Source organism: Pyxicephalus adspersus, chromosome Z (assembly GCF_032062135.1).
Source record: "Pyxicephalus adspersus chromosome Z, UCB_Pads_2.0, whole genome shotgun sequence".
Taxonomy (NCBI): Eukaryota; Metazoa; Chordata; class Amphibia; order Anura; family Pyxicephalidae; genus Pyxicephalus; species Pyxicephalus adspersus.
In genome coordinates, this window is record NC_092871.1 from 15,836,060 (window position 1) to 15,907,871 (window position 71,812).

At 39.1% G+C, this 71,812-nt stretch overlaps 2 protein-coding genes across 2 annotated transcripts in view; one reads left to right on the forward strand and one right to left on the reverse strand.

The window, feature by feature from the left end:
- Positions 1–33,479: 33,479 nt before the first annotated feature.
- LOC140343535 (gap junction delta-2 protein-like) lies at positions 33,480–60,344 on the forward strand. The gene is made up of 2 exons (XM_072430231.1): positions 33,480–34,482; positions 58,183–60,344. Exons 1-2 carry the CDS (start codon positions 34,412–34,414, stop codon positions 59,012–59,014), a joined length of 903 nt encoding a protein of 300 aa, XP_072286332.1. The 5' UTR covers positions 33,480–34,411; the 3' UTR covers positions 59,015–60,344.
- Positions 60,345–67,626: 7,282 nt separating this feature from the next.
- NOP53 (NOP53 ribosome biogenesis factor) overlaps positions 67,627–71,812 on the reverse strand; it is a gene marked incomplete in the record, with an annotated part of 13,042 nt that continues 8,856 nt past the window's right edge. Inside the window, 5 exon segments of the mRNA XM_072430632.1 lie at positions 67,627–67,763; positions 68,174–68,240; positions 68,970–69,145; positions 70,527–70,682; positions 71,357–71,461. Of these exon segments, the coding sequence (XP_072286733.1) occupies positions 67,683–67,763; positions 68,174–68,240; positions 68,970–69,145; positions 70,527–70,682; positions 71,357–71,461 (585 nt within the window).

Below are 71,812 nucleotides of genomic sequence, written 5' to 3' on the forward strand. Positions count from 1 at the left end.
TCTCATATCAATCAAGGCAAGATGATACCATCATCTACATTACATTGATTAGATTAATATCAATACTTGAAAAGCACAATATTGAAATAAGAAGGCCTGACATTGTACTTGCTAAACATTGTTTGTTTTTCTTCTAGTGGAATACAAACCATTCTACAATATTATAAAATTAGAATATATGATAAAAATATTAAGGATTTATAAAATTAAGGATAGTAAAAAAAGTACAGTAAAAAAACATTAAAGTGGTAAATCCAACTACAGATATCTAGGCTGGGAACATAAACACTAAACTGCTGATGCCGAAACACCTGGAATTTGCAGTCACATAACATAGGAAATCTTGTTCTGTAAACTAGTATTGATAGTTATAAATTGATCTTGGTCGCTGCCATTTTTTTTGCTGTAATACCATTAGAAATTAAGTTTATATGTACACATGCTAATTTTTTGCTAAAGGCAACCACGACCATTCAGCTTTACATTTTTAGGAACCCAATCCAACCAACATCATATTCCATGTACTTAGACAGTAATATCTTGCAAGATTTGGACTGTGCAGCAATCCTACCAAAAGGATGCATTTGATTCTTGATACTATTTTATTTGCATTAACAGTGATTCTTTCCAGCATAAACTTTTAGGATTCTATTAATAAAGCATTAAATCTGACATTCACTGAAACATTCCCTGGTGGAGAATCTTCCAGGTCCATATGTTTCAATGGCAATAACTCCACCAGGGAATATTTCAGTGAATGTCAGATGTACTGCTTTATATGTTAAATGCAAACATTGACCAAACAAATGAGAAGTTTTCAGTATAATTGAAAGTCCACATTTGTACCTTGTCTTTTACATGTTTTCCATAAGTTACCTGACATCACTTTATGGGTGAGGCAGGAGGCTCGGTGAGCATAGGAATTTTATATATGGCTCTTCCTTGTGTGAAATGTGATTTTATTATATGAATTAGATAATATTGATATATAATTTGATTGATATTTGATTTAGTTTCTACCATATTGTAATAAATTAAAAATATTTTGTCTAATTGAAATTATAGTATTATTATTGTATATCCTGCTTTTTTCCCCCAAATTGTTGGTAAAATCCAAGGTTATGTTTACATGTATTATGCTGAGCTAACTCACGTCAGCATTCTAGAAGACGTCTGCTCTGATCCTAATCATCGTTTTGCCGTTTCGGAAGATTGTACATTTTATCATCGTTTAGAACCTGCAACCTTCTTAGTCTGAGAGCTATTTTAAACTTGTTATTTATTTGTTGTTTATTGCCTTCACAGACATTACATGGCGAACAATTGAGGCTCCTTTCCCATGTACTCAGAACCAGCACACCCTAATGATGTCAAAAGGCCATTCCAGCAGTGACATTTCTTTGGTGTACGCACAAACACGCAGGGTTCAGACATCTACATATGTGTGTGCGTGTTTGGTTAACTACTGTTATGTTAGGCTGCTTGGCAACAGAGCTGGAGCGTGACCAATAAGAGTGGGCAGGGGAGCGAGAAGAGACGATAAACAGAGACGTAGGGTGAGCTATGACCACTTATAGCAGGGAGCCACCATACATTGTCATGGAAACCCTGAGAGTGCTAGAGGGGGAAGAGGGCTGGAACGTATATAGAACAGAGCAGGGGACAACAGGTGAATGCACATAGCAGACAAGGTCTAGAGCTACAATCCAGATGAAAAGAAATGAGACAGTAGACTAGGCAGGCAGTACAAAAAAGTGGCTCGTTTTAGGGTGGTTGCTGAGATGCCTCCTGCAGCTTTCACGGCTTGGTCTTACCTCCATGAGTATGAGCAGTCTGCAAGATCTGGTGGTCAGACGTCAGCCCATTGAACCATCTTTTAAAGCTGATTTCCAGGCAATCAATCACACAATGGAACATTTATTTATGTATTTTTGTGTTGTCCCTGGTATGGTTTTTGTGTGCCACTGACGATGGAGGGTGCTGTTCCCCTATGGGTCAGCTCTGAAGTCTGTAAAGTGCTCTGGCCTTATGGTCGAGCGTTCTCCCTTACTGGAAATCTCTCTTTGGGTGATCTCACACTCTTGCAATAATTATCGTTATAAAACGAACAATTACGACGATTATGCACTGGTATATTTGAAAGATCGTATTGTGCACAATTCTGTACATGCTGTAATGATACGATCGTTCAAATATAATCCACCAATAGTGTACACACGCTAGATACAATTGTTTGAACGATGCAGGAAGTGAAATGTAAAGGAGAAAGTGTATTGCAGAAACATGCACGATCACTGAACGACTGTACACACGATAGATAGTGAATGATTGTATCCGCCGTGACGGTCGTTCATTTCCAACATCAATCCTCATTCGTCGGCGTCGTTGGTCACCTTTTTTGTTGAACGATTTTCGGCCGATCGGTCGTTCGTTCCAACGATAATTATTGGAAGTGTGTACGCAGCTTAAGCCTAGTATCTGGTGGGTGAGCTTTGGCCTACCCACAGCAAACAGAACCTGCCTGATCTCGGTCAGGTTGGCTAGTAAGTCCACTAGGCTTTGGCTGGGAGGTCTTAGTACCTGGACCCCTGTCAGGAGCTTAATGCCCCAGGGGGTCTGGGAAATCTGGGTAGCCCTTCTTATTTAGAGAAGGAATCACAATAGCACCCCAGTGCCTGTTTATTTGTGGTGTGTTTTTGCACATTTACTTTTTTTCCGAGCATCCGGCGTTTTTGTTTAGAGAATTGGGATATGAGAATACATATTGAGAATTGAGAATACATATGAATCATTATAGCCTATACAGGACTTGTATATCTAGCATGTGAGATTTACGTGGCCCTGACCAGCCAGGTTGGTGACCTAACTTTCCTCAACCAATTGGGGTAAAATACAAATTCTGCATTGCTGACCAAGCAATGTCCACATGGGGGAGGTGTATAGGCAGACACTGTTTTTTTCCTATGTGCACAATTATTGTCTGTGAAGGTTCTCATTTATCCTGGTCATTATATATCTAGTGATTGGCCACATATAAGGAAATTGAGCACATTCAATTAGACATAGTTGATGAAGTTTCACAGCTGCTTTATCAACTGATGAAGCGGCATGGAAAGCAGTGAAACTTGCATTGCAAGAAAAAGTTCAGTTGAATGCGACTAATTACTACTACATACTGTATATTGTCCAATTAAAGAGGAACGCCTTTACTTTTGAAGAACCCTTGATCCCCTAATTCATATACAGTTCTTTCTGGCGTGGATGGGACAGCAGGCACAGCCATCCCCCTCATGTCACTCGATTTCACACACACAGATGGAAGGGGAGGGGTCCTCTCAAGAAAAAATAAACAATTTCAATAAATAAATAAAACTTTTTTCATTATATAAAAGGGTTTTTTAAAGTCAAAAAGAAAAAAATAATAATAGCAGATGGACAGGTAGTTACATTGTAAACTGTTTCGGTGGGGTTTTCAATTGTTTGGTGTATCCAACCTATTTTTTACTCAGTGCTTAAGTGCCTAAGTTATTAGTGTCATTCGAGTGTATATTCTGTGTTTAAAGCTGTTTACTCCAAGGGGACCTGATATTTAACTCTTCTGTGGATAGGAGTAAATTAGCAAAATATCATTCATGTATCATTGATAACATCAGGTAAAGTTGGTCATCATCAATGGAGGTCATCAAAGTGCACCTGTTCAAGACTCTCACATTCCCATGGACAAATTAATAGAAAGATAGATAGATGCCTTTGATATATACTTGAGGTCTCTTATGCTGTGTAATATAATGTACCTCATATGTTAATCATTTTCCATGGTGTCAAAGGGGAATGGAAGAAGCATTTTGCCTGCCTACCTTTTGGTCAGGTCAAGAGTAAAGCTTGCTGCCCGACAACATTTGGATATTACAAACCAGCATTTGCTCAATTTACATCTAGTATAAATGGGCTTTAAAATCAAGAGGTGCCCTTGCACAGTTGCAAATTTTGCTTCTAATGTTCTGATGATGACTCCCTCGATGACCTGGCCTCCGATTACCCAACCTAAACCCAATCAAAATGGTTTGGGATAAGATGAACCGCAGAGTGAAGGCCAAGCGGTCAACAAGTGCTCAGCAACTTCTTCAAGATTGTTGGAAATCCATTCAAGCCACCACCAACACAGTTGGTCAAATTATACAACACTTCATTTGAAGTTAAATATAGATATTGAACCACACCACCAGCCAAAATAGTATGTTTTGTTGAGGTGATATCAAAGCTGTCTCATCAGCATTTTATGATTAATATTAATAAATGCTCTTAAAAAATTATAGTATAAATGTCTCACATTTTTACTATATACTATTTTTACAAGGTCCCGTATCTACAGTATTTTGACTGCAATTGTGCAAGATGTGGAATTTTGAGATTCATTGAATGGACAGTACATTTGAGCAATACATTTGACTCCAAAGGTGCAGTTTGTATGCGCTACCTCCTTGCTGTACCTTAAAATAGATTTTGTATTTAATATACTTCCAACCCCTATATAATCCTTTTATCTAAAGCTGCTATTTGGCCTATAAATAAAAAGAAATTATAAGATTTTTGCCTCATTTATTATAATTTTGCATATCTCAAATCCCCAATGACATTTCTTGGATTAAGGGAACTGAGGTGTCCCTTTCCTACTCATTTATACTTTACTAGTAATGATTCATACAACATCAGACAAAATTGTCCAGAGAGTTTACATAAAGGTCTCTATCAGATAAACAATGATTTTTTGTTACACTGTAATTTACTTTACTTTTGGTTCAGTGTTTTTTTCCGTGTAAAGCTTTACCTATTGCAATGAAAACATTCTTGTACCAAATGTATCCTGAAGTGTTACAAAGTTACTGGTTAGATAAAACCATAAGGCCAACAAGTTCAAGCTTTCATCTTCCAGAGAGCATCTGGTCCTTTCATCTTCAATAATGCCAGTTTATCTAGATGAAGTAAGAACCTCCTGTAAAGTATACAGCAATTTCATTCAAAAGTAAATTCCAGTCCAGCTCGAACCTTTCCATTGAAAGTGAACCTGACAAGGGAAAAATATACGGGCTACCGACTTCTTAAGATGCTAGTTTTTCTAGCTCTTATCCTGGATTCAACATTTTCCAGTTACCAGCAAGAGAAAGTATGCATATCAGAAAATAAGTCAAAATGATACTTATAAGACGATCAGCATAACATCCAGGTAACTAGTATTTTCAGATAGCGAGGTCAGCATTGGCTGCCTCTAAAGGTTTGAGCAGGTTAACATAAAATACATCTATAAACATTTTATTTTTTAATTTTAAATTTGAATAGAATGGGGAAAGGTTGAAACCTGTCTGTTTACCACTATATGGCGTTCCATTAGAGGGATTTCCTCATATTTTCTATTCTTGCAAAAAACCTTTGACCAAGGAAAATATGCAACAAGGAAACAGTCAATAAAACGTTCCAGGTTCTAGTATTTCCCTACTTAACCTAATGTGAGTTGTAATCCTCCCCCATGCCATTTTAACCACCTGAGCGTTACACTGAGGTCTAGATTTCTGTACCAAAAGTGATCCACTGTTTTTCATGAAATTTTTTTTTTAAATTGTAGACCTGTAACTTACAGAAATATGTCCGAACAAGGGTTCTAGTAGATATTTTGAATATAAAAAATGTATTTACTTTTATTTTTGTTTTATTTTTTTGTATTGGATTGGATACCGGAGTTTGTATTCAATCCAATACAAAATGAGCGTTTGGATTTACCAATTATGTACTTTGTATTAATTTTATATTATTTTGTATTGGATTGGATACGCAAGTTTGTATCCAATCAAATACAAAATAAAAAATTGAATTTCCAAGTTATTTACTTTTTTTTTATTTTTTGTATTGGATTGGATACGCAAGTTTGTATCCAATCAAATACAAAATATAAATTTGAATTTCCAAGTTATTTACTTTTATTTTATTTTTTTTTTATTTTTTGTATTGGATTGGATACAGGAGTTTGTATTCAATCCAATACAAAATGACAGTTTGAATTTACCAATTACAAACTTTGTATTTATTTGAATTATTTTGTATTGGATTGAATACAGGAGTTTGTATTGAATCCAATACAAAATGAATGAATGAGTTTCTATTTGAATTTCCCGCACACGCGCCGACGTCATCACGCACGCAGGGAGGAGCCATCCGGTTTTTTTTCTCCGCCGGACGGCTTCTCCCTGCAGAGATCATCCGGCGCTGGACTAACACGGACGTGGACCATCAGCGGGACCAGGTAAGATGCCGGCCGGTATCTTGTGTTCAGCCGGCCGGGATCTTGTGTTCGGCCGGCCGGGCGGCGGAACGCAAGATGCCGGGCAGCGGAACACAAGATACCGGCCGGCATCTTACCGGTCCCGCTGGCACCCGACGCTGGAGATCGACGGACGACGATGGACGGAGGACGACTCTGGAATGGGAAAATGACGCTGGAATCCTTACCTCCAGGTAAGGATGTGACAAAATTACGGGGTTAACCATCCTAGCCATTTTTTTTTGCCCGTACGAAGGTCGGGCATACCGGCTAGGTGGTTAAACTAAGGATTTGGGTTTTGATACACTTTAAGCAAACCTGATAGGCTCCTAGTGTTCTGTCTCCCTCTTTTATTATGAAGGCTGTAGGGGGATACCACGTGGCTGATATCAAGTTGAAATCAGGTATTGAAATTACTTAATTTTAATGAACATATATCTGCATTAAATTGTATGCTTTATATCTGTCCAGCTTTATTGCAGAAGTACGGGTAGACCCCGAGTTAAGGACATCCAACATACGGACGACTCCTAGATACAAACAGGGTTTCCCTGCTTGATCGTGTGCAAGATGGAGGCTTGATAGGAGGGAGGGGGCAGTTCTTATGACTTGGCGAAGAAATCTTTTGCTAAACACAGCTGAGACTGAGCTCTTTTGCAACATCTTGTACTTCTTTAATGACCAAGTCAAACTCTGCAGTTGTTTCTTTTTGCATATCAAAGCGCTGCTTGCTCCAGAAGTTAATAAATGTCCAGGCTCAATAAAGTTTTTTTTTGCTTTGTTTGTGATTTACTCACAGTAAAGATTTTATACAGTAATTGACACCTCACTGCCTAATATTATGTTGAAACAAACATCTGTCCTAATTGCATTTATTAAAATAATGTACCTGTTCCTACTTACATACAAATTCAACTTGAGAACAAACCTACAGTTCCTATCTCGTATGTAACCTGGGGACTACCTGTATATAAAACAATTCCATTGGAGTTGAGCCAGAGATTATGATGTTTAACACCCACCCTTGGTCAGCTGCCAATTGTTTTACTCAACAAGCATTCAGCAGGTTTTTTGGATGTACATAAACATTCCTCATTCTTTGATTATGATATAAATGTACAATAAAAAAGAAAAAGGACACTATATTATACTTGTTCTCTGGAATAATCAATTATCCTTCTTCCTATTTAGATTTAAATAAACAGTAACTTAAGAAATACCTCGTTATCATGGTTTTATTGCCTTAGCTTCACAGGCAAGGTGACAAAAACACTTAGCTGTTAAAAAAACCTTAATTTCACAGAGTCTTTAGCACTCTTCTAGAGCTGACATCAGGGTTCTTCTCAGCCTAGTCTACATATTCATAAAGAGTTACTCAAGAATCTTAAAGTGAACCTGTGCCCTGAATATAATGCAATGTATTAGTGTGAATGAGCCCAAAGGTGTTCTGACCTTGCTTATCTGAATACCTGTGCAAGGTGAGTCAGTCTTTAAAATCCCCTCTGTCACAGGTCCGATATTCAGGCTACAATTTGTATTGGCTATTGAACCTCTGGCCCAAGCTTTATGACTGCGTCTAGATGCCATTCCCCATAAATTGTGTTTTTGTGCTTTTTCTCACTAATCCAGTCATATCTTTACCCAATCTTCTGGCTACCTTAAGGCTAGGTAGACATGTGCAATGGTTCTTTTCCGATAATCGTTTCAGGGCCGATATCAGACAAGAATCTTGTGTGTGTACAGGGGTCATCATCCATCGTCTGAACGAATGTCCTGGCGGATCCACGGACAATGGCGATGAACGATCGTAATGGTGAAAGGGAGAGAGAGCAGCAGGGTGCCGCTCGCTCGTTCCCCTCCTCCCCTCTCAATAGAACAGAACAGTACTGTATGCACAGCGCTCGTTCATGCATCGTACAGTCATTAGTCATTAGAAAAGGTTGTGAAAGATCCTTTCCAGCTATAATTATTGCACGTGTGTACAAAGCCTTAGACATTTTTTATGTATCTCAGGACTTAGGGTGAACATATCCAAGTTGAAAGCGTTAAACATTTCACTGGACTTAATGGTGTTTGACTCACCTAACCTGAGTTATGCCTTCCAAAGGTGTGAGTCAGCCCTCCCTAGCCTAGGGGTACATATCACAACTTCGTACTCTACTCCTTACCAGCCTAATTACCCTCCACATTTGGTTTGGCTGCACACTTGAGACCACTTTCGTCTCTTTTGGCTTGGGAGGATCACAGCTGTGAAGACGACCTGGCTCCCTAAGTTGTTATACTTGTTTAAAGTTCTTCCTGTTAAGATACTCCCAATGGTCCTCCACCAGCTGCAGCATCTCATTAATGCATTCATATGGTCCAATTGAATGCCTTGATTACCGGTACGGATTATATACCTTTCTAAGCAATCAGGTGGTCTAGGGGGTCCCCTGACTATTGCGTGATTTTCAGGCAGCTCAAATCATCATGCTTGCCCAGTGTTATGCTTTCAGAGTCAAAATCTCAGTGTTCCATATTGATCATTATGTTTGGGTGCTTCCTAGCTCATGTTCTGATCAAATCAACACTATTACCTCTCATTCATTGTGAGTTTGGCAAGCTGTACAATGCTCAAGGGGTTTGCTTTCTCCCCATCTGCCTTTTCAATCTCTCCTCCAGAATCCCTGCTTCCCTTTGGGATTCCAATCTCCGGCCTCCTTTCAGTGTTGGCATGCCTTCCAGGGAACTATTTAGGTACTTACAAATTAGAATTTATGTGTCTGCGATTTCCTCCAAGATGACCTCCTTAGGGTCTCTCCCCTCCTTTGTAGCGCCACAAGGACCTCCTCAAAGCCGGCATTATCTACCTGGTATATTTATCTTTGACATGCCTGCCTCACTCCCCTCTTCCTAAATATGCTTTGGTTTAGCAGAGGGAATTTTGGTCTCCTTTGGATATTAGGTTTGGCAACAAATTTGGGCCATTGCAAAATAATGTACCCACACTGTATCAGCCCCAAAAAATACATTTAAACTCCTGTTCCACCGGTACCATGTGAACGCCTAAATTTCACTAGATGTATCCCTGTATTGCTTCCGTGGATGTGCAAAGGTTGAAAGTTTTCTACATCTTTGGTGGAATTGCTCCATTGCCCAACAGCTCTAGTCACAGGTATATGATTGATTAAAAGTCAGACAGACTTTTGTGTTGATAAAGTGTGTCAGTGCATGTCTTGGTTTACGGGGAAAGAAAAGCTTACAACAAAGGTGAACAATTCCATGCTCAAATCCGAGGCAGTTTGGCTTCCCTGGGTACATAAGGGTTGCTCTCCTAGCCTTGACAACAGATTACTCTCGTTGTTGTTGCCGAGGGTTCTTTTATGTAGTGAAATGAACTTGCAGAGGTCATTTTTTTCCTTCTTGGTGTCTCTTTTTTTCTTTTCTCATTTTCTTATTTTCTATCCTTGTTCCTCCTCCCCCTCCACTCTTATTTTTCTTTTTAGTTTTACCTTATAGTCAAAGCTTCACAAACAGGCCTATGGATCTTTTTATTCAACTTTTCCTCTTACATTTACTTATTATTCTGTCCAATTTACATGCAGTATGAAACGCCGATCCCCGATTTTCTTCGGGCAATCATAACCCTTTACCTGCTTCCTAATGTCCAATTAGCCAATATTTCATTTATCTTCAGTGGTTCTATCTTCTGAATGTCAGGGTATACACCTATGTCTCTCATTCTATATTGTATTTTACTTGATTCTTTTTATTGTTTCTTTCCTTTTTCGTTTCTGTTTTTTTTTTTTTTTTACTAAAAAAGTTTAACAAACATTTATTGCCTAACCATAAGACATAGAGAACCTGTATATGTGATAAACAAGTATTACAACCATTCTGGACATATATACATAAAACTATACATAGAAACAAATAATAAATATTTTGACAACAATATAATTGTTAATAGCTGATTTATTTTACTTAAATCATTATTTTTATACATTCATATATTTTATTTTTGTGATTATCACTGACATTTTTTTATTATATAGAGCAGGGTGTGTTACACAATGATTTTTTGGGGGAATGCCAAAGGCTGTAATATTTAAATCAACAACTCACTAATCACTAATGCTGCGTACACACGTGCAATAATTATCGTTGGAAACGAACAACTAAAGGCCGTTCGTCCGATAATCGTTAACAAAAAAACATCATAACAGCGCAAATGAACAAAGATTGTCGCTGGAAACGAACGACGGTCCTGGCGGATGTGATTGGGCGACAATTGTTAGCAATCTATTGTGTGCACGGTTATTCAGTGATCGTGGATGGTTCTGCAGTACACTTTCTCCTGTACATGTCACTTCCTGCATCGTTCAAACGATCTAGCATGTGTACATTATTGGTGGAATATATTCGAACGATCGTACAGAATTGTGCAAAATACGATCATTCAAAATAATTACGCATAATCGTTAGTCTTTCATTTTCTAACGACAAATATTGTACGTGTGTACCTAACTTTATGTAACTTTATGAGTTGTAGATAAACTTAATTTTTCCAGTGCCCTTATTTCAAGGATTTTTCGAGGTAATAGGGTTAAAAAGACTAATCTATACGGTAAAGATTCTTTTTATCCAGTTTTAGTGTTACAGTTTCTAGTAAACTTAGAAGAATAGAGAATATTTACTAAATATGATTTACTAAAAAGATAGCAGTTCTAGCAGTGACCAGAACACTAAAATAGATTATACTGGGGGCACCAGATTATTTTTTTAAGAAGCTTCCCATGATGTTTAGTTCCATCTCTGTGTAGTAATATACAGACCATATCAGTTAAATACCCTGGATTAGTCCCAACATTGCTGACTTTCTGACCTGCAGACAACACTATCAGCTAATTGGTAAAAAAATGACTGCTGTCCATTGTTTGCAGGTAGAAGAAAGTGATAAATCAGTAAGATGAAGGGAGAAAAGCCTCTGATAACAGGTAAAACACTGGCATGAAACAAACATTCGTAATCTTTAATGGTCACAAGTACAGACATGCTGAGCCTCCAGTAAAGGGAAACTTTTGTTTTTTTGTCAATTGTATTATACCCTAAAAAAAGCAGTAGTAAAAAGTTGAAGTTAGCCATTGATCAATGCAGATCATTATTTGCACTTGAAATACCTATTGGCTAATACATTTATTAAAGATTCAAGCTTTGAGGACACCAAAAAATATTTTCATGGGTTTTTTACAAATCATAAAGCCTAGGGAAGGGATCCACAGGGGTCCTGAGAACTTCCATCTTTATTAAATTGAGTTAAGCTGCGTACACACTTCCAATTTTTGTCGTTGGAAAGGATCTTTCACGATCCTTTCCAACGACAAGGGAGTGCACGATGCATGAACGGTGCTGTACATACAGCACCGTTCATGCTCTATGGAGAGGGGAGGGGGAGAGCGACGGAGCGGCACCCTGCTGCGCGCTTCTCCCCTTCCCTTTCATTAGGATCGGCTGTCGTCCATCGTCCGTGGATCCGGCAGGTCGGTCGTCCGGACAATGGACGACACCGACTGTACACACGGCAGATTTTCGCCCGATAATTGGCCGATGCCGATTATCGGGCGATAAAAATTTGACGTGTGTACGTAGCTTTAGTCAATCAATGGTACCACTTGACCCCTTACACCCCCAACTTGTAAGGTTGATTTTAGGCTGAATTTACACTTATTGATGGGCACTCCACCATATAAATGATTAGTATCTCCCTAAAGTCAATTGTCTATCTTACATTACCACTGTGCACCCATTGAATAGCCTGAACTCAATGCCCCAATCTCCTCCAACAGGTTATTATAAATACAACATAACAACCAGTAGCCAAAAGGGGGTTCATTTTTGTTTATGAAAACAAGTAGTATCGGTAAGGTTGTGCTAATGTTAATGGTGGGTTCTCATTGGCTGCTGTGCAGAAAATATTGACTGATTTACAGCGCTTGTTCATGCATTGTGCAGTCATTTGTCATTGAAAAGGATTTGGAAAGTTCCTTTCCATCAACAATTATTGCACTTGTGTACTTAGCCTTTAGTACTTGTGTAGCCTTAGTTTCCAACAGATTTAAAGTAGAATTCATGTATATATATATATATATATATATATATATATATATATATATATATATATTACAACTAAAGTTGTAATACTATTACTGCCCAAAAACAATATTAAATTTACGTGTATAATAAAAGTAATAGGTAATTTTTTTAAATAAAGCATTCTTGCCTTTCCAAATCATGTTTTTATGGTTGATGTGTGTTAAGATATGTGCTTCCTATGCAAAAACCACCAGGCAATGATGGATGGACTTTTAGAATATTAAGACATAATGTCATGAAGCTTGTTGAAACTACAGCTCCCATCATTATCAATTTTGTTTGCCACCAGCATATCATATTAGACAGGGCAGATTGAGAAGGGGAAAAAGCTATGTATTAAAAGCCTGATAATGTATCCTTTGGAAAAAAAATAGGTTAAGTTGATGCTAAAGAATAACAGTGAGAATCAAAGCAGAGACGGCAAGGCAGGATTATTATCACTCATTGCAGTTGTCTTGGAGATTCAGAGGGTCTGATTTACTAAGGTTATAGGTTTGCTCAGGGCCAATATGAGACGAGAATCGGGCATGTGTACAGTGCAAGTCGTCTATTGTCCAAACAACTGTCCTGGCCGATCGTAATGGAAGTGAAGGGGGAGAGTCGTCCTCCCCCTCCCCTCCCCATAGAGCAGAACTGTGTTGTATGTACAGCATGCATCGTGCAGTCCTTAGTCATTGGAAAGGATCGGAGAAGGATGGAGCGGCACCCCCGCTGTGCTCACTCTCCCTCATTTCCATTATGATTGTTCATCGTCAATCGGCCAACGAAAGGCCTAATAAAATTTTGATCGTACCACAAAGGGTTCTATTTATAAAACAGGGAACTTGACATTCCCTGGTACAAATTAAATACTGCCAATTAAACACATAGACCTGGGAGATTCCCACCAGGGAATGTTTGAGGTAATATCAGATTCCCTGTTTTATAGACCCTGAAAAGAGTTTCGATAAGAAAAAATGGTCAACCAATTAAAAAAAACCTTGCCAGGAATATTCAGTCAATGGTCTGCCCAAATATCAATTGATCAAAAACTATCATTTGTGATGGAAATTTGATTGATTTGACATTTTTATCTAATCAATGGATTCTATTTATAAAGCAGTGAATCTGGCATTTACTAAACATCTGGTAGAGAACCAATTAAAAAAACACATGGACCTGGAAGATTCTCCATTAAAGAATGTTTAATGGATTTCACATTCACTTCTTTATAATGAGATTCTTAAGCTTACTGACATGAAACTTATTTATTTACATGTTTACATAAATATAACATCACTTTAAATCCCATGTTGTCATTGTGCCTTTCTAATATGCACTAAGGCTCTGTACACACATTCTCATCCATTTATCGGGCTGATATAGGACAAGAATCTTGCGTGTGTACGGTGTTTTGTCAACAATCATCCGAACGATCGTCCTGGCGGACCCACAGACGATGGACGACGAACGATCGGTGGAGAATCAATTACTGCCAATGATACAAATGAAGACGCTTCAGCAGGGAATGTCAGATTCACTGCTTTATAAATATAGTAAGTTTATGCTGATAAAAAAAATCAGTGTTAGGTTAGGTACACACGTGCAATGGTTCTTGTTCGATAATCGGCTCAGGGCTGATATCGGACGCGAATCTGGCGTGTGTACGACACTTGTCGTCCATTGTCCAAACGACCATCCTGGCGGATATACGGACGATAGACAACGTAGTGCAAGTGAAGGGGAGAGAGCGCAGTGGGGTGCGGCTCTGTCTTCCCCCCCCCCCCTTTCCCCTCCATAGAACAGAACGGTGCTATATATACAGCAATGGTTCATGCATTGTGCAGTCATTAGTCATTGTAAGGGACTGTGAAAGATCCTTTCCAACGACAATTATTGCACATTTGTACATAAAATAATTTGCAAATAAAATAGCATCATGACTGTGTTACCGCTAAATACTAATAAAAGAATTGTCTTCCCCTTTGATCAAATCACATGGTCATCAAATCACTTACTGGATAATGACCCTTCGGTCCTGTGTTAATTGTTATCTTTCCTTCAATTGTTCCCCTTATAACCTACTAGATTGTAAGCTGTTTGGGGCTGGGTCTTCTCCTTCTGTGTCACTGTCTATCTGTCTTTCATTTGCAACCCATATTTAATGTACAGCGCTGCATAATATGTTGATGCTTTATAAATCCTGTTTGTTATTAATAATATTAGTGTTGTAGATGAATTGTTATAGATCTCACTTTTTTTTTTTACCTTCTGTGCTATTGTTGTATAATGTGTTATGTATCTATCAACTATATGATCAACTATATCAACTACTATCAACTATATATATATATGATTCGTATGCATCCTTCTGGCAAGATCCATGGTGTAAAGAAGCCATAGCATTTGGTATAAGAACCTGCTGAATTTAATACCTAATATCTACTTACAGCAATGGGACACCAGGTGGCGCTATGTGTCATTAAATTCCTAGTCCAGCTTTTCTTTAGTTTGGTGTCACTGTAAATTTTTAAATCTTTATGCTGAGTGTGAAAATGTCTGGACAAAAGGGGAACATTTTCATAGTAAACACTGTGAAAAAATAACATATTCTAATTTACTTTATGTTAATTAGGCAGATGCCTATTTGTCCTTTAAATGTGTGAAAGTAATTTAAAGCTTACTATGCTTCTTTCACTGGAAGATAGTACAAAGTTACAATTTACAAAATGTACACATTGGAGCATTTCTATTTTTCTGAAGTCTATGTTAAAGACCTTGCCACTAACATGAGCATAAAAATTGTTTGTTGGTAGGAAAAAGTTTTCAGCACGCTAATCATCTGCAAACCAGCAGCGATCATTGCCTGTTCTCCAAGAGTTAAAAAAAAAAAATTAGAGCCCATTTAAGTCTATGCATTGTGCTAAAATGTGCAACTAGCTTGCATTGCCACCTCAATGCACTTTAATGCCAGCAGTTCACCACAGTGCACAATGTGATAGGAATAAACAGACTTTTGCTGTTTTTTAACATTGGGATACATTGTCGGCCTATTCATTTTGAATAGGCTAACTCAATAAACACACAAAAACGCTCAGCATACAATGCATTAATGCACCATATGGATCCAAACAAGCTCTTCATTTAATTAAACCAGAGGTCGGCAAACTCCGGTCTTTAGGCCAGATGTTGTCTATCCAGTAGTCTGTTCCGGCCCAACGGCCCCCTGGTCAATCGGCGTAATCCCAGCCAGCAGGGGGCGGCAACCCACAGCTCTTGAGCCTCCTGGTTATGCCTCCCTTCCCTATATACTGCTGCTGGCGTTAACACTTCTGCCGCCGGGGTAAGGGGACATTGCATAAGGAGAAGAGGAATATCCCTTCAGGGGCGTTCATGGTTGGGGGCAGAGGCATCAGCGCGGGAATGTAGAGAGATAGTCCGGCCTAGTGTGCCTTCTTGACCTCCTTAAATGGCCTAGTAGCCAAAAAAGTTTGCTGACCCCTGAATTAAACAATAAGGGCTCACTCATGTATGTGAGTTTTGGTATTGCACATCACTGAAGCACATGGCAGGGTGCATCTCACACATTGGTGTAATGTGGTGCTATTAATTCTGAAAAGGACCTGTACCACATGGGATGTATTATAGTGTATTGCAGTCCCCCCCACAAAGCAAAATAGTGCAGAACTGATTTTTGGTCCTTCGTGCACTCTATTGGCTTGGGTTTGTTCTGCTAACCAATTTCCACTTCCATTTCTCATAACAAAGCAAGCTGCTGGATGATGACCTTTTTCCCAAAACATTACCCCACTTCCATCCATTATGGCACTACCCACTGAGGTGTATGTAAAATAGGTGCAAATGCAGCACTGTGTTGGTCTTTTGCAGGTTGAGCATCACTAATTGGGATTTATAGTGATGAATCAGATGGCATGTTACAGCCACATATTCTATATGTGTTAAGTTGCCCTTTAAATCAATAACAATAGCACAAAGCTGCGTATAGCCTGGAGCTCCAAGCACAGTGCCTGGCAGCTGCAGATCATTATCCAACATGATTACCCAGAGGGAATTATATGTTCCACTAATTGCAGGCAACAAGTGAAATCAGTAAATGCTTATACAATCCAGGAAACCATTCACATCACCTCGCTGCATAAATGTGCATTCTGCTGTGCAGTGGGGTAAGTCAGCCTGTTTATCTGAATGGGCCACCTACCACATGGCAATGCATGAAAATAAATGCATGGACTTTCTATTTGTTTACCATTGCACTGCAGGTTAGCCCGCAGGGAGTGTTGGGGTGCCATTAAAAATGAACAGCACCGCAGTGCACCAATGTTTACCAATCATTACCATGTGGTGCTGCACTGCACAGATGTGAACCCGGCCTATATTTAGAGTAAAGCTACGTACACACTTCCAATTATTATCGTTGGAAAACGAACGACGAACGATCCTGCACGATATATACGAACGATCGTATAGCACCGATCCTGCACATAGAGATAACGACACGATCGTTCTTAGATATTGTACACACAATAGACCTTAAGTTTTATTTAAGCTGTTTTAAAGCTCCTTGGAACTTACCAGCAGATAAAGAATATAAAGCTTGTATTGTTTTCATTGTGAGTGATCTATCTAGTGTTACATACCTTAAAAGTGGAACTAAACCTACAAAAAATGCTAACAGGCAGCTGTTTGATGCAGAATGGACATGCTACATCTCTTCTGCAATAAAAAAAAACCTTACTCGACTGTTCGCAATCTTTTGTAAAATAGACTGAGCTGTAAATATTGCAAAACTGATCCCAACATAGCAATGCACTTGTGTGTGGGAGTTACTATACGCCCTTCCCGCCTGGACAATCAAGATGGCCAAAAGATCCTGAACCCAGAAAAGGACTGGTTAGGATATTGCCACCAGTGAAGAAGCAAGGGAGGAGAGTTTAGTTCCACTTTAACTCCTCTGGCATGTCTTAGGCTACATGCACACGTGCAATGGGTCTCATCTGATAATAGGCTCAGGGCTGATATCGGATGAGAATCTGCCGTGTGTACACTGCTCTTTGTCCAAACAACATGGATCGTGAACGATCGTAATGGAAGTGGAGAGAGAGCGTGGCTCCGTCGTTCGCCCCCTCCCCTCTCCATAGAGCAGACAGTGCTGTATGTACAGTGCTCATTCAGGCATTGTGCAGTCGTTTGTCATTGGAAAGATTCATTCACAATTATTACGTTTGTACAATTATTACGTTTGTACGTGTGTACTTAGTTTTAGGGTCTTACCACATTACACAAGTCGGCATTCACACATTATGGCAGATTTACCTCCAGCCCTGCAAAGGCCACACTGTCGCCCTGTGCCTGCCATCATCACCTTTTTTTGTCTTCTTGATTTTGGAGTCTTTGGCCATCTCGATTGGCCAAGTTATAATGATGTACCTTCTGCACAGGAACTTCATCCGAGCACAGACCTGTCCTCTCCAGACCTAAACTGCGAGCTGGAACTCCTGCATCATTAATAATTGCAGGCAATACCATCTTCCTTTAGCTATGACATGACGGTACTTGTAGTGTGTGTCTGCCCAGTAGTATAAGCAGGAGTTCAAAGATTACCGGACTGTGCCAATGTACCCACAACTGGTCACAGATGGTGTGCTGAAAAAGTTTGTTGTAGAATTTCATTATGCTCTTCATTACTATCTATGGACTGCAATGCAGCCGCTCTCTAGCCTGCACACCTGAATCCTCCTAATAACCTATAAAGGGAACTCTTCTTAAAGCTGCATACACACGTGCAATTATTGTCGTTGGAAAGCATCTTTCACAATCCTTTCCAATGACTAAGGACTGCACAATGCATGAACGAGTGCTGTACATACAGCAGCAACAGGGGGAGAACAACGCAGCACCACCCTGCTCCTCGCTCCCCCCTTCCCTTGCATTAGGATTGTTCGTTGTCCATCGTTCCTGGATCCACTAGGACGGTCGTTCGGACGATGGCCGACGGGCACTGTACACATGTGAGATTCTCGTCCGTTATCAGCCTGAGCTGATTATCAGGCAGGAACCATTAAAAATGTGTACGTAGCCTAATGCTCATCCTGTGCCTAGTCAACATAATTAGCATGTCTGTTCTGTTACTAGAATTTGACCCCATTACCAATGTTTTCATATTCTACAGCAGGGGTGGCCACACTTTTTTGGCTTGCCATCTACTTTTAAAATGACCAAGTCAAACTGATCTACCAACAATCAAAACTTGGACTTATTAACTCCTGTGCACAGTAGAGTTTATTTTGAAAGGCAGAGCTCCGCAATCTACTCGCGTTGCCTTTGCGATCTACCGGTAAATCGCCATCCACCTGTTGGGCACCCCTGTGCTACAATGTGGGTTTTAGCAGCATAAAATTTGCATTACTAGTGGCTGAGGAGTTAATTTAAGGTCCAAGTCACACCAGCTTTGTAGCAAAAATCTGCAGCAGCTACAAATCTTTCTGCTTGTTTTTTTCTGGTGATACTTATTTGGCAACACAGATGCTGGTATAGATGGCTTTAGTGCATATCTGGAAAGCTACAAATTGCGGTTGTGTCATGGTCTTCAGCAGCTGCATTGGATAATAAAAGTAGCTACTGAAGCTGGCAATTGTGTCACTAGCTCCAAATGCTGCAAAAAAATCAATTGCTTATTGATTGCAATACAAACTGCTGGAATTGTTGCAAGACAATCCTTTCATTTGCTGCAAATTATTTTTTTATTTCGAAAAAAAAGCCACTAAGATTAGTGATTCTATAGCTAATAAAAAATCAGCAGCTTGCAAGAAATATGTAAAGAATTATTTCAGAGTTAATGCATGGTCACACCTATTTAGAACCTCATGTGTTAAATAAATTTTATATATATATATATATATATATATATATATATGCAAGCTAGTTCAATTTGAGCCCCTTGAGACCTTTCTCCATTCAATTGCATACTGCTGGTCATTGACCAGACCTGAGTATGTAGCCTTCCTCCATCTGCCCCTTACAGGCACTATATACCCATATGGTATGTAATGCACTAGTATAATGTGCTTGGTGTCCTATATAGAATAAAATGCATGTGTTAATGCAATGCACTAGTTGGAATGAGCCATTGGAGTCAATTCACACCACTGTGTTGCTTTACATTTACTTTACCACAAGGCATGCTAACAAATCAAGCGCACTGTGGGTCATTGCTGTGCCATTTATTTTGTATGACACCCCAACATATCTCCGGAGCAGTGGTCGCCAACCTTTTTGGACCCACGGATCACTAAATATACCAGCTCTGGACCACGCATGCACTTAAAGGGGAAGAAACTTCCCCCATAGTGACGTTATGATGACATGATGACACAACCCGCCCGCAGCCCCGAGCCTGCGATCCGTACAGGGTATATGGTCCGTAGCTCTGGCTGGTGCACCCCCCCAAGCGGGGTCCTTCTCTTGACCCCTCTCAGGGGCACACTGGCCAGAGCAGCGGACCACTAAAGTTTTCTCGCGGACTGGGCCACCAGTTGGCGATCGCTGCTCCAGAGCACACCTGCATCACAGCACATCATAATACACACATGCAGTAAAAAAATGGAGCAGAAGCTATTTTTTTTGTTAGAGCCCATATAAAATAAAGGGGTAATGGTAATCCACCATGCCACAATGAAGAATGTTTCACGTGTGAACAGGGCTTATGAGCCTAATCGAAAAACAAAGTGAACCTACCACTAGGATATGATGCTAAATGAAGAATAACAAATGCTAATTGCCTTGATGTAAAGCTGATCTTTTGGTTTCAGTAGTTTCAGTCACATACATTATATAGGCATGTGGATAATTGGCTGCAGTTTGCTGAACACCCCAGGTCAGAAATTTAGGTATTAAAGGCAGAGGGTCAGAACACCATCCAGGCAAGCTGTATGTTTTAGAAAAAGGTCAGCAATAACAGCTTACCTAATTTATAGGGGTAGGTACATTTTAATTGCTGAGAATGCAAATTACTATATGCATTATAGCAAGGCTTATTTATTTATTGACGCTGCCATTGTTATTTTATCTAAGAATTTAATTTCTACCCTGTTTATGTCAGGTCACCTTTTAGAATCTTTGAAGTATAAACCTATTTAAATTAATCTCCTACCAGCTAAGAATTATGTTTTGTGTAAATAGCTTCTTATCCTCAAGTGGTTAAAATATTGTTGTAGAATTTATGATTTTCTGCTTTATTAAAACCTTATAAATGCCTGTTGTTCCCAGAATCAGTGCTGAGATGCTGTTCAGATGCTCTTTCAGATTTATTCATATGTGACTATGCTGTGTCTTTATTGGTGTATTTTTTAACCAGTATCTCTAAGCAAAGCAGAATTTACCTTGGGGAATGAATTTATTCTTGGTTGATTGTTCTAAATGGAGGTGACAGTGGAGAAGGTAGAGAGCTCTGTGTGGGGGTAAAGATAGCTGGAGGATAGACAGAGGTGTAGTGACAGATCAATGTATATGGTCAGTACAGAAATAGTGACAAGAGCTGCAGAAGGTGTAAAGACAGTTTTGGTTGTGTGTAGAATAGAAAAGAACATAAAGAGCTTCAACAGTGACAAATCAATGTGTGTATAAGCTGCAGGGACTAGAGATACTGATATGTGTGTGACCTATGTGGTTACTACTAACAGAATTAGCATTTATATTACTTTAGGCAAAAAAATATAAGGCGCGCAAAAGAAAGATTACATTGTCATCCCTACAAATCAGAAAGAAATAAGTGCATATTGTTCTTTAAATTAAATGCAATGGAAGAGGTGGAGGTATAAAAGTGGAGATGTGTGTAAAGACTTTATAATGAGGTACAAAAGAGGACCGGTTTGGTTATAATGTTAGAGCTTTATATTGGTAAAACCTATTGTGCAGAATAGAATGGGGTTGGGGTATAATTGTAAGGATGTGTGTAGGGGCAATACAATAAGGTACAGGACAGCATGGGGTAGACATAAAATGGTGGAACTGTGCGTTGGTTTAGAATATCTAGTAGAACTGTGAAACTGTCTATGGGGATAGTACATGATACAGGACTGGTTGGCTGTATGATGGTAAAGCAATGTATGAGGATAGTATACAGGAACATGATAGGACTGGTTGGCTGTATAATGGTTAAGCAATGTATGGGGATAGTATGATAGGACTGGATGGAAGTATGATGGCAGAACTGTGTGTAGGGAAAATATAATAAAGTCCTGGATTTGATAGGGTGGAGGTGTAATGGAGCTTATTTAATGGAACTATATAAGCAGGTACATTTTTGGACGTGTGGAGGTATAATAGCAATGTGGGGGCATTATAATAATATACAGGATAAGATATTGTGGAGGTAGAAAGGTAGACAGGATAGTATATATATATGACTCGGGTATAATACTAGAGCTGTATGTACTGTATCAGAAGTGTGGTTTGGTGTACTGGTAGGGCAGACAGTGTAATGGGTTGCAATGTATAGTGGAGTTAAGGTGTATTGGTTGTGTGGACATTGTAATGAATTGCATTGTATAATGCCGAGATGATGTACTGGTGAAGCAGACAGTATTGTGGCTTCAGTTTATAGTGGTTTGGAGCTATAGTGATAAAGCTGAGCAGGGAGTTGCAGAATATATAGGTGTAGAGGTACGTTGGTAGACCAGGCAAGGTAATGTGTTGCAGTGTATATTGGAATCATGGTGTTACTGGTGATTGCAGATGGTATTGGGCTGCAGATCATAGTAGTGTGAAGGTGTATTGGTAGAGAGGATGCAGTTTATTTTTAATTCTTTTATCTGAGGATGATGCTAAGTGGAGCAGTACAAAGAAAACATTTAAACACAGTATGGTATGGTTTATGAAGAAAACATAGGTAAAACAAGAATCTGTACACTTAAACAGGCTGCAGCTTCTAGTGGTGTGGAGGTATATAGGTAGAGAAGACAATGTAATGGGTTGCTGTGTATAGAATAATGGTGGTGTATTGGTAAAGTGGAGACTGTAATGGGTTGCAGTGTATAGTGTTGTGGAGGAGTATTGCTGGATCACATTGTGTAATATTTAGGTTACAGTGTATAATGGTGTGTTGGGGTACTGGTAGATGGACATTGTAATGGGTTGCAGTTTTTAGTGGTTTGGAGTTGCATTGGTAGATTGGACAGTATATTATGTTGCAGGGTATAGTGGTGTGACGGTGTATTGGTAAAACAGACAGTATAATGGGTTGAAGTATATATCAGCAAGGAGATGTATTGCTAAAGCAGACTGTAATGGGTTACAGTTTAAAGCATTGTGGAGGTGAAGAGGTAGAGCGGACATTGGTATGGGTTGTGTATATATTGGTGAGGAGGTGTATTGAAAAAGCAGTGTATAGTATGATGGTGGTGGTATATATATATATATATATATATATATATATACACACACACATATCGGTGAGGAGGTGTATTGGTAAAGCAGACATTGTAATGGGTTACAGTTTCTAGTGGGGTGGAGGTATATAGGTAGAGAGGACAATGTAATGGGTTGCTGTGTATAGAATGATGGTGGTGTATTGGTAAAGTGGAGTCTGTAATGGGTTGCAGTTTTTAGTGGTTTGGAGTTGCATTGGTAGAATGGACAGTATAATATGTTGCAGGGTATAGTGGTGTGACAGTGTATTGGTAAAACAGACAGTATAATGGGTTGAAGTATATATCAGCAAGGAGATGTATTGGTAAAGCAGACATTGTAATGGGTTACAGTTTAAAGCATTGTAGAGGTGTAGTGGTAGAGCGAACATTGGTATGGGTTGTGTATATATTGGTGAGGAGGTGTATTGCAAAAGCAGTGTAGAGTATGATGGTGGTGGTGTATATATATATGTATATATTTACATATTGGTAAAGCAGACATTATAATGGGTTACAGTTTAAAGTGTTGTGGAGGTGTAGTGGTAGAGCGGACTGAATAATGAGTTGCGGTGTATAGTGTTGTGGAGGTGTAGTGTCATAGCTTTGTGTGGGATTGCTACATAAATACTAATAAGGTTTGCTGGTAAGGAGGAAGGTGTTGAGAAGAACCACTGTGTGATTTTTTCAGGGCTTTTCTATTCAGCAATGGCAGAGAGCTCAGACATTGCAGTGACATAATTGTCATAATAAGGATGTGAGATACTAATGTGTTTGCTTCGGCGCATTTCTCAAGCGCACATTTTGCACCATGCACCCCCCATTGTTCAGTCAGTGAGCTCTTCCATGATTATATCAATGAAATATCTGTCATTGAATTCCCCCAGGATCTCTGTACCTGTGATAAGAAGGGAGATCACAAGGAATAATATCATCCCACATCCTCACCCATCAGGCGACTGACTGCCAGCTGTTAACTCACAAATTGCTGGAAATGAATTGTAAAGGCAGACAGAGGAAAAAGAGAGGAGAAAATGAGAGGAAAAAAGAGCAGGATTTTTTAGAAAAACAAAATGCGATGAGCACATTGCCTTCCATCTAAGACGATTATACTTCATTGGTGAAGAATGGAAGTGAAGTGGAGGTGTTCATTCATTCTGCACCCCCTCATTGCCCTCACAATATTATCAGATTGCATGTGCTCCTGTGCTAAGCCCTGATTCTGTAGTTTCCTTACAATACGGATTAAACAACATTATACACATCATATACACTCATTAGCCACTCTGTACACCTTTTCAACTGCTTGTTAACACAAATATCTGCTCATACAATCGCATGACAACAACTCAGTGCATTTAGGCATGTAGACATTGTCAAGGTAACCCAATGAAGTTCAAACCAAGAATCAGAATGGGGAAGAAAGTGATTTAAGTGACTTTGAACATGCTATAGTTGTTGTTGCCAGGAGGGCTGGTGGGTGTGTTTAAAAATTGATGATCTTCTGGGATTTTAATGCACAACCGCATTCAGTGAGCAACAGTTCTCTTGGCAAGAATGCATTGTTGATGCCAGAGGTCAGAAGAGAATGACTGGGGTGGTTCTGGAAGAAGGCAAAAGTAACCCAAATAACCACTCATTATAACCAAGCAAAAGAACATTTCTGAATGCACAACACAACAAACCTTGAAGCAGATGGGCTATAGTAGCAGGAGACAATACCGGGTACCATGCCTGCCAGCTAAAAACTGGAACCTGAGATTATAAGTCACACAGGCTCACCAAACTTGGACAAAAGAAGATTGGAAAAATGTTGCCTGATCTGATGAGTCTTGGTTTTTCTGCTGCAATATTTCAGAGGTAGAGTCCAAATCTGGTGTCAATAGCATAAAAGTGTGGATCCATCCTGCCTTATATCTATGGTTCAGGCTTGGGGATATTTTTTGCACCAACTGAGCATTAATGCCACAGCCTATTTTATTATTGTCTCTGACCATGTCCATTCCTTGATGATAGCAGTTGGCTACTTTCAGCAGGATAACATGCCATGTAACAAAGCCTATAACATCTCAAACTGGTTTCTTAGTCATGAAAATAAGTTCATTGTACTCAAATGGCCACACCAGGTCCCCCAATAGTGCAACCAATTGATCATGTAAAAATATGAACCAAAATTCTTGAGAAATGTTTTCAGACCCTTTAATCTATGCTATGAAGAATTATGGCAGTTCCAAGGGCAAAAATGGGTCCAATGTGGTACTTTCAAGGTGTACATAATAAAATGGTCAATGGCCAGGAGGTTTTTCTTTTCTCTGATTTCATTAGTTGCAGGTCAGTCACTTGAAGACTAAGACCACATGCAGCTGGGCAACCTAAATGTTCAGGCAGAGGTTAGCTATATAAGATTGTCATGTGCTTTATGGATGAACAAAACAAATATTCAAGTAACTAGATAGATAATTGTCATGTCTATCTCTGGCAAAAATGTGTACTGTGGACCCCCGACATCCGACCAACTGATCAGAAATGGCCGTTGTTCACTCCTATGGAGAAGAGCACAGAGGGGTTCCCCTCGCTCGTCCTTCCCCTACCTTTCTCTGAAACTAAAGATCATTTCCAGTGACAATCACCTGACATCCACTGGACGTCTGTACAGGGCTGAATAATCAAAGCTGAAGCTTGCAAATGTCTAGAACAAAAAATGCAGAATCCAGGTCATGGGAATGAACTAGCACAGAACTACAGAACACAGGGAGAATAAATATGATAATAAATATGATTCAAATCGAGTTGTAATGTTGTCATTTCATCCCACTATGCACTATGAGTATTTACCTCCCTTGCCTCATCCCATAAAGAGATCCTACAACATGCCAACAATAAAATGATAAGTGTGACATGGGCCTGTGTCATGGGTGTAAGCCATGTGTCATAGGAACCTCACTGACCATTACAAAGGCTTAAGTGACTTTTTCACCATCTGTCATCTAAATGCTGGCTGTGTTACATGTACTTCTGCAGCAATTTGAGATTTTAGGCAAACATATCACGACCACAACTGAAACTGGCACTTCTGGGAATGTTGAATCTTCAAACTTGAAGGCCATCTGCAGCGCTACCCTTCCTGGTACTTATGTACCAAGATGTTTTTACTGGAAGTAGAAAAATCTCTTAAGTTCGGCACCAAAACTCAAAGGTGTGGGCATTAGTTTAGAGATTTAGCATAGTCTAATTAAAGTGTACCTGTGGCTTGAAAATGCAGTACAAGTTCATTTTTGTACCAGGGCACCTGTTCAGATTCCTTCCCTCGTCCCGATTCAGCCACTGGAACCAAGGAAAGGAAATGCTGTATGAGCACCAAATATGGGTTGGAACTCGTTTCCCTCTCCTATATGGACCAATGTCCAAATGCCAGCACTTTCACATAAGAAGAAAAAAAATGTACACATGCTAGATAAATGTCACCCAACACAAACGATTGTGATCTTCTCAGGCGAAAATCCAGCTTGTGTACAGTAGTGCGCCGATGTTGTTGAGATCAACTATCAGTTTCATACCTTTCAGACTTTCAGACCTTTCAGACTTTCAAACACTTTCAGACCTCACGGACCACTAAGTTCATTGTATGCGGACCGTGCATGCATGGGGAGCCGTGTGTCACTCAAAGGGGAAGAAACTTCCCCCAGAGTGACATCATGATGCCAGAACCCGCTCACTCTCCCATTGCAGGCTCAGACCTGCTTGCTAAACATCCTGGGGGGACTGTAGCGCAGGGCTGTGGACGCAACAAGTGGGATATTTAGCAAGCGGGTTGTGTCCATATGGGGGACATGGTCAGCAGGGTCAGGAAAAAGACCCCTCTGGGTGGCACACAGGCCAGGGCCACAGACCACCAAATTTTTCTTGTGGACCACCAGTGGTCCACTAGCCACCAGTTGGCGACCGCTGCACTTAATTACTGATTGGGGACAATTGCTGTTTTTTCCTATGGGGGAAGAATGCAGCAGGATGCCTCCAACTCATCTTCCCCCTCCCCTATCAATGGAACATTGTTTGTTTCTAATGCCACTGGAAACAATCACAAACAATAATTTTGAGTTACATAAATTTGACATCTTTAGGCAGCATTAGGCCTGATTAAAAGAAGCGGATCTGCTTCACACTTTGTACTCAACACCAACAAGCTGATCGATTTTCCAACTGGTTGGAAGCCCCAAGACACTGCACACACCTGTATAACGTTCTGCTCTTCCTATTATTTTCTTTTACTAATAGAAAGTAATTTTAGTTGGATGTAATTTATCATTTGTATAAAGAATACTGTATAAAGTGTACTTTTAATTGGGATTTACCAACATGTCCAATCGCTTTGTAATCCATGGAAGGAAAATCAATCTGTCAGAAGTAGATTTTATTTTGGATTCCCTAGTTTTATCGGATTGGAAATTGATTGAAACTGAAACAGATTTTCCAGTTTTTACCAGTCCTCAAGCTATTCCATTGCTGGACGTACTTAGTAATTCATCCTTCCCAGCAGCAGAATCGAGTAGAGATAACTACACCCTAGGCAAGGTAAGTACCACCTTAATGTGCATTTTTGTGCAACAAAATAAATAAAAATTGTAGAAAACATTACAAAAAAAACAAACTAAATACATCAGCACCATCATTATAAACACACACATTTTTAATACACAAATGTGTGAAATGGGTCATTTTATAACATAATCTGGAAAGCCCTTAAAAACTGCTTTATAAGTAACATACGCCGAATGAACTTTAGTATTTGTGAATGGCGGCAATCCCTACTGATAAAATGGGTTTTGTCTGAAAACAGATTTCACTGCTAAAATCCTCCTTCAGTAATCTCTCACAGTGCTGCCAAGTCAGCTTTAGCATCTACAAAGAGTGGAAGAATTGCTAGTTTGGTACTAAAATTAGAAACCATCTTCAAAAAAAAAAAATGTCACCGCTTTTCAAATCAGCAACACTATTTATAACAGAGAGATTATCCAGGGAAAAATATTCTGCTTTTTTGAGGCTGAGAAGTTATCTGCTGACCTTGAGATAAGCACAGCTTAAATAACTCTCTTTAATGTGGGAGGAAATTAAAAGTCAGGATGGTTCCTCTATAAATGTAATGGCTTCATTCTCAGTGTTACTACTTACACCGCAAATTCTTCAAGCCTGAAATATATTATGTAAATTGAAAGATTCAGTATCTATGGGATAATATAATTCTTACCATCAAAGATACAGAGATTGTACAATCAGAGGATAACATGTATTAGGCAGAGCAAGGAAAGGTTGTCAGTTGCAAGTATATTAATGTACCAGAACCAGAAAATGATCCCTTTAGGGCCCATTTAGATCTATGCAGTGCAATAACGACATTATGTTACACATTGATGTGAGTTCATTATGGCAGCCCAATAAAAATGACTGGGCTGCCAATGCACCCTAACGTGCAAAAAAATACTAAAGACTGTTTTTTTCTATATAAAGCATAGTTGCAAAAAGGTGTGTTGGGGCACCATTCCAAATTCATGGCAGAGTTGAAGAATTGAAGTGAAAAGCAAGGTTTTACATTGCAAATAGACCTTAAAAGTAATTAGCTTGCTAAATATATTACTGAATATCAAAAAACAATGGTTATTTTCAGGTAATTACATTTTTTACTCATTACTCAATGCTGCTAAACTCCTTCAGTCTTCAGACACTTTTTATCTTGCTTCCCCCAAAAAAGACAAAAGGCAGGGAATTTTGGGCAGTATATGGGCAGTATTGGCCATGACCTCTCTGCAGCTGATCTTACCATATTATTGACTTTTTCTTGTTCTGCACTGTGTTGCTGTGTCAGTGGTCAGAGGCAGGGCTTTTCTATCTCACCAGCAAGGAGAACAGAGGACAACACAGTAGAAATATCACTTAGGGGCCCTTTCAGACCTGTGTGTAAAACTGTGTTTTTTTCTTTTGTGAGAGCACAGCAAACTACTGCTGGTAGGCTGGGAGAAAAAAATTGCACCGCAGGCATCCATATTTGCATGCAGATGTTGAGCAAATCTTCAAAGAACAGCCATACAGTCAAAAGGGATATGTAATTTTTAGGAACTGTGTGCGGCTTGCTGCAGCCATTTGCAGCTGCATGCAAAAAAATTATTCCCAACTCCTATTTACTTGAATAGTAGAGTTTGGGGCTGCAGATGGACTTGTGGCGGAATGCTGAGGCTCATGGCAAGTTTGAAAAAGCTTTCAATAATATTCAATGAGCAGTCAGAGGCTGCAGTACCTTAATCTCACACTACAGACAAACTATGATGCTGCAAGTACAGGGTTGCCTATGCATTCCCACATGTTTAGTGTATGGAAGAATGACAGAATAAGACAGTTTTTTTTTTGCCATCGTAGCATTATATTAAGTGAAATTTAAATACATCATATGAAGCATGGATAAAAACACATATATACAAAGTAAGGTTGGTCATTCACAATAAGAACTTGTTGGAAAAAATATGACCTATCGAGCTAGACAAAGTATCCCTGATAGCAAGAATCGCAGGTATGGTAATGTCTCATATCCAGACACGTTTCGCCTGGCGGCTTCTTCAAGGGATTTGTGGAGAATGCTATTTTCAAGCTGTACTTAAGATTAATACATATTTGTTTAAGGCTGAATTCCATGCAAGTATGCTTAGCAAATATACATATTATAATACAGGTTCATTTAATCCAGTTAGTAAGCAGTAATCAGTTCTCACAATGCATATTGGTGATACAGAAGAATGCATGAGTTATTGCTCCATAAAATAAAATATATATTATATATGCAATGTTTTCAAAACGTGTCAGAAAATGTCAAAATAGCAGATAAATGTGTCCATCCTCAATAAAGTATTCTAAAGCCTTATTGTGTTGCTCTTATTAGTTTCAAAAACGTTAGTTTCTCTGTCATTCTTCTATATACTAAAGATTAATTTAGGGGTTGGTAAAACTTACCTACTAACAGAGGATAACTAGATCACCTTGTTTACCTTATCTATGCATTCCCATATGCCAGATGTTCAGTAATATTTTTCAGCAAAAATCATTTTTTTTAAATGTTTCCTCTATATGACTGAATGTTCTATGTGATGTAAATTTTCTCTTAGCTTCTGATTCACAAAGATTCACAAAGATAATGAAAGAAATTCACAAGTGAAAACTTTTTGTAAATCAGGGTCATTGTATGATGTCTACTCAGGGCCAGACCTTGAATAGATACTGGGGACAATGTATGAAATCTGGAGCACATAGAGAGGGGAAAAAGTGTAGCTCCTGCCTTTGGGATCCAAACTAGAACATTGAATAAAAAATTTGATCAATGAATGTCAGCAGAATCTTAGCTTTTTTTCTTCTTTTATTGCCTCAGGCTATATTGAAACCTATAATTAGTAGATGAAGAATTTAGATAGCAATAGCTCCATCTGCCTTACAATATTAACTGTCAGAGAAGTGTAAGATATATTCTGTGGATGTGACATCCCTGATACTATAAATGTCTATAAAACTATATATTAAATACAAACTAACCAATGAAGTCTGGTGTAGCAGACAGTAGCACTGTATGAGATCAAAATATTTAGGCCATAAAAAAATCATATGAAAATGTGAATAAAATATCATAAGAAAAAATGTAATATATATATATATATATATATATATATATATATACACACACACACACCGGTATATATGGAGAACGCTATTTACAAGCTGTACATAAGAATAATACACTTGTTTAAGGCTGGATTCCCTGCAGGTATGCTTAGCAAATATACATATTATATTACAGGTTCATTTATTTTATATATATATATATATATATATATATATATATATTCTTTTACTCCTGAGGAGCCCCTTGAATATCATTTTCAGGTCTTAGATAACCCATACTTCCACATTGGTGGCTAGTGCAAAGAATGTAGCCCTCCTGCTACAGTTGTGGCTAGAATACCAACTTTATGGACATCATCAATCATCAATAGAAATATGCAGTTAGCTTTACCAAGTGGTGTTGGTCCCAGAATTATGCAGGCATCATCAAATGGGAGGTCAGTCAGCCACAGTTTAAGGTAATCCCTAGCAATTTCTGGAGGAACCCTGGGGTTCTGGGGAACACGGGTTCAAAATGACTAATATATATTCTGTAGCAGTGCATCTATCCACACTACTTGTCTCTACACGTCCCACCTCCTCATGTAGAAAATTGGGATTGAATTATTAAAGATTGGGGATGGTAGACTTTCATGGGTGAACATAGGTGATCCAGCAAACCTGGAGTGAATCAGGTCTAACAAATAACAAATTACTTTTAAGAAATCCATTTCAGTTTTGCTAGATCATCCAGGTTCCCCTATGATATCCCATATTTTTTCTAGTCTTGGAAAACTTTAATGAATCAGACCCATCATTTCCAATGTAATACAGAGACACCAGAAGGAGTAACCTGGTGCCTTCTGTCCTTCCTATCAACTACTTTCAGAAATGAGATGAAGTACAGTGTACAAGCACATTTTTACCTTGAATTAGATATTCTGTCCACCACTTTTCTTCTATAAACTGACTGGGCCTTATTTATTACCTATTTGATCACCTGGGTAATCCAGCAAACCTGGAATGGATCTGAAGGGATCTCAGGGCTGAGAACATTTACCAACTAATAGCAAAGGAATCTGAACTTTGCGGGATCACCCAGATTCTCTCATGATAATTAACCTTCTCTAATCTTGGACAACTTTAATAAATCTGGCTCATTGCCTTATTTAAAATTGGATTTAGTCAGGCATGGGTTTAAATAAAATTTGCTTTAATGTATAGCTTGTATCTGTATGTCCAAAAAATATGAAAACATTGTGTGCAGATGAAAATTTCTGCCTTACAGTCACTTTTTGGATATAGTAAAGAAAATGACTTTTTATATAAAAATACGGCCTGCATGTGCCTCTGAAGGAGAAGAGTTGGATACACCAGCTATATTGACATAGTGGATGCTATTTCTTGAAATGTGCATACTGTCTACTGACACAGAATGGTTTAACGGGTCAATGAAAATAATTTGGAAATATAAAAAGAGTTTACCAACATTAATTTAGCTAAATTTCAGACCAATATTGAGGATACAATATACCATAGCCTTGTTATCAATATGCATAATTGTGCTTTTAATGATAACAGTATAAGTATTGCAAAACTGACCTGACACCAGCCTCTTGCAATCCCCTATACAGCAAAGCTGGGACTAGGAGAGAAAGAAGCAGTACAAGGTGCCAATCAGTAGTGCTATAGTGTTTATTCATTCATATGGAATGCAGTGATAGGTGGCGAAAACAGAATAAGATGGACAAAGCATATCAACTATGTTGCTTCTCCTTTCTTGTCTATTTACAGGCTGGGGGAAAGACATGACTGCTAAGTTCTTTTTTACCTGATTTAATATCCGGACTTAACGAACAGAAATACACATTCTTTGAAAGCTAAAGCTGATCCCATGTATATATTTCACATATGTATTTATATTTCAATATTTTTATTGAATTTTCACAAAAATAGGTACAAGTATTTCAACAAAAAAACAAAACGAGATAATACAAAATTATCAAAACTAGGGTCAGCAGGGTACAAACATATTCTTGACGACCTCAATGTTCAAAGTGACAAGGAGAAAACCATATACATGAAGCATCCTTGCCAGGCTTAGGAATCACACTAATATATGCCCCATTGGCTTCTCTCAACAGGCGGTGTCCGGCCCGCAAGTAATTGAAATAGTCCGTCAGGTGAGGTGCCAAAATGGGACAAAACGTTTTGTAGTATAAATTAGAAAAGCCATCCGGACCAGGTGAGCTCCCCAATCACATATGTATTTAGCTGTCCGGAGTTCAGCTTTATTACTATTTTAAATTGTAATTGAAAGAAAAAATTGCAGAGGGACATTCTCTGACATACTCATTGCAGCCAGTTCTACTGTAGAGCCTTTAATAGCCTGAAATGGCAGATAACAGCAGTGACATATAAGGCCAGCTATCTCACCAGAATACAGTAAGGGTATCTGAATGGTATAAGTAATTTTGCATATATAGACATTGTGGTATGTAATGCATACAGATCTTTTATGCAGCGGGTGGAAATGGCTCACATATTGATAAATGTACAGAATGAATCATTGGGAGCAATAGATGAATGTGATGCAAATAAATGGGTGGGCTAATAAAGAATGAGCAACAGAACAAAGGGCTCATCCAATCTATATTATGAAAAAAAAGAAAGATGACATAATGCAGAAGTCTAACACCAAGGCCCTAAATGATAAAGTAGCACAAAGGGAAACTATTACGCACAATGTTATATCAACCAATTGGATCTAGAGGTTCTACCGGTGGATGATCCTTTAATTAGTTTCTATGGGTTACTACACTTTGCACATTGCTCTTTGCTTTACTGAATAAGCCTGAATGAATGAAGATTGGAGACACCCAGCATTCCCTGGTTGTTGGAGACAACCACAATCAATCACTTGACTACATTCCTACACACACACAAGCCATTGCAGAAACTGGGGAAGGATGGAGGATGAAATCAGCTTATAATATGGCTGAAAATATCCTCCCATCCAATAGAGACAGAGTCATTTATCCGGATTAAATTGAGACGGTAGCATGTAGGAGAGAGAGAGCGATGGAGAGAGAGCGTACAAGGGAAAGTGACAGAGAGACATCAAGCTTTGGAGGAATCAGAAAAGGGAGGGATCAGTAAGGAGTGAGGGGGAGACAAAGAGAGAGAAGCAGGGGGAGGGCAGAGAAGGTAGAAGCTAGAAGGATGCTATGACACAAGGAGAGAGGAGGGGAGCCAGCAGGTAGTCTCAGGGAATTAATGGGGTGCAGGCGGCTGGAAGGTAACAGAAGCAGAGGAGATGGCAGGGAGGGAGATGAGATAACCTGGAACTGATGCTAATCACTGGCAACAAGGATACTAATCTGGAGCAGCAGCTGTTTCAGCACTGGACAGCGACCTGGCTGGGGAAGGTGGAAATGCAGGAAAATTAGGCAGCAGTGCAGCTTGGGTTTGCTTCTACAAAGCAATGGTTTTTTTCTAACCGGTGAAGCCTTTTTTTTCTATCTGGTGCTCGCCGGCTGCTTCACCCAGGGATCCTTTTAATTTATTAGCGTAGGATAGCTATTGATTTTAGGCTTAGAGCAATCATTTAAGCTAAGGGGTGTGCACTGGTCTGTGTAGAAGCGCTCGCAGCCATCTACTGGGTCAGGGTGACTGGTGGTCAAGGAAATGCTACCTGCCCCATATCAGAGATTTGGGGTGAGCTGAGGACAGGACCTGGGGCAGAGTGGAGGAGGAGTAGGGGAGTTTTGGCTCTCCCCGTCCACCCGACTGATGATGCTGCCAAGGAGCAATCGGTAAAAAATCACCAGGAGAAGATCGGTCGTTGGAAAAGGTGATTTGGAGAGGGGAGCTAGCTCGTTCCTCTCAGGTGTCCGAGTTGAGCACGGCGGGGCAAGAGGCGGACGTGATGGGCGAGTGGACCATCCTGGAGCGCCTGCTGGAGGCTGCGGTTCAGCAGCACTCCACCATGATAGGGAGGTAAGAGAATGGTACACCACTGAGGGGGAGGGCTGGGGTCTACGGGATCATCAGCATAGATAGAGACTGGATTTCCAGACGACACTTGTACAGGTACACTCTGGCTAGCCCACACCTTGCAGCAATATAGCTGACAAAACCCTACAAAGCAACACGGCCCACATGAACAACATGACCCCTTTCTGAGCATTTGGCCCACTTTTATTCTACCATACTACAGGACTCCATGCCAATTTATTGGGCAATATGGCCCCATGCCACCACATTAGCCAGCATGGCCTCCTTGTTTCATGGGGGGCCTACCGTACTCTAAATTAGACCAAAGCACTGCAGATAGCTCACAGACAGGTAGATTGAAGGGTGGGTGTGGTGACTGGTATGCATATATGGAGTGCTTGGCATGCGGTCAAAAAAGGTTGAATGCCAAGAACTGACATTGCCGTATATCTGTCCTTATAGTCTGCCAAATTCACTCGGAGAAATTACAATTTTTTTGGCATATCACCAATGCTTTTTAGGTTGGAAAGGGTTAAAAATATCTCAAGCAATTCATTGTGCCGGGTTACATTAGGAATCGGAACCCTGCACTATGCCTGCCATGATAACAGACGTGTCAGTGCCCCCACCGACAGGTGCTTGCAGGGATAAATTGGCACAAGCGAATAAGACAGCTGTTTGATCTGAGCATTCACAGGACGGCAATACCTCTGTGAATGTACTAGGTGTGTCCGCCATCATTCCTACTATTTACTATATGTCTTGTGTGTTGCCACGGTAACGTATAAGCTCTAGCGTAACCGTGCAAACCTGTCATTGAGTGATGTATGGACGCAACACTGTATATTCATGTACACACGTTAATTGCCCTCTCATAAAGATCACTTGTTCCCTGCAGTCTTCTCTATCTCCCCGCCTGAAATGTCACACTCCATTTGCCATTTTCCTAGCTGTTTGGTAACCCTGTGTAGTCTTCTGATTTTTTCTTTTTTTAAGTCCACTACATTTTTAAATGAACTCCTACAAAATTTGACTTTCATAATGTTTCCTGGTATGGGTTGATTTAATAAAACATATACAATAACCCATGGCAATTAATATTCTGGTGTTAATCGGAAGGCTGGAGACTGATATCGGATTGGTTGATATGGGTAGCTTGGCTTTGCAAATAAATTGCCATTTACCTTGGATTATTTATTAGGATATTGGGTTTATGTGAGGGCGTGGGGTTCTGTTATAAGTATACATGAATGTGAGATCGGTTCAGATTTAATGGTGCTTCATTTGGTCCTTTGATGTCTAATAAGTGGCTGAACCAGTCCTTCGATATCAGTGTCTATGACAATGCTGATCTCATTCCTTTACAATGCATAGTACATAGCATGATGATATGGTTGCTGTATGTATTGCTGGCAGACATATTGAAGGTCTGTTTATAAAGCAATGAATCTCATATTCTGCTAACATTCTCTGGTGGACAATCAGTCACTGCCATTGAAAATACATGGACCTGGAAGATTCAACACCAGAGAATGGTTGATTGAATTCCAGATTTACTGCTTTATAAATAGCCCCAATATAGTGTAATTCAGCTCTTCTCAGCCAAGCTTCCATAATGTTCCTCTACAGCAGGTATTCTTAACCAAGGTTCCATTGAAACCCATTGTTTTTCTAGCCATCGGGCAACATCTACCTTATGGTGCCTGCATAATTCTGGATGGAATACCATTTGGCGTTATATTTGAGGGGTGGCATTTTTTTTTACTCTGAGAACAAATATAAGGGGCCTTTTTCAAATTGAACCACAATAAATTAATTTAGCAGGGATTCCATGAATCCTGAAAATGATTCCAAGGGTCCTAATGCTTAAAGAGGTAGAGAAAGGCTGCTCTAAAAATTGCTAGGGGTTCCTTAAGAAATGGCAGACTGGTCTTCTATTTTATATTGCCTGCATTGTTCTGGGGTTAACATCTGCCTTGTCATTGGTATTCCATAAATGATCTTCTTGGATGCCTGTAAGCATTCTCCCTAATGACCACCAATGTAAGGAAGCTTCTTTGTGTTTCTTTCCAGGCCATTATTAGTACCCTTTATCTTAATTTTGTGATTATTACTGAGAATTATTTTGTGCTTATAGCTGAAAATTATTGTTTTATGTATAGTGTTTTGGTGAAAAACAAAATCATTCACCATAATCGTCAAATACTCTACTTTTGCAATATTATTTTTTTCTCTTATTTAATTATTTTTAAGGGTTCCTTGGGGGTAATTTATTAATGCAAAGTTCAGTGTCCTATAGCAGCCAATCAGCATTGGTTTTGTTGATTTGACTAATGTAAACCGGAATACCTCCACTTAGCGCTCCATAGTAAATATTTGTATTGGACTAAAGGCTTTCAATACATGCATATTTTGGGACCCCCTAAAAAGATAATAGGGTGTAAGGAATATGCCATTAAAAACAGGTTTCCAACTGAAGAGGGTCTGATAGTCTTTAATGATCAACAATCATTTGGGTCCGCTCAATATAGTAATGATGTGGGGTTCCACAAGTCACCCTTTTAACAATAGAAGGACCACCATGAAAATCTTCATACTGGGGTTGGTTAACCAACCATTCCAGTACAATGCTGCTCAAAGAGAAAATGTAATATCTTAAAACTGTGGTGTTCTTGTGATGCTGAAGTCTGCTAAGAGAACTCCATTTTAAGCGCAAGGCAAAACCTTCTGCAAAACAGGTGTATATTTTCCAGTCTGCATATGTGTTTTGAGTCAACACTGACCTAACTTCAGTAAAGGATAGAAATTTCTGACTTTACACCTTAATCTGACAATGTCCGGTTGAGAATTAATTTGAAGGGTGAATGTCAGATTCACGCTCTTTGGACATCTGGGTTAAAGTCAATTACAGATTGCCAGTGCCACCTCTGTTTATTGCACACATCCTTGAAGTAAAACCATTTTCAACACCCCCAGCAGCCTTTGTTTAAATATATTTGTATGCATAACATTTTACCATGGGTATTTAGTCTGGTCATGTGATGCCATGGGTGCTTTTTCTCCAATTGTGGTAAATCTTCAATGCTGCAGATAACAGAACCATGTAATGGCATGTGGCTGTTCTCTGCAACAGGGCTTGATGACACTTCGCAAGGGGATGGGTCCTTGACATTCTGGGCTCACAGGAAGTGAGTTGAATGTTGCTGTGTATCATTCAGCTGGATTGCAGTAAGTCTGGTGGTCTAAGTGACGGAGAGGTGAGTATTTCTAATTTTTGGTAAATAGGGACATTACATTTTCATGGTAATATCACCAATGAAGGGCATTTTTAAAAGTTCCCAGTTATGCAAAACACAGTGGAATTGGCATTTGGGTATGGACACCTGACCCATACACAGGATTTGGGGTTTTTAGGAAGCCACAGATATGGATCAGGGAGACAATATACAAATTTGGTTCCATTGGTAAAATTAGAATTGCCTAAGGTGAAAGTGTCCTAATCCTAACAAGTGTTGTAATCCCAAAACTAGTACAGTTCTACTAACAGAAAAGATGTGACTTTTCCTGATCCGCCCTTCTGAAAATGCCAGTTTTCTGGCTTTAGCCTCAGCCATTTAGGTCACGTGAGAGAGGTAAGCAGATCAGGAGTACCTGCTTTACTCTGACTATATTTGGGGTATGCTTGTTCCCAATTAAGTTTATAAAGGTGATGTAAACCATCCAGGAAACATTTTTAGAAGAAATATGACCTATAAATTTCTTTCTGTACAGATTTCTTTTAACGTGCCAAAAATCTTTGAAATACCTGGTACTTGTAACCTTCTGCTCTTCCTCCCACTATGCAATGCTTAGTATTTGGGTGGCCAGTTTCTCCAACAATGGTTTGGATGGGGTCTTCAATCCTGATTTAGTTCTACACAAGTTCCATGTTGATCAGTGGGAAGGAGAAAGGTGAACTAAGGCGCCCATTTAGCAAACTGACAGGTTCACTTTAAATTCAATGTTCAGAAGCTCCAACATTAACCATACAAAGTCTAATATTTCCTGATCATCACAATCTCCAGCAGCTTGTTGCTGTTTGGAATAGCAATTGATTTTGTAAACAGTTAAAGGCAATGTTGCATAGTAAATTACCTTCATCCAATTTTTGTTCTTGAAAGCTGATTGAAAGTAGTAAAACTGCTAAGATATTGCCCTGTGTATGCTCAGCATCAAAGCATATTTTCGACCTGATAACTTTATCATTAGGTCTTTGTGCTTTTGAATGCAATATGGGCAGATTGTGGTTGGTGGGAGGGAGGCTCTGATAAAGCCCACCTGTGATGCTGAGTCTTCATGATTTAAAGAACTGAATTCCAATGAATGAAATTGGCAGTAGGGAGTAGGGACAGTCAGGCTGGGGAAGAAAGGACTAGATGTGGCTTAAAGTCCATATGTCAGGAAATAAGACAGGCTTTGTATGATTTGCTATGACTTCTAATGTACACTATAAGATGTTTATAGTGTGCGGTGAAATCAAAGTAAGCAATTCAGTACAAAAGGCCTGTAGGACTGTGAAAGCTTACATTTTTTTTGTATTCGCGCTCTGATACTGGACAGCTTTCTATAGATGGTTATAAATATATATATATATATATATATATATATATATATATATATATATATTATACATAATGTTTGTATGTAATGTGTTACTCAGTGGGGAAATTTTCCTTTATTTCCTCTCACATTGACACTACAGGAAGTCCCTCCACTCTTCTCATTTGGATCATACCTCCTCCTCTGTTCCCCTGTAAAATTTTACATTTCTTGTTTTCTCTCTTGTGGCAATGGTCACAAAAATCAAAATCAGGGTATAAAATCTACCTCATCTCTCTAAAATACACACACAAAAGGTTTGGGCATAAGATATACATAAATAGCAAACTTTCATTTCCATAGTAGGATTTCAGAATGATTTCATATAACTGCAAGCATCAGCAATTAATTGTGCAGTACTGAAAGACCATGTGCAATCCATCTCCTGTAATTACTGCATTGTGTGTTCCTGGGGTATTGGCAGAAGACTGCACCTACCCGTCATTGTCATGTGATCAGTGTGGAAATGAACAGGCAGGAATAATTGCCATAGTAAGTGATGGATGCCTTATGTAAATGAAAATTCCACGTGCAGGTTATGCTTACCAGAAAAAGATATCCAGATAGGGATTTCATAAATGGCTATCTACTGCCTGGCATTAAATTAAAAGTCTAAAAGGTGACCTATTGTTGATAATAGAAGAGGAGCTATAACAGTCTATTCAAAGGGTACCTGTAAGGCATTCCCAACCCAGACAATTCAAATACAAACTTAGCTCAGGCTCAGCTTTAGCAATATTCAACATATTTGGTAAAATAATACAACACAGCCCATAAGATGAGTTTGCATAGTATGTGGGACAATAGGGAACAACCAGAAGGAGAAAAGAACAGCCAAAATGGCAAGTAGGCTTTATATCATGGTTATCACCAAATGTTTTTGGTTATCATCTTGAAAAAAGAAGAAGGGTCCCCAGTGAGTACCAAATTCAGTGGATCAGTATGATAGCCAAGAAACTAACCTTTCCAGGAGGGTTCAATAGCAATGGCCAGCACCTTTTATAACAGCTTTCCTTTTTATATCCAGATGACTGTGCAATTTTCCAAATTCTTAAACCAACACCCCCAATTTGTCCTTGCCTGAACAGGACTATTTCTTCTTCTTGAAGGCATATAATCAGGACTAGCCTGACAAAATAAAGAATCTGAGAGTGATGGATGTAGCTACATTCATTTGTATACAATGCATAGGATACTACAGAAAAGGCCAAACAAAAATCACAGGGTGGCAGGATGTCCCTAATTATTACCTTTATGTAGGCTCTAAAGGATAAACTAGTACTTATTATTATTATATTCAAAGCTGTGTGACTACATATATAAGGTATTTATAGTCATGGGGAGGGTGAAACAGGAGGTTATGCCTATAGAGCATGTTATGTAAATCCAGCAACGATAAACTTTGTATCTGGGGGATTATCAGCCTGTGTAGACTGTATGAGGGATAATCAGCCTTATTTTTAGGGAATAATAATCATGATCTTATGATAAGACGATTTCTGATAAAAAAAACAACACTCTAACGTGAGGCTCTTGTTGCCCAACGTCATTTGAAATGTGTACAGCTTTGGTCCTGTCAAAAAGCCTTTTTCTAATATTTACTAAATATTAAATTGAACTTTTATTGAGGTAATTTGTCAGGGTGACAACTCCCAGTGGCTTACAATGCAGTGGTTGTGTTGTATCCCACCATACATGCTGTTACCTTATAGATACCGTATTTTTCGGACTATAAGACGCTCCGGCCTATAAGACGCGAGGAGACACGCGCTGCAGCCGGGAGGAGAGCGAGGAGAAGAAGCACGCAGCATCGCGGGATCGCGGTATCGGATGAGTATGATTTTTTTAAATTATATTTAACATGTATTCGGTGTATAAGACGCACCCACTTTTCCCCCCCAGTTTTGGTAAAATACGGTAATTTAACTTTGTGATGAGTGAAATCACTGGAAAGCAATTTATGTTGCCCACTGCTTCAGCCAGTTTTAATTATGGAGAAATATATATATAATGTATTAGAGGTTTTACATTAATTGTGATGCATCAGGAGGACAAGTGTGAACAGTCTATAGGTGGGCTAGTGGGCCAGTGGGCTGGGCAACAAAGAGGACCTTGCAGATTCTTCCTTTAAAGTAGATATTGTTTTACCACCCATTACTGCCTTTAATTTTAAATGGCCACTAATACACTTGCAATACCCTAAGTCATGGCAGGATCTGTGTAGGGCAAGGGAATTGATTGACTGTCCAAGCAGTAAGACTGATATATGTATATCTTTGTCTGCATTGGCTGAGTTCACTTTAGAATGCCTGTAGAGCGGAGAATTTATAAGGCCAAAGTAACACCACCACTTTCTTCTCCCCAAACCTCATTAAAAGTCATTATTCGAAATAGCCAAATACATACATAAAGGGTTGGATGGTGGCACTGTTGAAGGCAGTTAAAACACCGCAAAATGCAGGTTTCTGCAAGTGGAAACTACCATTAACTATGTGGAAACCAGCTCCAAATGTTAATATGGGGTGGATAAATGCTTGATATACAATGGTGCTCAGTAACTACCAAACAAATATTTGGAAATAGGCAAACAACCACTGTATGCTGATTTGCAAGCATTTTGAAAGCTGTTGGGGTAAACCCAGCCTTACTATTCATGTTTGCTTTAACATAGCAATTTTTTCATTATAGATAATATGTTTCCGCATTTAGTTATATGTGACTCACAAGCTGGCAACATTTGGGGGCCTTGAATGTCTTAATTAAGTCATTCCAAGCTGCAGCAAAGGTTTTCAGTTCAACATTGTCAAATGTTAACCTGCTGTGTCTTCAGAATGGAGCTGTCTAACATTAGGCAAGCCTGCTTGGCAAATGTAATGAGAGATCGTCTATTACTTCCACAGTCATTGCTGATGCATTGTAAAGTAGAGAGATTTCCAATACAGGTTTGTTCTGTTCTGAGCTCTTTTTTTCATAATCAATTGCTGACTATATTTAAGTTCCTAAGTCTAATGTTATTCCCTTTGGAGGTTCTACCACCTATCCAAGCATCCTTGCTAAATTTATTCTTACAGATAGTAAGAGAATGATATGAGAGAGAGTAGAAGAAAAAAGCAGGCTTTTGTAGGGCAAGGGTATGTTTTAAAAAACACTAAATTTTATTTTAACATCCTAGAAAACTAGACAGTAGCCATCTACGCTAGCCCTAGGCTAACATTGATGCGCTAGTCTTAACATAAAATAATGATCTTAAGGTACATCGAGTTATGTTTACAGCAAACAATTGGTTTCCCACCCAACGCGTTTCTCCCCGCAAGGCTTCTTCAGGGGATTAGGATACCCTAAGGGTTAGAATTAATATACAATATAAGCCATACAGCATGTTTGATATATATGATAATTTTTTGGCACCAGCTTATTGCTAAGTACGCATAATAATATTATTAATTACCCACTTCCTCATACCAAATGTATAACCTTACTTACCTCCGTTTTTTTCTCTTTTCCCCCCTCTTTTTCCTTTTGTTCTCAGTATGTCCAAGTGACTACTGGATTTTTTGATTAAGGTACTTTCAAGTAGAAATTGGTATCAGATGTCTCTCATTCGTTAAGAGTTTCAGCAATACCACCAAGTAAGCTAAGCAGTTTTCTAAAAATTATCATATATTCCTATCAAACATGCTGTATGGCTTATATTGTATATTAATATAACCCTTAGGGTATCTTAATCCCCTGAAGAAGCCTTGCGGGGCGAAATGCGTCGGGTGGGAAACCAATTGTTTGCTGTAAACATAACTCAATGTACCATGAGATCATTATTTTATGTTAAGATTAGCGCATCAATATTAGCCTAGGGCTAGTGTAGATGGCTACTATCTAGTTTTCTAGGATGTTTAAATAAAATTTAGTGTTTTTTTAAAACATACTCTTGCCCAACAAAAGCCTGCTTTTTTCTTCTTCTCTCTCTCATATCATTCTCTTACTATCTGCAAGAATGAATTTAGCAAGGATGCTTGGATAGGTGGTAGAACCTCCAAAGGGAATAACATTAGTTTTGTATATATAAAGTCAGCAATTGATTATGAAAAAAAGAGCTCAGAACAGAACAAACCTGTATTGGAAATCTCTCTATTTCAGTATACTTCCAATTCAGGCTGGGCAAACTGGAGTTAACTCCCTCTTTAAACTTTTGGTCTCTCTCTTTGTTGAAACATACCTCCTACTTCTTGCAGATAGTATTTTTGAACTGGCTAATTCTGTTTCAATAAGCCTAAAATACGTAAAGGTAATTGAACTATAGTTGAAATTATTACTTTGAAAACACAGAAACATTGAAAATTCCTCTCTAAATGTCTTTGCACCAAGTGTGCTTTGTGGATACACTGGTTTTGCTCCATGCTGGTTCAGTGGAGGGACTTTGGTTAATTTTGTCTCTCCTCCCCTTACCCGGTCTGATTATACTTTCTTGTTGTTTTCCAAGCCCTGCACCATGAATGCAATTTTCATGCCCTGCACTGTTGATGACCAATAAGTTGAAAACTGGTCTATACAGTTCGGATTATTGTCTGTGTAATTTATGGCTGTATGTGCTGTAAACCAACAGTTCTGAATACACAGTTCACTCAGGGACATTAGGAATTATTTGTATAGCTCCACCCCCTATTCTAAAAAAAGAAATAGATAATTTATTTTCGTGTTTACTGATGGAAAGGAACCATGTGGAACAATGTGATTTTCACATAATTAAACTTGAATTAAACAAGATTATATGCAGATTATCTGCAGGCTGCATACACAGACCGCTTTTGTCATGTTGACTATGCTTGTGTTTAGCTGGCCACCAACCTATGTTTACCATTATAAATACCATGATGTGCTAGAAACACCCTTCTTATCTGCATGCTAGGTATTCCCATTTCTCCCCCTCACAAAAATCTATATTACGTCCCATTCAGCATTACCTTGATTAAATTTAAAAATTGTAGACACCTGCTGGTATCAGCATTAAAATAAATTATTACCAGTTTCAGCAGGGAGTGCACATGTGGGTATTCAGGTCATATTTGGGGGTTGCTGTCAGGGCCAAAAGGTCATTTTTGTCTATAGCCCCATCTCCTTCATTGACACTTATTTCTAAAAGAAAGAACAATGTTATTATCGGATACTGCATAGACAGTGAAGAAGACTTTCCTGGATGAAAAATATGAAACTGAAGACATCGGGGACAGTGTTAGAAAATCGATATCAAGGTCTGCTTTAAGCCATAAAGAACAGAGAACTGCATTATTTGCAACTTATATATCTGCCTAGAATTAATCTTTAAGGATATATAGTTCTGATATAGGCCAAAGGGGAGGCTTTGAAATAGTGTGATCCCCTTCTAAGAGCTCAGCTAGGAGAGAAAAGCTTGTCAGCCTAACACACATATTCAATAGGTAAAAATTTAGTGCTAGGCCCTTGGTTGTGACTGAAGGCTCTTGGGTGTTAGAATCATTATTATCATATACTGACTCAGCTTTATTTGCTGGGTTTCCTTGCCAGCAACCAAAATTATATTTTTGCCAATGAGATGTGGTTAGCTAGGTGACTGTCATGAACATATGGTTATGACAGGTTTTAAAAAAATAATTAAAGCTGTGGCCTTGCCCTTGCAGTCAGTGATTTTTTATGATACTATGAGGGGTCAGGGAATTCAGTCTATATCAGTAGTCGCCAACCATTTTGACCCACGGTCCACTAAATTTACCAGCTCCGGACTGCGCATGCACGGGGAGCCGGGTGTCACTTAAAGGGGAAAAACTTTCCTCATAGTGACGTTGTGATGCCAGAACCCCCCAACTATCCCATCGCAGGTCTGAGCCTGTGTGATGGGAGACTGGGTGGGTTGTGCCCACTTGCCCGAGCCTGCAATCCATACAGGGAAAATGGTCCTCGGCCCTGGCCAGTGCAACCCCCAGCGGGGTCCTTCTCCTGACCCCACTCGAAGATGCACTGGCCAAAGCCACGCACCAAAATAATCTTGCAGACCACCGGTTGGCAACTGCTGGTCTATATTGCCAAGTTATAGGCCTATGCTTCTCAATGGCCATGTTTGTATGAGATCATTGGGACAGTGACAACCTGACCATTTGGTTTGCTCAGGCCTTTGTCTATAGTGATAATGTCTGAAGACATCCGAGGCTACATTCATTTGGATAACAAAAGAGGCATTGGAAATGGTTCTGGCCATTAGCAAGAGCTTTGTTATTACAGGGCCAATGTGATGAACTAAGACAAATGCAACACAAAGATAGTGCACAGTAGCCTGGCTACCCATTGTACCTTTAAGTTGCCATTGTTTGTGGGCTGTAGTGCTCCTACTCGAGGACTTCTGTCAGAACTCAGGTTGTCAGATGCTCTTCTATACCCAACAACCATACAAATCGAACCTTAACGTTTTTAATAGTTAAATCCTAGGCAGCATCTCCCCACTGTTGTGGGTGATGGTCAAAGCTGAAACCAATACTCAGAGGTAAGAAATATAATATATTAGCAGGCCATGCAACCTAGACCAGACATATTTTAGACATTTTATACAGTTAAAGACCAATCACTGTTTTCAGGAGTCATTCTGCTACAAAATTGTGTGTCTGTATTGAAAGAACCTGAGCAAAAGTGTGTAGAACCCACCAAAACTTGTGCAGAAAATGTACCTGTTAGTGCAGATAGAAAAAGAATTATGTAGAATATTTTCCCTGTTGTTGTTAGGGAGACAAAGATTTCAGCTCGGTATACAGTAAATCAGCTAGCAGCCTGTGTTGTATCACAGATTCCGAGATCATAGGGTGATAGAAGAGGTGCTGCTTTTTTACTATCAATAGCTTGTAACTCATTAACACCTTATAGGCACTCAACACCTCTTCCAGTTTGTGAGAGAAGTCTCACCACGTGCTGGCACCTCTACAAGAGGGTGGCCCAGTGATAGCTCATGCTATTGTTGGCATTAACTATTCAATGCTCCTTCTGGCAAGATGTATTGTTGTTCAATTCTCCTCATCCTATCTGTGCTCACCAATACCTTGCTTTGCAGTGCATTCAACAAAAAAGACCACTAACTGGCATTTTACGTCTTCTGACCTACATTTTTCATCCAAGTCATTGTCATTGGGCTCATGGAATCTGTCAACAAAACTTGTCCTAAATTCACTGTGTCTCAAATACATGAAACAATAGAACCTATGGCAGGCTCTCTTGTCTCTTCCATCTCACTCCCATTTACACAAGTGTACACCAAATGGGGCACCAGCCATTGATAAAGGCTACACCATTATTGGTAAATGTTCATCCAAATACTCTATATCAGCCTTTCTTGGCCTTTTTAAATTGGGGAACCCTTGAAATAATATTCAGATCTCAGGGAACCCCTGCTATAATTACTATATGCACAGCTCATAGTTTATTACCTTGGTGGTCACCTTTACAGATAGAAAAACAGATCATTGGTGTCACTTAAACTGGCCTAAGAGGTGCAAATTGCTCATTGCTCATGGCTCAAAGAACCCTTGGGAACCCTCTGGAGGAACCCAGATTGAGAAACACTGTTTGAAATTATGAAATAATGTGAAAAAGTATTTTTCACATTTCCAAGCCACCACTTCTTCTGTGACCACCTATATATAATACCTAATGTTTCTGTAAAATATGGAAAATATGACCTCCTAACAAAATGCAGTGCCCAGGTTTTGCTAGATACAAGCACAGTCACATGGCGGAGAAGTAGCAGTGGGGAAGTCCTGGAGGTGAGCTTTACACAGATCCTAACATAGACCTAAATGGGCAAGGGTATCTCTCTAAAGGGACCCAGTATACCCAATTATGCAGCAACTTGCAAGGGACCTACTACAAGGGAGCACATACACTATCCACTGAACCCACTGCATTTTACAGTACTTCATATTCATAAACTTTAGGTTATTAGGAGGGGTCTGTAATGGCTAATGGATATCCCACCACTTGGGCACGTGACTTTAACCAGTCACACGACCAGGTTCTCTTCCCAGGGTGTTTATTTTACATAACATTCCACTGGTTTTGCAGTATTGAAGCAAGCGGAACACTTAATAAAAACTGTTCAATGTTTTATACATGTGCAGTGCAGCAGTATAGCCAAGACACATGAGACCCTTAGTCTTTATTAATTAAGTCATAGTGGCTTACTTAATAAAGATCTATATTTGTCCTCTCGTTTAGCATTTCTTTAAGTTGTTTCCATGTGAACCGCCTGACCTCATACTGTTTCCCAGCTTCTGAGCAGGCAGTGTATGAAGTCAAGCAGTGGACATGAATCATCTTTAGATGACCTCTGACCCAAGCTGATGTGTCATACTCAGACATCATAATGTATCATGATGTAAGATGAAAAATGGAAGGTAAATCTTTCACCGGTAAGACTGTTACAATCATTTGTGCTTAGTTCTTTTTAAAGTATAAAGATTTTGAACTACCTGTAAATACAAATAGGAGTTCTGGTATGATCAAGACCTTATTGCACAGGAAGATCTAGCCTCTAGTATGACAGGAAATAGGATATATAGATGTCTTCTCTCCAACAATCAATAGAATTCTGGTTGTCTTTCATGGTATAAATTAAAGCTAACTCTAGTTAGTTACTTACTATTCCCCTAAGTTACACACACATTCTATATCGGTGCTCCACCAACCTTTTAACACGGGGAAACCCTTGAAATAACTTTCAGGTCTTAAACTGACCTGAGAGATCTAAATTGCTCATTGCTTAAGGAACCCCTAGCAATGCCTGGAGGAACCCTGGAGGAGAAACACTACACTAGATGACTGTCACCCAAGACCCACGGTCCCGATAATCTCAGGAAAAAATCTAATATGACTACAGCAGTAACCCCAATTTTGTTCATCAATCTACCCTGGTGTATTGAAGAACAATTGCTGTACTTTACTATAAAGAAGAGCTTGTCATCCCTTTTCCCAGTGCTCATGGAAACAGTCACAAAGGATTGATTCCAGCAACAGAAATCTGATGTCTTTAATATTGTGTTATTGTTTCTTTGTTTTTTTGTTAATACCTTTTTTATATATTTATTAATGATTGAAAATTGGATTACAGAAAATGAATTCACACAGTGATCACTTACTAATACAGAGCATTTATACTTGCTGTGCCTGGACGGGCCTGCCAACTTAATTAATTAGCTAATTAAATTTTAAATATGGATAGCTCAAGGTTTGGACAGATGCAGAAGCATAACATTATTTGTCTGCCCACAGAGATCCCATATCTAATTTATATTACCAATAATGTGCTGGTAACATTTCAACAATTATGATTAATACCAAGAAGGTTACACCATAGTACAGGATGCTGGACAATATGCAGAGACTCCCTCCACCTAATGCTGGAGCAATGTGCTAAATATAAATATATATATATATATATATATATATATATATATATATATATATATAATTGCCTGTTCTGTAGAAGAAAAGCAATGTCCACATAACCACAATCACTATTTAGAGCTTTTGTAGGGCTAAAGTCCAGAATTCCATTCCCACCAGCAGCCTAGGGATAAAGTCCTCAATTTGATTCCCACCATGGCTGGTGGCCACTCTGTGAAAATCTCCAGCAGACCTGCCATTCCTCTATATCAGTTATCCAATACAGTCAGGTCATCTACCTGTCCACAGTTTGTAACTGGATAGCAAATAGGCAAAAGAAGACTAATCAGATCATCTCATTTAACATGTCAGTGAGCAAACATTACAGCACATTTGATTAACTTCTTATGCTTCCCTTCCCTCTGCCAGTCAGGGTATTGCTGCACTTTCAATGACAGATGACTTACAAAGTCAAATTCAGATACTCACATGTGTTGCATTTAAAATACATTTACATAATTTTATTAAGGAAGACAAATCTTCAGGAATATGTGTTTTTTATGAATCTGGAATTAGTACTACTTCATTTTTTGATTGGAAAATATAAGTTCACTTTGCGTGGTGAGTGCCTTGCTCAGATGGGTTGGGATCCCATTTCAGAAAGCTGCGTATAGAGAACTCCCCAGTGTTTAGGATCTCATCATGTAATAAATAGTCAAAGTAACAATGGATTAGAATAGATGAAAACATGCTGGCTGATGCGTGGTGAAGTTAAAATCAATACATTCTTGACGGACATTTACTTATTTACTAGATTTATTGAACATCTTAAAGAGATTCTGTCATGTTGCCTATTCAATGGACAAGTATAATTAATAAAGAATAAAGCGTGGAGCCCCTGGGTATGGAGGAGTCTGGTCATCTTCTATGTCACAGTGCTAGGACCTTGGTGACCAGTCAACAGGCTCAAATTCTCTCACTTTGAGGGTACCATGACATCTTCCCCCTCTTAAAAGTACAACATCAGTTGAGAATGGAACTTGGATGGCTGAAAATTCTCCAATGGTAAAGTGCCTGGGGATCTCTGTAAGTAAGTTGCATGTTTAAACAAAACATGAAATAAATTTGGTCCAGGATTAAAAGAATTTGCCAATTTATAGCAATAATTTTTAAGAAATCCAAATCAGGTTTGTTGGATCACCCAGGCTCTCCCAGGGAGTCTAGCTTATCCTGTCTAGTAGAAGTCCACCCACTCTAAGACTGTATATTACGATAGGGAGGTGCCAGTACTTTTCAGTTGTCTTACTGTACAAGGTCCATACAAGTACCCAACCTCATGCCTGGCGAGCTCTGCTCTCTGAGCTATCTGGGTTCTGCAAATTCACCAGACAACTGACCAAAAAAATTACTAAACTGTCTACAATAATTGGTTTATTCTTCTCGAGTTTAACGTACCTGTGCTGCATTGCACTAGTCTACATTGCTCTGTACAAACTGGTGATCTTGGAATATATCTGCCAGTTGTAGTTTTTTTCATTGGCTTTCATTTCACCTTGGAATTAAGTTCTTATCACACTTACATTTGTGACCTGATAGATTAATACAGCCTGATAGATTAATACAGCCCTAGCCGCTCTCTTCACTCCTCCAATGACTTACTAAAAACTTCCTCTCTTATAACCTCACCACATGCACGGCTCCAAGACTTTCCGGCCCCGACTCTCTGGAATGGTCTTCCTCGACCTTCCTCATCTTCTTCTGTCTCTTAAAACCCTCACTACTTCCCACCATTTCATATTCCCCCTTCTATTGTGTGATACTTCCCCACCTCCTAGATTGTAAGCTCTTTGTGGCAAGGTCGTCTCCTCCTCCTGTATCACTGTCTGTATCGATCTGTCATTAGCAACCCCTATTTAATGTACAGCGCTACGTAATGTTTGCGCTATATAAATACTGTTTATTAATACTAATAATAATGTTGGAACTTCCTTTTTGATACCTTCCCACATAGATAATTTGATATATTGAAAAGCTGCAAACCTTAAAATGTTTCTCACAGCCACCAATCAAACCTAAACCTGGCATGAAAGTTTCAATATACTTGGTGATGCTGCAAGCAGAGAGAGAAGGAAAGTTGTACATCAAATGCTCCGTTACATCCTACATACCCTGTACAAAGGTGTATGTGCTTATTCTGCAGTACATTATGTGAATCTCAAGTTAACATTAATCAGTGCTTTGCCCAAACAGGGAAATGCAACAGTTTAATGCCAGCTATTACAGAAGCATATACTTATATCTCTTTGGCTTTTCTAACTTACCAGCCGCTGTGACTTGTATAATCTATCATGTTACCACAATTGTAGCTTATACAGAAGAATGGACTTCCTGTGTAACAATGCTGAACCAGTATAGTGACATGAAGCCCTCCATACTGGTGTCAGGTATTTGTTTTTTGTGCCCACTGGCACAGAATGTGCATGGGAGGGAATAATAAAAAATGTGGTGAATAGGAAGAAAACATTTTTCTTTGCACTAAATAAGCAAAGCACAAATGTGCAAGTCATGTTTAGATGCGAGATGAATGTTGTTACTGACTGATAATTTAATGCAGTAAAAATGACAATTTTTTTCCTAGACGACCTAATTATATTAGTCATTTTTTGACAATAAATTTCTGAGTTTGTGTTTCCTTGAAGCCCTGTATTTGACTACATAGGGAGTCATTGGATGATTCATTGGGATTCATTTGACCATTAATTGAGATCCATTTGGCCATTCATTATACAGGAAGATTTTAGATCATTCATTTACCTGAAAAATTAAGTGATGCAATAAGTGAATGACTAAATGATACTTTCATGTATTTCCCTAAAATCCACTTTTAATTAGCTTGCATTTTTATTAAAAAAATTGTGTGCAAATTTCTGGCTGTTAGTAACATAACAACAGTTCTGTCCAGCTAGTGACTTCCCCACTATCAAAAAGTTAGCACAACTAAACTTTTCCGGCATTCTCCTGCTGGGGGAAACTCAGAGATCAGCTGCTCCAGCACATCTTCGTGCGAATTCCCCTTCATTTTCACAAGGGCATTGTGCAGTCAGTGGTATTGTGTGTGCAAGTGCATGTCTAGAGCCCTGTGGTACAGTCTGGCACATGTGTGACTGGCCTTTCCATCTGCTCCTCGCTGCACGCAGTCAAGAAGCGTCCATCGTTCTCTGCATGACAGGACTACAGTCCTCCAGTCATAAATGTACTCTTTTATTATGTATAAGACATATGAGAACCCATCTGCTTCTACCTACCCTTCCATTGTCTAAAATATGATAGACAACGTTCTATCAATCATTGCAAACAAATGGCATAAGGTACAGCAAACACATACAAAGATATATAGATATAGATTTATATCATATACAATGCTGTGCACACTTACTTCAGATTAGTTTTGGGCTTGTACCAGTTACAAATCATACTGCTCCACAAAAGCAGCAAGTGAAAATGAAATACAACGTTGGTTTTTCATAATCTGATGCAGTAAGCTGTCTTTATGATTGCTGCATATATCGAGAGCATGGCCAAAAGTAATCTGAAGTGTATATGGCACAGTGTATGTAACAGTTTTTTTTTATGATATCACATATTTTATGTATTTCCCATTAGATTTCTTGTTCAGCCAGCAGAAAAAATAAAGTATACAAATACTTGTTTGGCATGGATTGTGTAATTAAAGTAAGTGTTTTACAGTGCATACAACCCCCAAGAATTATGTTTTGCAGGTACATGGCATTTGGGCAAAAATAGTATTCTTGGTATTTAGTGTCAGAAAGTCTTTTAGCACCCAAGGCAAAAAGGTGACCCCCCAACATCACAGGCTGTAAGTAGCTTTGGATAAAGCAAGAAATGTTTAAAAAACCCTGTCTGGCTTGATTTGCCCTTCTGTTTTCATTTCAGCTGTAAAAATTTAGATTTCTCCATCACTTTCCTTTTTAGTGACAGTGGACACCAGAACAAAGAAAGAAGGCGATTCTCTCAAAAAGAGAAAAAGATGGCAATAAATATTTCAAGAGAAAATAATAGGGGCACCACTCCGCATGTCAGGTTTAGAATAAATTGTTGATCAGTTTGATATACACAGCCAATGCATTTTGGGGGTAAATCACACAGGGCTCTATGTGTAAGATGAACAATCAGGAAAAGAGATTCTGAGCCATGGTGTAATTTTTTAAGATTCCAAAGCAGTCAGTGCAGAGTTGGTATGGCCCAGAATATCTTTTGATGGTTGTTTGTCTTTTGAAGGGTACTTCCTTTAATCCTGAAATAAGGAATTAATTCAGGGTCCATCTGTTTCTGTCCATGCCTAATAATGTTGCCTATAAATTTCCATTCCCAACTCTTTCATATTCAGAGCTTCTCATTACCCATCCAAAAGCACATTTGGCAAGAGCCTTAAGCTACGTACACACGTCTAATGGTTCTTGCCTGATAATCATCTCGATATCGGACTAGAATCTGGCGTGTGTACAGAGCCCGTCGTCCATTGTACGAACGACCGTTCTGGCAGATCCACGGGCGATGGATGACTAACAATCCTAATGCAAGGGTAGGAAGAGAGAGCAGCGGGGTGCCGCTCCATCATTCACCCCCTCCCCTCTGCATAGAGCAGAACAGAGCTGTATGTACAGCATGCATCGTGCAGTCGTTTGTCATTGGAAAGGATCGTGAAAGATCCTTTCCAATGACTATAATTGCAATTGTGTATGCGGCTTTACTCTTATCCTACTCTATCCGAATCAGAAAAAGAAACACAATATTTGCTCTAGTTAGCTAATAAAGGGAAGACTGTCTTTCATTTACAAACAATCCTCCTATAGGATTATATAATCATTTAATGTATTTAGACCTTAGATGTTATTTACCTGTAAAAGCATTCCTTGTGTTGACATCCAAAAGCCCTGAAACTGGTGCTGGGCACTGGGGTCATGCTTCTTTCCCAGTAACAGGATCACTGGGGTCATGCTTCTTTCCCTGCTAAGTGGCATCAGAACTTGAACTTTGCCGAGAATGTTTAATTATTTCTTATGCTTGCCATTTGCCTCCGCTAATCTTTTATATAACATTCTGGGGTGGAATAAAAAGGAATACTGAAGAGCAACCATTCTCAGTTAGGGTTCCATGACTATCAGAAGCATTGGATAGGAGTATAGTCAGCCATAACTCAGGAATCTCTGGAAGCCCCAGAAGGAACCTGAGGAACCCTGGTTGATAATGGCTGCCATACAGTATTCCCTTTTATTCATCCCCCATAGGCCACATAAAAGATAAGAGGAAGCCGAGTAGCAAAAGCTAGGCCGGCACAGGAAATTATTAGACATTCCCAAGAGGGAAAGGGCTATGATTTGCAAGGTGAAAGTGGCTCTTCCAGCGAATTGACTCTCTTTGAAATAGTCAAACTTAAGTGTAGAGGCACAAGGAAAAAACCAAAAAAATCCAATTCAAATTCTTGATGTGACAACTTGAAGTGGTCATCAACGGCCCTTTTTGAAGGGTCTTGACAAGGAACGATACTTTGTTGGATGTACACCTGTTTACCTGATTACCTGTGTTCTTGAATCCAGATCCCCTGATAAATACTATATTGATATCACAAATACCAAAGGAGCTGGTGCAGCCGAATGGGGATGGAGCTGCCGCTTTAAGGACTCAGGCAGTGTTGTCCTCCCACCATTGTGCTGCACCACTTTGACGTGTGGCAGCCGGTTGCCTAGTAACTGGCAATGCTACCTGCCCGCATACAACGAAAAGAAGATAAAGAAGGCAGCGGACTCGTTCATGCTGCACTGGAATAAGGACATGTAAGTACTCAATTTACCACAGTCAGTAAGACAATATATGACAAAAGAAAGCATCCATATTAAAATTCATCTTCAAGAACTGATACAGCACCTGCCAGTATTACTAAATCACTAATTACTTTGGGATAGAAAGGAATATTAGAATAAAAAAAATGCTGCCCCCTAGTCCCATCATGTGACCTAAAGCCTAGGCAATCTGGATCACATGGTCTATGCCTACCAGGATCATTAGGTATAGACTCACATAATTAGAAACCGGATATAGTTAAAAAAAAAACAAGAAAGGTCCCCAATTTATAGTTATTTTTATATTTTGTTGAACAAAGCAGTCCAGAAGAGGAACTCATTGGAAAATCAAGATTAGTTATCTATACTTTCTATATTGTTCCCTATAAGTGTTATCACAAATATAACAGCAAAGTCCCTCTAGTTATTTATATACATTATCACTGCATAAAATAATATGATTTAAAATAAAGATCAAAAAACCTTTGATGATGAAGAATGGAGTGTTGGTAAGCTTGTTGCTTACCAATCACCATATCTTCCCAAAAGCTTGTTGCTTACCAATCACCATATCTTCCCAAAGTGCCAGGAGTCCCATTCTATATAGACTGCTTTTTGGCAAACTTTTTTCTAAAAATTTTTTATTTTACCAAAGAAAAAAATGTGCTTACCGCAAATCTAGGGGATCATTAAAGTTTCTATTTTAGTGCTGTCCTGGTGCCCAACCTGTGGCTTTGGGGGCACATGGGGCCCTCTGGCATATTATGTATGGCCATTAGATCGCCTCTTTCTTCTTGTTTTTTTGTACTGTCCATCCCTTCTCTCTTGATATTGTTTTTATATTTGCTGAGAGAAATACTGAATGTGGCACAACTACTTTTTAAAGGAGGCTGCAGGTGGCACAAATTTGCAAATATTTGTGAAAAAGCTGTAATAGTTGTGATCTCTATCAGTGTCATGTAAAGTGATTTCAGTTTATGACTGCCTCATAATGCATGCTCCTAGTCTCACTATCAACATTGTCTATATGTTCAGAGTCTCTGAGCATCTCTTGTGGCATACCTACAGTTTCTGATCATCTTCTGTAGCATATCTGTATACAGGAAGTCCCCGGGTTACATACGAGATAAGGACTGTAGGTTCGTTATTATTATTATTATTATTAAACAGGATTTATATAGCGCCAACATATTACGCAGTGCTGTACAATAAATAGGGATTGCAAATGACAGACTAATACAGACAGTGATACAGGAGGAGAGGACCCTGCCCCGAAGAGCTTACAGTGATAAGGTTATGATCAGAGAGGGGGAATGGTGAGTTGTCAAGGAGGGTGAGGTTGCAGAGTTTAGAAAATACCAGGTCTAGAGTGTGTCCGGCTATGTTCTTCGGTTGAATTTTTATGTAAGTCAGAACAGGTACATTATTTTAATAAATGCAATTAGGATAGATGTTTGTCTCAACATATTATTAGGCAGAGTGGTGTCAGTTACTGCATAAAATCCTCACTGTGAGCAAATCACAAACATAGCAAAAAAATAAATCAACTTTATGGTGCCTAGACATTAATTAATTTCTGGAGCAAGCTGTGCTTTGATATGCAAAAAGAAACAACTGCAGAGTTTGTCTTGGTCATTAAAGAGTTACGAGAGGCTGCACAAGAGCTCAGTCTCAGCTGCGTTTAGCAAAAGATTTCTTCTGCAAATCATGCAAACCACCCCCCTCCCACCTATCAAGCCTCCATCTTGCATACAACAGTAGGGAAGCCCCGTTCGTATCTAGAAATCATCCATAGGTCGGATGTCCTTAACTCGGGGTCTACCTGTACTTTGGCCATCTCTTGCAGTATACTTGCAGTCTCATGTAGCATACGTAAAGTCTCTAAACATCTCCTGTAGGATACCTGCATTCTCTGGCCATCTCTTGCAGCATACCTGCAGTCATTAAATATATTTGTATATATATAGCACACCTGAAGTCTGATCATTTTTTTTAGTATATGTGCAATCTCTGAACATTTCTTGTAGCATACATGTAGCATACTTGAAATCTTTTACCTTTTTTTGTAGCATATCTAAAGTCTCTTACCATCTCTTGCAGCATATCTACAGTCTTTGACAATCTCCAGCAAACCTAAAGTCTTGTTAAATTTCTCCAGCATTGTTTTAACCAAATAATATTTGCGGCCATTTTTCTGTTTCTCATGGGCTAAGTGGGCTGAACTTGGGCCCCTCCATTCCAATCACCACTGATTTTTTTTGTCCATTGCTTTTGCCTGTGGATCATTCTAAAGTACCAGTTTAAGCCAGGTATAGATATTAGACATGCAGGCAGAAAAGCAAAGTTGTGATAGGTTGTGTAATTAAAATGCACGCTCAGCTGACTTGAGAAGGAAGCAGTAGGTACCTGCTGTTGGCCGTCTATATAAAAGGAAAGAATGGGACCCTAACAAAATATTTAACCTCCCTAATTTATCTTTGCTTCCAAGACTATTGGGCCAGGCTTGCCTGCTCCAGACCTAGAATTGTTTCCCAATTCCACCTAATTCAGAGGACTCTTATTTACCTTCTATAGAAGACTTCAATAAACTATGGGCAGGATATTCAGCAATGTTGAGAGTCCACTTCTTTTATTGGGAGGTGTAGTGAGATCAAAGCACATTCTACTCCATTCAAGTCTGAAAAGAAAACTATTTTGCCATCATGTCATTTAATTGTCTAAGTAAGTTATTGTTTTTTAAAAAACTGCAATAAAAGCATTGGCCCTGTGTGCTCCAAGGTTGAGAAGTTCATTTCCGTTCTCTACCTTTCACCCACCTTGCCTTAGATATTCTTCCTCACAAAAACATTGTCTAGACATATCAGGTTGTTATAAGTGTTTACCAGGCCAGCACAAATGAGAAAAGGCATGGGGGCATTTTATTAACAGCTACGCTTCTCTTCACATGGGCATGACAGATGTGCAGGGTCCGATTACACCTGGGCAGGGTTTGTGGTTATTATAGAGCCTGCTTCCAGCACTTGGTATAATAATTACCTTCTTCTGAGCATTTCATGTCTGTTCACTAGAAAAAAAGTCTATTCAGTCGGTCGTATAAAACCAGATTAAACGTGCTGTGATGTCATTTAACGGTAAATCCATATTAATGTGTAAATAAAAGTTATATTCAATGAGACAGCTCTGCTGATGTGTGCTGACTGCACCTGCAGGGATAGTACCAGCTGTTCAACTGTATTTGCATTACATGAAGCAACACATTAAAAATGGACTCTGTCTATGATTGTTTCATTCCCATGTGGAAACATACAAGTACAACAGTAAAATACTATTTATAAAATCACCTCTAGGCTGTCAAAAAAAATTAAAACAACTATATTAGTATAGCCATTTTGTGATGTCAATACCCCTTACCACTACAAACTACAAAGAAACAAGGTTTGCAAAGCAAAAAAAAAAATCTAAAGCCAAATTTCTTTTTGTTTTTTCATAGTTTTTTGATGTAGGAAATAAGTTTGCTGTTTATACTGACATAAGTGTAACAACCATCCACATTAGAAATTCTAGCCACTAGGCAACTTTTTTTTTTGATTTTAGATACAATTCAAAGTTTGAATACACAACAAGGTAAAGAATTGTGGGCAGTAGGAGAGTTTATGATAGATGCTTGTACAATTGCTGTTTGGAAAACTGAAACAAATGGATTCTTGCTAATATATAACGTAATGGTATATATTTACAAATTATGTATAAATGATAATTACATTCTTCATTATAGAACAGACGACTCATTATATACCTCTTTTCTTGACAGGATTCTGCTGACTGTGGTGGTCATTTTTCGAATCCTAATTGTGGCTATTGTTGGGGAAACAGTCTATGAAGATGAACAGACCATGTTTATGTGCAACACCCTTCAGCCTGGCTGTAACCAAGCCTGCTATGATCGGGCATTCCCCATATCCCACATCAGATACTGGGTCTTCCAGATCATCTTAGTCTGTACCCCAAGCCTCTGTTTTATCACATACTCTGTCCACCAGTCTGCCAAGCAGAAGGACCGAAGATATTCTTTCCTCTATCCCCTCTTAGAGAAGGAACTGCCACGTGAGAACCGAAGAATGAAAAATATAAATGGGATTTTGATGCAGAACCAGGACCTTTCGTCCAAGGATGAGCCAGACTGCCTGGAGGTAAAAGAGATCCCAAGCACACCTAAAAAAGCAGCAAAGAGCCCCAAGGTCAAGCGGCAAGAGGGCATCTCCCGATTTTACATCATCCAGGTCTTTTTCAGGAATGCTTTGGAGATTGGCTTCTTGGCAGGACAATACTTCCTTTATGGTTTCAGCGTTCCACCCATCTTTGAGTGTGACCGCTACCCTTGCGTAAAGGAAGTCGAGTGCTATGTATCTCGGCCAACGGAAAAGACAGTCTTCCTGGTTTTCATGTTTGCGGTAAGTGGCATCTGTGTCCTTCTCAACTTAGCCGAGCTAAACCACCTTGGCTGGAGGAAAATCAAGACAGCTATGAGGGGAGTTCAGGCCCGCAGAAAGTCAGTGTGCGAGGTGCGAAAAAAGGAGCCATCTACTTTGGCTCAAGTGCCAACATTGGGGAGGACACAGTCCAGTGAGTCCGCCTATGTTTGACCCCATTGTAGTCATGCCAATGGTTTAGAGTTCTCCTCTATACTATAGAGAATGTAATCGGAGCATTATTAAATACGGCTGAGTTCGGCTTCCGTCTTCCAACCACCAGTGGAGACCCTCCAGACTTTGTTAGTAGCCTTTTCATAACTGGAGATGCTGGCTTATAATGGGAAGCAGAATCCAGCTTCCAGTGGGACAAGTTGGGGTGGGACATGTGAGAAAAGGGTGGGACACAAGTACAGGGACATTATTTATAAAGACAATTTTGAGACTGTAAAATGAAGGGATATTGCTTGATACTATTGTAATCTTTACCTTATATTAATTTTTTTATGCCGGCTTCTAAATGGAGTAATGATAGACTGGAGTCCTTAGATGGGTATATGAATTTAGAAAATCTGCACTAACACAGAAGCCATAAATACTGGGCAGGGAGGAGCAACAAATAACGCAAATAGGGGTACTTTAGAGAGGAGTTTAAGAAGCCTCTCACGACTGTTATATACCTCTCACTTCCCATTCGCTGCAAACTCCCCCCAATTAAATCCTTATTCGCACCTCACTCGCTCTGGGAACATAACTGATTATTTCAAAACCTGATAAGAAGTCAGGATTTTTTTTTCTTTAAATACCATGACAGAAGACCTAGAGGGGTGAGCGGACACCATCAACAATCAACTGGCGGGGAAAAAGAAAAGTAAAAGCCAATAGGTAGGAAGAAGGAAACAACAATTTTTAGCAAAGAAAGAGGAAACTGGCAGCTCAAAAATGGAACACAAAACAGAAAGCAGGCAAAAGAGCATTACAATATGCTGAAAAGGGCAGGTGAACACAACAGCATAATGGGTGAAGACAATTTACAGCAATGGAAGACAGGAATATATTTCAAAATTCATTACAGTAGGGAATATTTGTGTATGCAGTTGAGATCGGGGAACTGAACAACACCCAGAGAACAAGGAATGTTTGGCTAAAAAGGGTAAAGAACACAGTAAAAAGGTATGGAATGGGCAGGAAATGGATAATGAAGGATAATGTAGACAAATTAAGACCAAAAGTCATTACAACTTTCAGAAAGCATGCCTAGGTTGGTGATCATTGTGAAGAGGGCTGAGAATTGCATACTTCATTATTTGAAGTCAGGAACGGGAATGGGACAGAAGTGATACATGGTTCATACGTAGATGGGGCACACACTGGAACACTCAACACTTGGGGAGCATGGGAACACTACTATGTTCTTCAGGTAAGCAGGGCAAACTACAACAATCAACACATAAGCGGTGGAACACTACAATGGTTATTAGGTAGGAAGGGCACATTGCAAAAATGTAAAAATGTAGGCAGAAACAACTACAATGTCAGGTAACAGGGCTCACAACAAAAATCAATACACAGATGGGGAACCATACAATGTCAGTTGGGCAACAACACATTAGGTAGGAATGGCACACTTCAACATTTAACACATGGGCAGGAGAACACTAAAACATTCTGTGTGTATGCAGAATAATGTAAAAATATCAATCTAGTAAATACTACACACATCAATACACACATGTTCAAGGGCAGAAAAACAATAATTGTTACATAGGTCAGGGTTTGACTCAATAGTCAACAGGCAGTGAGACATTCAACAGGCAGGTACAGGAGCAAAGCAATTGTAGCCAGTGTAGTGTAGGTAAACACCACAAAATGATTTAAAATAAATACACAACAGCACTCTTCAAGCAGGGCATGTGCTATAGTATTATTCTGGGTTGGCATGTAATATAATTCATTACATGGTGTAATGTAATTGTTCACAGCACTACAATGGTCTCCAAAAAGGCAAAAGTACAGCACCACACTCATCTAGAAGGGGTACACCATGGCACTAGGTAGGCAAAAAGGGTAATAGTACAATATTGAACAAAAAAGGAAAAAGTACAACTTGAAACAGGAACAATATAAGTAAATGAGTTCTGCAACACATCATCAGGTAAAGAGAGCAACACTATGAACATTGTAATGCTTAGCACGTAGGTAAGACAACTTTACAACATGAAGAAGGGGAGATATTACTGGTACAACAGTCTGAGGAAAAGGCTTCACAGCATATTTTATATAATGGGGATATATAAAAGCGTGGTACTGGATGAAAAAGGAAAGGGGTTTTTAAATAAATATGTTTGCATGTTAAAAAGAAATTTTGAGGTTCAGTTTCTAAGATGAAAAAAGTCTAGGCTTATGCCGAAGAAAAACATGGAGTACATTTAACAATCGTGACAGCATGTTGTGGTGCTATCTTCATTTTCATGCCGTATTCGTGTTTACATAGATACCATCAGCATTAATCACACATCATAGCTCACAATTTTTTATAAAATATCTGACCAATAAAAGAGACCAGGATGTCTCAGCCTAACCAGCATAATGCATGAGACAGGTCTGTAATAGGATTTCTTAAAGGGTCAACCCATTCTTATGTATCCTGGGGACTTCAGCAGTGATATTTATTACCCGGGCTGTACATATATCAGGCCGGAGGCAATAGAAACATTTGCAAAATGATCACTGTGTGATCATGCATTGAAAAAGTGAGTTGAGTTTGGTGCCATCACAACAAAGTAAATGCATCTATCTCAGTAGGATTCAGAAATTAAGCTTGTACATGTATATTTTATTTGTAGAACTACTACAATGTCTTATGATGATAATATTAATGGTCCACATGTAAAGCCTTCTTTAAATATGGCATGTGAAGAAAAATGTCATGAAAGAAGAATTTCAAAACATTTTTACTATTTCCAATGATCCCACCATCACTCAGCAGAGACTTCTCTGAGACTTCAAAGCACTGATTGACCTCCAATAACCTTAATGAACAAAAATATTTATTTTGGTCTGTATTAATTTGGCCTTATTTAAAGGTTGGCCTACTCAAATCTGAATTCAATAATTGAAAAAATGAGTACAAATTGGCTTCCGATATCTTTTAAAGACACTGATGATGACCTGCAGTGAGGTTCTCAGATTTTCCCAAATGCCACAGCTATTATGAAGGAGGTATCGATCTCGTCTATGCAAGAGGCTTAAGACTTCATGGTGGAGTTAGTAAGGTAGTGTCAGAAAATGGGTTAGAGGTATCCATTCTGAATATACTGAGAGGGGTTCAGACTATTTGCATCTACCAGAACCAAATATTATCACTGGATAAACATTGCCTTCTGCAGAGCTCCCATTTTCTGGTGTCCGGTGGATAAAGCTTGGTTGTAGCTTCTTTAAAAACAAAAGCAAAAATCTGTTTTACTAGTTTTATTATTTTTAATTGATTCCTAGCAGCTGCAGAAATATCAGTGCTCAGTGTGAAAGCAGCTTCCTTCTTATGGTATCCAACATACCTTATCCTGATAAGTCAAGGCTAGAGTTCTCCAGTCAACACAGCTCTCCATTATTCTTCCTTAGAGATCTGTGGTTATGGTCTGAAAAGAAATGTTGGAGAGAGACCGGGGGAATAGGAGATGTCGGAGACAGCTGGTTACACGAAAAAGCACTGAAATAAAAATGATCCTAGACATTAACCATATACATTTTTACTGTACCCTCATTGTTAATGTTTTGTTAGCTAATTATACTTTGGCTTACACAATTTGGTTGCATTCAAATTCCATCTCTAGCCAAAACATTGTTTTTAGGAAAGACTTTGAAGGAGCCACTGTAAACCATTGCCAGGTTTCCATTGCCTGTGACAGCAAGTTAAGAAATGACTTTTACGAGGAACATGCAGATGGTAATTCTAAAGCTCCATAAAGATGCTCAATTAACGTTGCTTGAAATGATCTTTCCTGATTGTTTTGGGTGACATTAGAACAAACAATAACTGAATAGACAAGCCTCTTCTATGGAGAGTGGAAAGGAAGCAGGACAAGCATTAGGCACCCCACTGCTTCATCTCCGATAATTAAACAATAGGGATTATTAGTGGTCGGTTGTTTGGTTATTTGGCACAGCAGATTGTTGAAATGATGTTGTAGAACACCTGTATGGTTGCTAGATTTCAGCTCAAGATGGCCATAAACAATTTGCCTCCAGCAAAAAAATAGAGCATCTGTAGGTCTTTAGCTATTCCCATTTTACTGAAGAAAGAAATGTTTTCTGTTCTGAGAGCAAGGAAGCAAATGTTTTTACTAGAGTAATACCCAGACGGGGCTTTAAGAAATGTTAAATCTGTCTCATGAACACCATATTTAGTAAATGATAAAACCATACAACATTGGTAACTATTTTCTGGCAAAAGGTAAAGTTGGTTTTGGGCCACTGCAAGAATTTCTGATACTAAAAATATATATATTTGTTCTAACTTTTTTGCAAGGCTCCATATTCACTGTTATCTGACATTTTTTGTATGATTATGACCTGGTTATGCAAGCATGTATTTATTAACCTGTTTTTTTTTAAGAAAAAAAAAAAGTTGGACAATGCTATAATGGAATAATTTTTATTTTGGTGATGAACTTCTGCTATGGGGACATTTATTGAGGTTTTAATAAATTTAAAAAAATGTTCATTCAAGGAATCACTGCCTGCACCTTGCAAATTCTTCCTCAGGAGGGATATGACAGTGGGCATGATGGATCTCTTGAGTTATTTTCTGTGCGGAGTCAGTTCACCATGTCCGATTCATGTTACTCCCACCTTCATCAGCAAACCAGTGCTGTTTCGTGGTGTCATTGCCTGGCACTAAACCGGCACACCTGGTCAGACTCAGGATACAGCCAAAAGGAAGCTAACACGGTGCTCGTATCAACCAAATGTACAGAACTCAATGAATTTTGAAGTGACTTTTCGGGCAGGGGAGGGGGTGGGAGGGTTTGAAGTTGCAATGCAGCGCATGTCAAGTCCCACAATGCAATGCAGGTTTCAGCTGTCAAACAGGTGCAATATTCAGAGAACCATAAGTCTCAGGCATCCAATGGAAAAAAATATGAATAAATATATGCTGATAAGTGTCTTTTTATGTCATAAATGTATGTTAAAGGCAGAATAATTAAATATTATTTGGCTTTAATTAATAAAGGGAATATTTACTTAACATGAAGCTGAACTCTGGATGCTGTGCCCCCCAAAAAAGGAAAGCAGAAGGCAAAGTCAGCAATATTGCATGTGGTATCTCTGTAATTAAGCTTTTCCTGAAGGACTGACTTACAACACCTTATTCTGCACTGGATATTTGTTTAGAGCCAAGACAATTTTTCCCCATGTTAAGGGCTCTAGCAAAAAGAACACTGAGCAGAACAATGGTGAAATAACCAAATCCCACTCCTGAGACAAGCAGTCAAATGCAGCAGTGCCTTAGATCTCACATTGCAGATTTACGGCTAGAAGGCTTTGGGAGTGCCTGGTCACTCTCACAATGCACTGCTTTCTACTTTCTACTCTCACATTCACTATTTCTATTTGAATTTAGGGCCCATTTCAGACTTGTGGTCAACTTCGTAACATGTTCTTGATTGCTCTCATTCAACCGTATGGGTGCAGTTGAAAACCACTTTGGGAATGCCTTGGAATGTGGCTGATGCTGCACAGTTCTTGGAAGTGACATGTTGCTTTTGGCTGAACAGCTGCTTTTACTTCTCTGCAGGAAGAACCACACAAAAACTGCAAATGGCAATGAGAGAAAACATTAACCTAACACTTTTGGGTGCATAGCAGCAGTTTGTTGTAAAACTTAGACTACCCTTGAAGATCATTTTTTTTAAAAATGTTAATTGTATATCAATCTAGGTTTCCACAACTCAAAACAATCTCGGGCTTTGGCCCCAAGGCTAAGTACACAAGTGCAATATGACAAAGGACTGTATGATGCATGAACGAGTGTCATACATACAGCGCCATTCTGCTCTACGGAGAACCATGGAATGGCACCTCACTCTGCTCTCTCCCCTTCACTTTCATTACGATTGTTCGTCTTCCATCGTCCATGGATCTGCCAGGACAGTCGTTCAGAGGATGGACGAAGAGCACTGTACAGACGCAAGATTCTCGTCCGATATCAGCCCTGAGCCGATTATCATATGAGAACCATTGCACATGTGTACATAGCCTTAAAAAAGTGTTGCCATTGTTTGTTGCTTGCTTAATGCAAGGCCTTCCCGTTTGTTGTCCACATACTGTCACCGTTAAGTTTGTCCATATTTTGCCAAAACTACCCATTTCCCTCTGAAATTTTACCACAACTGCACATTCTTGGCCCATGTATTACTTATTGCTCACATATTGCCATGATCACCATCTTCCCCTTCAACAGAACCCTATTAGGTTTCAAAAGTGACAGGGAAATTCCCATTCAAACTCACACAAGGCCGATGTTACATTTAGAAGCTCATTGTAGGTTAGTCATGCAGGAAGTAAATTATTCAACCTGTGTGCACTGCGCTTGTCATAGCCATTACAGTAATTTATAGAGGCAACACAGAATCAAGACAGTCAATCTAGAACTGCTGAGCTGAGGAATTCTGTGTGTAATGATAAAAAAAAGTATCATGTCTAAAAAGAAAAAAAAAATCCTAAACTGCAATAAAATGTGTTGTGAACAATGTGCATTTTAAGCTGCTACGTTAACTATACGTGACAAAATATGAATATTGCTTGCAGTACATTAATAACTGCAGATATCTTTTAACCTTTTATTCTTTTTTTAAAGGTATAATCGGATGAGGACCTTTTACATATCATGTTTTATTGATCTGCTGTTGACTTATAGGTACACTACACTTGTGTACTGCAAGATTTCTCTCTTTTTGGCTCATTTACATACTATTTTGGACAAAACAGACCCTCTTTGCATACAGATTCTAGATAAAAGTCATTGAGATGGAATGATATACACTGAACGATTTCTCATCCCACAGTTTTATATGTATGTCAATGATATACACATTGGCAGACCTCGGATTGGTTGGTCAACTGCAGGATCATTTGTGGCCAGGGGCATCTGAATACATGCTTTAAGATAAACAATAATCACCTGAATTAATTCACTTTGCTGGACTGATCAGGGTCATGAGAATCACTGCGTATTGTCATATTTTACCTTGTTGGTCAGGTTTTAAAAGAACAAAGTTTTAAATGGAATTTATCTAGCTTCTGTACAGGGCATAAGGTCCTCACATTTGCTCCACATTTGACAAACATCTAGATAAGCCAGTTTTTGCTATCTGACTTAATTTTTGACCTTGAGTCTCTAGTCTCTCTATTGTCACTCTTAAGCTGTGTACACACCTGCAATTCCAACGACAAGGGAGTGCACGATGCATGAACGGTGCTGTACATACAGCACCGTTCATGCTCTATGGAGAGGGGAGGGGGAGAGCGACGGAGCGGCACCCTGCTGCGCGCTCTCCCCTTCCCTTTCATTAGGATCGGTTGTCGTCCATCGTCCGTGGATCCGGCAGGACGGTCTTTCCGACGATGGACGACAACGACTGTACACACGGCAGATTTTCGCCCAATAATTGGCCGATGCCGATTATCGGGCGATAAAAATCTGACGTGTGTACGTAGCTTTACAAAGACCTAAAAAGATCTTTGGTGTCATGCCAATTGGTTTTGTACCAAGTAATATTTAGGCAATATAAGAAAGGAGGTCAATCTGCCACAGCTCAAGGAACCCCTAGGAGGTAGCCCAAGGATTCCACAGAACCCTGGCTAAGAATGGCTGCACTACAGGTTTTTGAGTACATGTGACTGATGGAAAAATACAAAGTTGTATGATGTTTTGGTAAAAAGAATATTTAGCAGATGGATTATAATGCATGGCAATCCACCTGCCACCAAACACCTGTAGATGTCTAGCAAGTAAATTACTAAAATTATCAGTACAGCAAAGAAATGGCTCATATAGTGAAGGCTAAACTTAAAGGAGCTATACACCCCATATCAGTACAGATAACAAAATGTGAGATCATATTGTATAGAAACCCAAAGTCATATAAACAGGAAAATCACATTTAATAACACGATCTTCACAGGCCACTGGCTCAAAGTATTGAAGTCCTTGGATTATTTCAAAAGAAGAGCTCAGAAAAGGCCACCTTACTTTTTAGTTCAACTACCACTTAAAGGATCAAAACAGAAAACATTATATTACAATATGGACTATCTGTCCAACTCCCAGTTATTGTCTTTGTCTTGCATATATTGAACCACCCATCAGAAACAAATAGTATATTGATGTCAGACCCATACAATTGAATGAGGGTTTCTGACAAGCATGCTTGTAGCCAAATGAGCCAGGCATCTAGAATTTTCAATAGTTAGCAGTAGCAACATTTTACCATGTCAGGTTTGCTTTAAGATATACTACTGTATTGTGGAGGTTCTTGGATTAGGAGTAGAGTATATAAAGCCTGCAGTCTATTCCCTATTAGTTCCAACTTAAATGCCAAAAAAACCTGCAACGTTAGATGGACTTATATATGCAGAACTCTCGAGGCAGGCAGAATTCAGGAACAAACAAGTTCTTCAAGCCAAAGAACAAATGCTTCTGCTGAAAAAAGCAAAGGTGTATAAAAAAAAAAAAAAAATGTAGGTGTCAGCTGTAAATGTTTAAGGGACCCTGGCCTTTAGGATTTATAGAACCTTGATAAAACAGATAATAAAATAATTCCCCACCATACATCAGCACTTACTTGGCTCGTTCTCTTGGTTCAATGAGATTTCTCTTTTGGAAACTCTTAAATCGGTCCTTGGCTAGGCTTCCCTCTGGCTACATGAAATAAAAAGACAAGATATTCTAACTGTTCCCTTCAAGAGCACATTTGGTCTTTCCAACCTACCATTAGCTTCGGAGAGACATTTTATTTGTCAGAATCTTTTAAATATCCACTTCTCACCACTACCCTTTAAATACCTCTTGTTTACTAGGATTAGAGGAAAAGCTATTCCCTCAATGTTTATTCATACCCCCACTCAAACCCTCCACCATAAAGCAACAAAACTTCCAAAAGGTCAGAAATTGGCACGTACCATACAAAAAAATTGAGATATCAAACATTTTTTGCAACTGTTATGATGGCCATCTTATTAACCATAACTTAAATGTGCCACTGAATCCAGCACAACTAACACCTACCTCCCCACAACGTACAAATTATATCACATAAAGAGAAAGTTCACCTTCAACTTTCGCAGAGAGTCAGTAAGCTCTTCACTTAGATGGACATCAATATCGGACTCCTTGTACCTAAATAGGAATAAAGAAATATGGGGGTTATACGGCGAGACTGGCATTCCAGTTTTCAAATTAAAACTATTAACTGCATATTGTTTACCTGGAAAAGTCCCTATCTTCTTAATGGGAAATCAGACAACAATGTTCAAAATTTAACAGATTTGGCAAGGAATGAACATTTGCTGAAAGCTGTGCTCAAACTACATCACCTGACAATGCAAGGATTGGAAAGCAAAAAGTACCACAAACCAGCACGAGCTAGTGTTCATAAGGCTCTATTGTAAGGCATAAACCTTATCCTAAAGGGGACAGTTTTTAGAAATTACTACATCTTCCATTGCCTTATTTTACATTACTGGGCAAGCACTAACCACATCCCTTCTAATTAAGAGTAATGTTTAAATGAAAAAAGGTTGACAAAATATAAAATAAATGCCGTTTTCCCGATTAGATGCCCTCAGACCCCAGGGGTGGAAAACACACCACAACCCAGGGGCACCCAATTTTGGCATCACATTTCCAGCATATCATGTTGGAAATTCTCACAGCGCAAGGATGGGTCTCATCATAGGGCAGAAGTCCTACAGAACATAAGGTTTCCAGTCTCTAAGTTCTCAAATATGTAGTTTACAGCAAATCTTGACGGTGGTTGAGTTTGCCCTAAAGAGAAGCACTTTTCATACAGTCCTGACCATTTTAGCTCCTAAAAGCACCCAAAATGCTTTAAAATATGGTTCTTACTTGAGCCGACCCAACCGCCGCGGCTGCAGGGCCTGCAATTTGCGTTTCTCCTCCCGCAACTTCTTGCGCCTTAGGAGCTCAGCTTGTCTGGACTTTAGGGATGCAAACATGGACTTAAGCTGGAATAGACCCTGACGTCGCTGTTTAGCCACTTTTTCGGCATCCTGTCGGGCTTTCTAAGGGAAAAAGAAGGACCAGAGGTTTCAAACAGGTTTTCTGCTGCAAGAAAAGTTATGTTATCTTCTGCTGAAGTTATGTTAATCTAATGCATACAATGTAAAGGATGACACATAAGCAGTTTTATCTACTGAATATCAGTAGGTTCTAAAAGTGCACTTTTTTTGCACCTCAAGTGAAAAATAAAATTCCACAAATATGCAAATATGTTCCAAAATCTACATATAAGAGGCCCCTCGTCAGATTTTTTAGCCCTTTACAGATAATTTGTTTAAAAAGAAGATTTCATACCATTATGATTGCATTAAAGGACATTGTATAGTTTTATCAAAATTTCTAAAGGAAGAGCGCCTTCTGCTGGTCAGATTAGACATGTAAAGTCTTAATCACAACTAAACCTACAGGAATGTCAGAAATTAGCACGAACGATACAAAAATATAAACATAAAACACTTTCCACAACTGTAAAGATTGCTATATTAATAACTAATTGTATGTATATGTATATGTATATATAGAACTGTTCTAGTACAAAGCACTTCAGTTTTGAGCCATTAAAACACTACATGCTAGCATTTGGAAAGGAACAATTCACCACAGTAGACACCCCCCAAGCACCTAGCAAATTTCCCCCTCCAAGATTTAGCAAGTGTCAGACAGAGGATGCACCTTGATTGCAGACTGAGAATTCACAGGACTTGGAGGGGGTGGGTGGGTGTAAGCTGGTTTTGGCTGCATGCCCAGCTGGCACCGACTTATCAAGCAGGGATTTACAGCCTGAGAAGGGCATCGCTGATTAACACTACAGCAGGGTCACTAGACCTCAGAAGTCCAAATTATAAATAAGAGTACATTTTAGTAAGAGCAACCAGTTTGCTGCCTACCATGTCTTATACCTATAGGTTTACTTACATAGCCACGAACACTACACAAAAATCTTACATATTCAGCAACAAAACATCAAATACCCTTGCCCAGACATAACAGTGCAGGGTGTCTTCCAAGGCTAAGTACACATGTGCAATATTTGTTCTTGGAAAGATCTTACATAACCGCTGTGCCATCTCCCCTTTGTTTACATTACGATCATTCGTGGTCCATGGACCTGCCAGGACGTTGGACACTGTCAACACACCAGATTCTGGTCAGATATCAGCCCTGAGCCAATGAAGGCATGCGTGTGCCTAGCCTTAGTCCCAGAACGACCGTGTATTTACAAAATGTTAGATATTTCCAATATTAATTGGATTAGATATTTTTCATTATATTGCAGATGTTTTCTTTAGTTTTTTTTAACAAAAGTATAGCAAATTTTAATTGCATAAAAATAATTACTAAAATCTGTAGTTTGCCTAAAAATCAAGACCTGAAATTCCTTACCAGTATTTTGGCCTCTTTCTCCTTCTTCCTCTGACGCTCCGTCTTCCGTTCTCTCTGAGGCAAGCTTACAGTTTTCTGCTCTTCGCTCACCCCCCCTACGGCTTCATCATCGGACTCCTCCACCAGACCCTCACAAAGTTCCCGTAGGCGGCTCTCCTGTAAGTAGAGACCATGTATTTAGCTTTGGATGATCATTCCAACACTCAGTAAAGTGCCTAAGGAGCTATATGGGAATAAAATGTGCGGAAATTGTGTGTAATCATACAGGAAGCAAGCTGAACATTGCTAGCAATGTAAAAGGAAACCCCAGACCATTATATTGCAAGCTACTACAATGAGACTATCTGCATCAGAAGTATGTATTCACAAACTTTTTGGCAAGAGCAAAGTTCTTAGGTAAATATGTGAAAACTAAGTAAACAAAATCCAAAAACAACTGAAAACCAATACTTTTCAGGTTGGATCAGTTGGCTTCCACTGCATTTCTGCCCTCACAAATGTTAGCACCGAGTCTATGATTGTCATGCCTTCACTCTCTGTATACCGGTTTTTCACAAAATAAGTTTTTAGTACAGAACAGGCAAGACATGGATCGAGACAAGACACCAGTGCTTATTTTGCTCCTACTTGCAGTACAGTGGAAGCTCTATCATTATGACCAAGCATAATTTTTATGCAATCTGCAAGAACAATTACACCAGTTATGGGGAAAAAAAAATAGAAACATTATTAAACATGGTAAGAGGCATCCCCATTTAAAATGGTCTACCCTGCTTTGCTAGATTCTACACAGCAATAAACACACCAACACATGATTAGAAAAGACAAACCTCTGTGGGGACTTCTGCTCCTTCTGGGAGCTTCAACTGTCTCTCCAATTTTTGTTCTTCCTTTAGCTTTTTCACTTCTACCTCATGAGCTTGAAGTAGCAGCATCTATAGGGGGAAAAAAAACAAACAAAAAAAAATCACAAATAAAATAACCTACAAATAAATGGATACCCAAATCATCATCACATTTGCAGTTTAGTATGAGAATGCACTTGATTTGGAGGACATGACAGCTGCATGCAGCACAAATTATTTTACGTAGAATAACTTCAGTGGGCAGCAGAATCTGAGATAGGAGATTTCCAGAATCGTAATAGGCAAGTGTTATTTTACATCTTTCAGGAATTTTGTTATATAACTTGAGCCAATAACAGGTTCAGAAGCATACAAGCCTTTAGTGGCCAAATATTTATTGATGTTGAAAAGATGAACGCAAATATGTTCCAAATCTCTAAA

Coding starts and splice junctions, on each gene's coding strand:
- LOC140343535 (XM_072430231.1), top strand. CDS start 34,412: ATGGGCGAGTGGACCATCCTGGAGCGCCTGCTGGAGGCTGCGGTTCAG. Junction 34,483..58,182: donor CACTCCACCATGATAGGGAG/GTAAGAGAATGG, acceptor TTTTCTTGACAG/GATTCTGCTGACTGTGGTGG.